Source organism: Hemiscyllium ocellatum, chromosome 49, assembly GCF_020745735.1.
Source record: "Hemiscyllium ocellatum isolate sHemOce1 chromosome 49, sHemOce1.pat.X.cur, whole genome shotgun sequence".
Taxonomy (NCBI): Eukaryota; Metazoa; Chordata; class Chondrichthyes; order Orectolobiformes; family Hemiscylliidae; genus Hemiscyllium; species Hemiscyllium ocellatum.
The window spans coordinates 7,287,566-7,359,654 of record NC_083449.1 but is presented as its reverse complement, the minus strand read 5'-3'; the positions used below and the strand labels follow the sequence as shown (position 1 = coordinate 7,359,654).

The following is a 72,089-nucleotide window of genomic DNA, read 5'->3' as shown; positions in this document are numbered from 1 at the left end:
AGACGAAAAGATCATTGCCAACGGTACTGCAATTTCCTCTCTTGCTTCCCACATAATCCTAGGATATATCCCGTCAGGCCCATTGTAATCTCTTGGCCTTGTGATCTTTCTATGCATCCTATTCATTCATATTACAAAGTTATGTGCGATACACCTTCAGGTTTCTCTCAGGCTAGCTTGTGTCTGAGGACACTTTGAATGCATTGTATTTCATTTTATCAAATTCAATTGTTCCTCTGGTATAATTTGGACAGTGGGGAATATATGAAGAAAAAAAAACAAAGGACAGTTTGTTTTGACTTACTTGCCATAGACTTGTAATTTTAATTTTTGTTATAAAAAAATTAGTTACAAAGTGTGAAATAATTTATTTGCCCCAACTGTTAGTACTTTGTGAGTAATGGGCTGTGAGCAATCTATTGTGTCCTGGCCATAAGAGAAAGCATTACCTAAAGTAACTAACCTTCACTTCCAGGTTTAAATGCTTCTTTTCCACTTTATGCTTTGATATTATGCACCTATTTTCCATGCTGAAAACTACAGTGATGATGCTAAGACTCTTTGCAAGAATTTTTCTTAATATTCAAACTGAATATTCAAGAAACTGAACACTATAAGATAACTTTAGCTGTTGCGCCCTCAGTTGTTTTAGGGGATTAATGGGCTGTAACTACTCCTGGTGTCTGTTCATTAACTGGGACAATTACCCTTTCGTTTAATGTGGCTGGAGTTACTCATTTACCGGACCTTCAGTCTGTTTGTCAGAACTGTTTCGAATGGGAACAGGCTGGGTCCTTGGAGTGGCTTGTTCAATGGTATCATTTTACCTTACTATGTGTGAGTGGGCTGTATGGATTAGTTTCTGCCTGCCATTCTGTTTCACATCCTGCTGTTTAATTCTACTTTACACTTACATACCAGTTTGTGTCAACAGACATGGGCCACTCTATTCTGGCCAGATACAGGCCACCCTGACAACCTTTGACAAAATCCCATATAAAAGACTGGTCCAAGATTGGCTCTTGGAGTCTTAAGCAAACTGGATCTGAAATTAGCTTGTAGAAAGGATGCAAACTATAATGGTGGAGGGTTGTGTTTGTGATTGGAAGCCTGTGACTAGTGGTGTATCACAGGGATCAGTGCTGGGACCCTTGCTGCTTGTTATGTCCATATTAACAATTGGATGTGAATGTAGAATATATAATTAGAATGCCTGCAGATGACTTTTTCATGTGGAAGTATTAAATGTTTCAGTGTAGTCTTGGTGTGCAAAGGACCTGTTTCTGTTCTTTGCTCTATGACATGAAAGTTGGTGGTGTTGTTGACAGTGAGGGGGATGGTCTCAGGCTACAGTATGAGGACATTGGGCAGAGCAATGGCAGATGGAATTTAATCCTAATAAATGTGAGGTAATGTATTCTGGGAGGTCTAATAAGGGAAAGAATTACATAATGAAGGATCGGTCCCGAGGGAGTACTGAGGAACAAAGGGACCTTGGTGTACAAGTCTATGGATCCCAGAAGGTGTCAACATAGGCAGACAGGCTGCTGAAGGCGGCATACAGAATGCTTTCTGGAGCTGTCAAATATAAGAGCAAGGAAGTCTTATTACAACTTTATAAAACAGATCAAATACTATATGCAGTTCTGACTGCCACACAATTAGAAGGGTGGGATTGACTGGAAAGGATGTAGTGGGTTGGAAAGTCTCCGGTAAAAAGGGAGACCGTATGAGCTAGGTCCTGCCCTGGTTTGTCTTAATCAAAATCTAACACCTCATGTATCTAAATGAAACTGAATCTGTCACTCCTTGGCCCATTGACCCATCTGATCAAGGTCAGAATTCGTTTTTTTTTTCCAGTGCACAGTGATATAATTACTTGAAGACTGTTGAAGTAAAGGTAGGTGTTAATTACTCTGCACTGTATTGTGATGGTGCTCACCATCATTGGGACACTTGTGTGGCTCTACAGAGAGAAGGAGGAAGTAATGATTTTCTCTCATGGAGTGGTGGAAATTGGAAGAACCAAACTAAATTTTTTGAAGAATGAAATTTTTGAATTCTTCTCATAAGAAGAAAAATGAGCAGCTTTAATAATCTACGTTATCTTGTGGGGAGTTACAAAGACATAGTCACCTCAGGTACAAGAAAAATGGCCAATGGGTTACGGTCAGGGGACTGAAAGGGAACCAGTAGACAGTGCAGGGAGCCCCTGCGGCCATTCCCCTTAATAACAATTATACTGTTTTGGATACTGTTGATGGGCGGGGGCGGGGGAAGAGAACATACCAGCGATAAGCCACAGGGTACAGGTCTCTGGCACAGGGTCTATCCCCGTTGTCCTGGCAGGAGGGGGGGTGGGAGGGTGGGGAAGAGTGCATTCATCATTGGGCTCTCCATAGTTAAAGGGACATAAAGGAAGTTCTGAGGGAATGTGAGAGAGACTCATGGTTGGCGTCTTGCCTCCCAGGTGCAAGGGTTCAAGATATCTCAGATCTTGAGGGGGAGGGGGAAGTGCCCCAAGTCATGGCTCACATAGACACTGACAACATAAGTAGGAAAAGGGATGGGGATTTAAGGCAGAAAGTCAGGGAGCTAGGGTGGAAGCTTGGAGCTAGAACAAGCAGATTTGTTACCTCTGGTTTGTTGCCCATGCCGTGTGCTAACGAGGTTAGAGAGCTGGACAGAGAGTCAGAGAGTTAGTGAGTCAGGGAGTGAGTTAGAGAGTAAGAGAGAGATAAAGGAGTTGAACACGTGATGAAAGGGATAGTGTGGGGGGGGGGGGGGGGGGGGGAGCATTTCGGAAACCTGGACAATTGGGGTAGGTGAGACTTCTACAAACAGGGTGGTCTATACCTGAAGCAAAGTAGTACCAATATCCTTGGGGAAGTTTGCTCATGCTCTTCGGGAGGGTTTAAACTAATTCAGTAGGGGAATAGGAATTTAAATTGTGCTTACTGTGTCCAGAGGTTGAGCATACTGAAGTCAGAAATATGGCTTCAATGTTGCAAGTGTGCACTGGCAAGCATGAAGGTAGTTTGAAGTGTGTCTACTTCAACGTCAGGAGCATCCTGAATAAGGTGGGTGAACTTGAAGCATGGGTTTGTACCTGGGACTTTAATGTTGTGCCACTTCGGAGACATGGATCGAGCAGGGACAGGAGTAGTTGTTGTAGGTTCTGGAATTTTGATGTTTCAGTAAGAACAGAGAAGACAGTAGAAGAGGTGGAGGTGTCACGGACAGTATTATGGTCGCAGAAAGAATGTTTGAGGACTCGTCTAATGAGGTAGTCTGGGCTGAGTTTAGAAACAGGACAGGAGAGGTCACAGAATAGTTCCAGAGATATAGAGGAAAGGTTTGTAAAGATGATTCTGGATAGAAGTGAGTGTAACAGGGTAGTTATTATGGGGGACTTTAAATTTCAAATTCTTGACTGGAAATACAATAATTTGAGTACTTCAGATGGATCAGTTTTTTGTCCAGTGTGTGCAGATGGCTTTCCTGACACAGTATGTAGACAGGCCACAATGGATTTGGTACTGGGTAATGAACCCGGCCAGGTGTTAGGTTTGGAGGTAGGTGAGCACTTTGTTGAGAGTGACCACAATTCGATTATGTTTACTTTAGCGAAGGAAAGGGATAGGTATGTACTGCAGGGCAAGATTTATAACTGGGGGAAAAGGCAATTATGATGCAATTCGGTGAGATTTAGGATGTATTGGATGGGGTAGGAAACTGCAGGGGAGAGGCACAATTGAAATGTGGAGCTTATTCAAGGACAGCTACTGCATGTCCTTGATTAGCATATACCTGTCAGGCAGGGAGGAAGTGGATGAGTGAGGGAGCCGTGGTTTACTAAGGAAGTTGATCTCTTGTCAAGAGGAAGAAGGCTTATGTTATGATGAGATGTGAAGGCACCGTTAGGACGCTTGATTTTTAAAAGCTAGCCAGGAATGACCTAAAGAGAGAACTAAGAGGAGCTAGGAGGGGACAAGAGAAGTCTTTGGCAGACAGAATCAAGGAAAATCCTAATGCTTTCTATAGCTATATCAGGAACAAAAGAATGACTAGAATTAGATTCGGGTCAATCAAGGACAGGAGTGAGAAGTTGTGCGTGGAGTCCGAGGAGATAGGAGAAGTGCAAAATGAATACTTTTTAAAATCGGTATTCGTACTGGAAAAAGACAACGTTGCCGATGAGAATACTGAGTTACAGACTACTAGTCTAGATGGGATATAGGTTCACAAGGAGGACATGTTAGCAATTCTGGAAAGTGAGAAAATAGATAACCCCCTGGGCCAGATGGGATTTATCCTAGGATTCTCTGGGAAGACAGGGAGTAAATTGCAGAGCCTTGGGCTTTGATCTTTATGTCGTCATTGTCTACAGGAATAGTGCCAGAAGACTTGAAGATAGCAAATGTTGTCCCCTTGTTCAAGGGGAATAGAGACCACCCTCGTAATTATAGATCAGTGAGCCTTTCTTCAGTAGTGGATAAAATGGTGGAAAAGGCTAGAATAGACAGGATTTAAAATCATCTCAATAGGAATAAGTTGATTAGGAATAGCCAATATGGTTTTGGGAAGGGTAAGTCGTGCCTCACAAACCTTATTGAGTTCTTTGAGAAGGTGACCAAACATGTGGATGAAGGGAAAGCACTTGATGTGGTGTATATGGATTTCAGTGAAGTGTTTGATTAGGTGTTTTCAGTAAGATTCCCAACTGTAGGATATTGCACAAAATATGGAGGCATGAGATTGAGGGTGATTTAGCGGTTTGGCTCAGAAATTGGCTAGCTGAAAGAAGGCAGAGGGTGATGGTTGATGGGAAATGTTCATCCTGGAGTCAGTTACTAGTGGTGTACCGCAAGGATATGTTTTGGAGGAGGGCGTAGAAAGATGGGTTTGCAAAATTTGTGGATGATACTAAGGTTAGTGGAGTTGCGGACAGTGCTGAAGGATGTTGCAGGTTACACAGGTACATAGATAAGCTGCAGAGTTGGGCTGAGAGGTGGCAAATGGAGTTTAATGTGGAAAAATGAGAGATGATTCACTTTGGAAGGAGTGCAGGTCTATTGGTAATGTTCTTGGTCGTGTAGATGAGCAGAGAGATCTCTGTGTACATGTACTAGATCCCTGAAAGCTGCCACCCAGGTTGATAGCATTGTTAAGAAGGCTTTTATTGGGAGAGGGATTGAGTTTTGAACGATGAGGTCATGCTGTAGCTCTACAAAACTCTGGTGTGGCCGCACTTGGAAAATTGCATCTAGTTCTAGTCCCCACATGACAGTAAGGATGTGGAAGCTTTGGAAAGGAGTTATAGGTGATTTACTGGGCTGTTGCCTGGTCTGGAGGGAATGCCTTATGAGGAAAGGCTGAGGGACATGAGGCTTCATTAGAGAGAAGAAGGTTGAGAGGTAACTTAATAAAGACACACAAAATAATCAGAGGGTTAGATAGTGTGGGCAGTGAGAGCCTTATTCCTCCGATGGTGATGGCGAGCACCAGTGGACATCACATTAAATTGAGGGACGATAAATAGAAGACAGATGTCAGAGGTAGTTTCTTTACTCAGAGAGTAGTAGAGGCATGGAATATTCTGCCTGGAACTGTAGTAGACTCACCCACTTTACAGGCATTTAAATGGTCATTGGATAAACATATGGATGAAAATGAACATACGATGTCATGTTCGATGTTCTATTATGTCACTACATCTTTCCTACTCCATTATTTGAAATTATGATTATGTGATCACATTGAGTATTTGAGAAAATGGTATTGAGTGTTCTTGTGTCTTATATCAGACTTCATAGGAATGCAGGGCTATTTGTAGAAAATGAAAATTACTTCGAAACAATGGCACAAGAAGCCTTTTTGATGAAGATAGAGTCAGAGAAAATCTGTTCCTGCAAGTTGGAGAAATGGAGAATGATGTTGTGCTAAAGGTGGGGATGGCAGCTCCTCTGCCACCATGATACATTGTTGGAAATGAAATGCTGTCTGAATGGGAGTAGAATTGTTAGCTGGATGTCTCTGACTGCTGCAGACCACAATTACTCCTTGTGAGAGTGATGTTCATCTCGACTGGATCATTTCCTGTTGCCTGCAGTACATATGGAACTCCAGAACTGTTAGTCCTGCTCTGCAGCCATGGTGTGTGTATTGTGAAGTACATCTGAGTGTGCGAGTGTGCGATGTGTGCGCCTGCACTAATTATTATATATTGTCAGGAATAAAAACAGAAATTCCTGGAGAAGCTCAGTTCTGAATAACAGTTACTGGTCCCAAAACATTAACTCTCCTTTCTCTCCACACATGCTGCCAGACACGCTGAGTTTCTTTTTCAGCAATTTCTCCTTTTGTTTCCAGCCTCTAGCATCTGCAGTTTTATTTGTCAGGCTTGTCCTGGGTGTTTGGAATTCACATTATTTAATTGTCATGTGACTTTATGAGACAACTATTCATTAAAGGGTTAACTCTGTCCTGCCCAATCACTGATAAACTTAATAACACTGTTACATCCTGTACATTGGTGACTTTTGTCTGGTTTCCTTCTATCTCTGTATTTAACATGTATGTTATATATGGCTTTTGAAATGATGTTACAGTCTGATTTTCTTTTCCATCTTGATTTTAACTCGAAAAGAACTCACATCAAATATAAAATTTAATGCCTCCCTGGGCATATATTTCAGATAAGAATTCAGTCTAAACCTCTTGAAAAATGGTGTAAATGTTAATGGGCTTGACAATATTAGGTAAGAACTTCCAAAAGCAGATTAGGGGCAGATGTTCACAGGTAAAGGGACAGCTGGAAAATGGGAAATCTTCAAAAATGAGATAATAAGAGTCCAGAGACCGTGTGTTCCTGTTAGGGTGAACAGCAAGTGTGGAAAGTGTAGGGAATGCTGGATGGTGGAGAAATTGAGATTTTGATCCAGAGAAAGAAGGAAGCATATGTCAGGTATAGACAGCAGAGATCGAGTGAGTCCTTAGAAGAGGAAAAGGCAGTAGGAGTATACTTAAGACAGAAATCAGGAGGGTAAAAAGGGGACATGAGTTAGGTTTGGCAAATACGGTTAAGGAGAATCCCAAGGGATTTTATGAATACATTTAAGGACAAAGGCATAACTAGGAAGAGATTAGGGTCCCTCAACGATCAACAAGAAGGCCTTTGTGTGGAGCCACAGAAGATGGGCGAGATACTAAATGAGTTTTTGCTTCACTGTTTAATGTGGAGAAGCACATGGAGGTTACAGAATGTGGGGAAATAGATGGTGCCATACTGAAAGATGTACGTATTACACACAAAGTAGTCCTGGGTGTCTTGAAATGCACAAAAGTGGATAAATCCCCAGGACCTGATCAGGCATACCCTAGAACTCTGTGGGTGGTTGCTGTGATTGCTGTGTCCATTGCCAAGATATTTTTATCATCGATAGTTACAGGTGAGGCGCCGGAAGACTAAAGTTTGGCTAACGTAGTGCCACTATTTAAGAAAAGGCGGCAAGGAAAAGTCAGGGACCTTTAGGCTGGTAAGCCTGCTATCGGTGTTGGGCAAGATGGTGGAGGGAATCCTGAGGGACAGAACTTACATGCATTATGAAAGACAAGGACTGATTCGGGACAGTGAACATTGTTTTGTGCATGGGAAACCATGACTCTCAAACTCCATTGAGTTTTTTGAAGAAGTAACAAAGAGGATTTCCCCATGGGAGACTGGTTAGTAAGGTTAGATCTCATGGAATACTGGGAGAACTAGCCATTTGGATACAGAACTGGCTCAAAGGTAGAAGTCAGAGGGCGGTAGTGTAGGGTTGTTTTTAAGACTTGAGGCATGGGACCAGTGGAGTACCACAAGGATTGGTGTTGGGTCCACTACCATTCATCATTTACATAAATGATTTGGATGTGAGCAAAGGAGGTAAGACATCAAAACTGGAAGTGTAGTGGACAGCGAAGAAGGTTACCTCAGATTACAAACAGGATCTTGATCAGATGGGCCAATGGACTGAGGAGTGGCAGATGGAGTTGAATTCAGGTAAACGCGAGGTGCTGTGTTTTGGGAAAGCAAATCTTAGCAGGATTTATACACTTAATGGTAAGGTCCTAGGGAGTGTTATTGAACAAAGAGACTTCGGAGTGCACGTGCATAGTTCCTTGAAAGTAGGGTCACAGCTAGATGGGATATTGAAGAAGGCATTCGATATACTTTCCTTTATTGGTCAGAGTATTGAGTACATGTTGCAGCTGTACAGGACATTGGTTAGACCGCTGTTGGAATATTGCATACAATTCTGGTCTCCTTCCTATCAGAAGGATGTTGTGAAACTTCAAAGGGTTCATAAAGGATTTACAAGGATGTTGCCATGGTTGGAGGATTTGAGTTACAGGGAGAAGTTGAATAGGCTGGGCCTGTTTTCCCTGGAGCATCAGACACTGAAGGGTGACCTTATAGAGGTTTATAAATTTATGAGGGACGTGGATAGGATAAATTGGCAAGTTATGTTCCCTGGGGTAGGGGAGTCCAGAACTAGGGGGCATAGGTTTAGGGTGAGATGGAAAATATATAAAAGAAATCTAAGTGGCAAGGTTTTCATGCAGATGGTGGTACGTGTATGGAATGAGCTGCCAGAGGAAGTGGTGGAGGCTAGTACAATTGCAACTTTTAAAAAGCGTCTGAATGCGTATGTGAATAGCAAGGGTTTGGAGGGATATGGGCCGGGTGCTGGCAGGTGGGACTAGTTTGGGTTGGAATATCTAGTTGGCTTTGACGAGTTGGACTGAAGGGTCTGTTTCTGTGCTATACATCTCTTTGACTCGAAGATTGATGAGGGTAGAATAGTCAATGTGATCAATATGGACTTCAGTAAGATGTTGGACAGGTTTCCTCATTGTAGACTGGTTAGCAAAGTTAGATCACACGAAAATTGGGGGAGGAGAACTAGCAATTTGGACACAGAATTGACTTGAACATGGAAGACAGAGGGTGGTTGTGGAGGGCTACCTTTCAGACTGGAGACCTGGAGATCAGTGGTGTGCCACAAGGATCGGTGCGAGGTTCACTGCTTTTCCTTATTTTTATAAATGATTTGAATGTGAACATAAAGGTTTTCAGATGACACAAAAATTGGCGATGTAGTGTAGCAAAAAAGGTTCTCTCAGATTACAACAGGACCATGATCAGATGGGCCACTGGGCTGACCAGTGGCAAATGGAGTTTAATTCAGATAAGTTTGAAGTGCTTCATTTTGGAAAGGCACATCAAGGCAGGGGCTATACACTTAATGGTAAGGTCCTGGGGAGTGTTGCTAAACAAAGAGACCATGGAGTGCAGGTTCATAGTTCCTTGAAAGTGGAGTCGCTGGTCGATAGGATAATGAAGAAGGATAATGTTGCAGCTGTGCAGGTAATTGGTTGAGCCACTTTTGGAATATTGTGTGCAATTCTAGTCTCCTTCCTACTGGAAGGATGTTGTGAAACATTCAGAAAAGATTTACCTGATTGTTGCCAGGGTTGGAGTGTTTGAGTGAAAGGGAGAGGCTGAAGAGGCTGGACCTGTTTGCCATGGAGTGTTGGAGGCTGAGAGGTGACCTTATAGAGGTTTATAAAATCAGCAGGATCACTGTAATTGTAAAAAACAAATGTAATTCCTCCATGATACTTGACTCTTGATTTGAAAATTTCTCTCTGGAAATTGAATCAATGTGTGTCTAATTCAATCTGCTCTATAACTATGGAAAGGATATTATTCAGTCTGACAGCAGTAAGTCTGATGGCACGGTGGCACAGTGGTTAGCACTGCTGTCTCACAGCACCTGAGACCCGGGTTCAATTCCCGACTCAGGCGACTGACTGTGTGGAGTTTGCACGTTCTCCCCGTGTCTGCGTGGGTTTCCTCCGGGTGCTCCGGTTTCCTCCCACAATCCAAAGATGTGCGGGTCAGGTGAATTGGCCATGTAAATTGCCTGTAGTGTTAGGTAAGGGGTAAATGTAGGGGTATGGGTGAGTTGTGCTTCGGCGGGTCGGTGTGGACTTGTTGGGCCGAAGGGCCTGTTTCCACACTGTACGACATCTAATTTAACATACCTGCTGTTTGTTAGAAGGAACTGATCACACTTGGCTTTGTACTGAGGACATATTACACTGTCTTGGTCCTTCAAGTAATTGCCTGGAGGAAGGCAGAAGAGAAATAGTTTGTAAATCAACATCAAGTCAATGTAATAAGGCTGTTTTTTTCCTTCAAGACAGCAATTCCAACAGGACCACAGACTGATTCTATTCTTGGCCTGACCTGTGTTTTGGTGACTGTATCAAAAAAAATCTATACCAATTCAGAGAACCGGATACCAACCAGCACATCTACATATAGAACATAGAACAGTACAGCATAGAACAGGCCCTTCAGCCCACGATGTTGTGCCGTCCACTGATCCTCATGTATGCACCCTCAAATTTCTGTGACCATATGCATGTCCAGGAGTCTTTTAAATGTCCCCAATGACTCTGCCTCCACAACTGCTGCTGGCAACGCATTCCACATTCTCACAACTCTCTGTGTAAAGAATCCACCTCTGACATCCCCTCTATACTTTCCTCCAACCAGCTTAAAACCATGACCCCTCGTGTTAGTCATTTCTGCCCTGGGAAATAGTCTGTGGCTATCGACTCTATCTATGTGTCTCATTATCTTGTATACCTCAATTAGGTCCCCTCTTCTCCTCCTTTTCTCCCAAGTCCAAAAAAAGTCCGAGGTCAGTCAACCTCTCATAAGATAAGCCCTCCAGTCCGGGCAGCATCCTGGTAAACCTCCTCTGAACCCTCTCCAAAGCATCCACGAATTTTTTTATAATAGGGCGACCAGAACTGGACACAGTATTCCAAGTGTGGTCTAACCAAAGTTTTATAGAGCTGCAACAAGATCTCACGACTCTTAAACTCAATTCCCCTGTTAATCTAATATGTGATAATCTAATGCAGTGCGTTCCTGGATATGAAAGTTTCCTTGTCTATAGCTGTCAGTTCCTGCTTAGTGAATGTGTGAGGACAATTATCAAGATGTACCTGTTAAATGCTGCTCTGTGAATATCTGAGTGTAATTATCAAACTGTAATTATCAATCCACATAATCTGTACAAATATGCAAGTGAATGCAATTATCAGTCTATCCCTGTCACTCTCTGGTAAATATATTTACATGTTCTCATCACAGAAACAAGTGGGGACGGACTGATAACTACACTCATACATTCACAAAGCATAAACCTACAGGTGCAGATTGATAACTGAACTCGTGCATCCACATAGTGGAAACTGCCAGGGATTTGTTAATAAATACATTTCATACATTATAAATAAATAGGATCAGTCCCTATGTGTTTCTCCGACGTGGATATGCGAGTTTAGTTATCTATATATACCTGTCAGTTTCTGCCCTGCGAATGTGCGTGTTTGCTTTACCAATCTATCCCTAACAGCTTCTGCTGTGTGTCTGAGTGTGTACCTGTCAGTTTCAGCTATGAGAATGCGAGTTTCGATATTAGTCTCTACCTGTCAGTTTCTGCTGTATGAATATGAAAAGCAGTCATCAATTTGTACCCATCAGTTTATTCTGTGAGAATGTGGATATTCATCTTCCACTGTTAGTTTAAGCTGAATCAAAATGGGAGAGCAATTATCAAACAGTATCTGTCATGTTTTGCTATTGACACCAGAGTGTCATTGTAAATCTATTTCTACTATGTCAATATGACAGTGTAGATACCAATCTGTCCCTGTCAGTTTCTTCCCTGTCAATATGTGAATACAGTTATTGATCAGTACCCATCAGCTTCTGCTCTGTGAATGTGGGTGCATTAATCAAACTGTAGCTGTCAGTTTCAGCAATGTGAATGTGGGAGTACAGTTATCATTCTCTACCTGTCATTTTCTTCTTTGTCAAAGTGAGTGTAACTGGCAATCTGTATCCTTCATACTCTGCTGTGTAAATACATAAATATAGTTGTCAATCTGTAGCTGTCAGTTTCTGCTTGGTGAATATAATTGTCAATCCTTCCAGTTTATACTCTGTGAATGAGAGAGTTTAGTTATCAATCTTTCCCTCTCAGGCTCTGTAATTCCAGTGTTTGAGTGTATTTATTCATCTTTTCCTGTCAGTTTGTGTGACTGCAGTTATCAACCTGTACCTCTCAGATTCTGCTCTCTGACAGTGTAGTTATCCATTTGATTTGATCTGATTTATTATTGTAACATGCACTGAGATACAATGGAAAGTATTGCTTTGTGCACTTCACAGGCAGATAATATCATACAAAATGCATCAGGGTAATAGAACAGAATCTGCAACACAGTATTAAAGGTGCAAAAAGAGAGAGATTAATGTTAAAATTTGAGCGAGATTAGATTGGTGCTAGAAAAGCACAGCAGGTCAGGTAGCATCTGAGGAGCAGGAAAAATGACGTTTCGGGTAAAAACCTTTCATCAGGAATGTCTGAAACGTTGATTTTCCTGCTCCTTGAATACTGCCTGATCTGCTGCGCTCAGCACCACTCTAATCTTGACTGATCTCCAGCATCTATAGTACCCACTTTTGCCTTAAAATTTGACCAGTTCATTCAAAAGTCTGATAACAGCAGAGAAGCTGTTCTTGAGTTTGTTGGGTGGTGTATTCAAACATCTGAATTTTCTGGGGGTAGCTAGGAAAATATTAGTTTTTCTACAGAAGATAGGGTGGGCGGAAGGGTGATGAGTGAAAGACAGATGGAGATAGAGTCCAGAGAAAGAGAAGAACAGTAGGACAGACTAACAGTAGGAAAAGTGGATAACTATCAGACTAAGTGGGTGAATAGCCTCTTAATAGGGTCTGTTAGTGGCTAACAATTGGTGGTGTATATTTACAGACTATATGTTAACAAGGCCAGATATGTGGGGTTTTGGGTAATGATATGTGAGAGCTCAAGCTCTGTAGCTGTTGAACTCAATATTGAGTCCAGAAGGCTGTTGAGATCCCAGGCAGAAAATGAGGTGCCATTCTTCCAGCTTGCACTGAGCTTCACTGGAGCACTGCAGTGAGCCTGAGACAGAGATCTTGGCCAGGGAACAGGGTGGTGTGTTGAAGTGGCAGACAACTGGAAGCTCAGGGTCTTTTTGTCTGGACAGAACGTAGGTACTCTGCACAGTGGACACCCAATCTACACTCAGTTTCCCCAACATTGAGGAGACCACATTGTGTGCATTATCTTTGCAACTATTAGTTCTGAAGACTGGTTACTGGACCTGAAATGCTGCCAGATCTGTGAATTTTCCACTAATGTTTGTTTTGTTATCAATCTCTGCCTGTCAGTTTCTTCCCTGTTAATATGTGAGCTTCATTATCAAAGTGTACACGTCAAATTATGTGATTTGAAAAATGGGAGCATAATCAATCTACTCTTGTCAGTTTCTGCTTTATGAATATGAAAGTGTAGTTATCAATCTTTCTCTGGAATTTACTGCCACCTGTATGTGAGTTATTAACCAACCTGTCCCTGTCAGGTTCTGCTCTGAGATTGCAGTTATTAATTTGTATCTGTCAGCTTCTTGTTTATAAATGTGCAAATTCATTTATCATACTGTACCTGTCAGGTTTTGCTATGCGAATGTGTTAGTCTCGTTATCAACATGTACTTGTCGTATGTGTGTTCATAATTATTGTTCTCTCCCTTTCAGTTGCTGCAATGTGAATATGTGAGAGCAGATATCAATTGATGTGTGTCAGTTTTGGTTGTGTCAATACGAGGGTTTAGAACTTGATGTCTGCTGTCCCTGAGAGAATTTAGGAATTGATCTATACATGCCAGTTTCTGCTGAGTGACTGTGAGATTGAAGTTCTCAATGAGTTCCAGTCACTTTCAACTCTTATATACCAAAGTTGATCAATTCTCTGGCAGCCAATAATATTCTAAGAGTCTAATGATGTCCATGAATCTACTGTTGATTGCCAGAAAAATTAATCTGATTCAATAATTCCTTGAATGAAGGAAACTGCCATCCTTCCCTTGTCTGGCCTGCATGTGACTCCACACCCACATCAATGTGGCTGCATGGGTATTTAGGGAAGGGCAACAAATGCTGGTCGTGTCAGTGGTGCCCCCATCCCATGAATGAATTAGAACATAAAAAATCTGTGACTGTGATTCAATCTGTGATAATCGTGTTTAAGGTGTTGAAATTGGGCCTTAATCCCTTATGCATTTTATGATTTATGACACAATCACAGAATTGGTACAGCCATTCAGCCTGCTGTGTCTGCACTGGGACATTCTATTCTTTATCTGTTCTCCATACTAGTTTCCACTAATTGGTGGGATTCTAATCTTCATTCACTCACTGCCAGTGTCTTGGTGTAAATGCCAATTTGAGATTAGTTCTGCAGTTATCAGCCTTTGAATACCTATAGTGCCAGTTTTGCTCTGTGTGCAGTGACAAGTCGAGTATATGGATGCCAATCTCTTTCTTTGTTCAGTTGTGTTTTTTTCAGCAGGGTGTAGGGTAAACCTGTTCAATATTTGATAAACTTGTGTGATTGAGGGATTCGTGTTGTTTCAATACTTATCTTTGCCAAGAATATAATTTTATTGTATTTAATCTCAGTTTTCTTTTTACATTTTGTGTGTGCAGTAGTCTTTGGCAGTTGCTGCTGGGCACTGCAATAATGTAACATTTAATACTAACATTTTCTGAAGCAATAAATAATAAGGGTCAGTCAATTTATGACCATCCATATCTGGAAGTAGTTGTGGGCCTAAATTACATTTTTTTTCCGCCTTTTACCATTAACTGGCCGAGTGAGAGTGAGTTTTCTGTTGTGCTGCCAATCCGTATCACTTTGAAGGGTGGTACTGGTCTATATAACACCAACATTGTCTGTATGTCTCTATGTGATTCCAGTTCTGCATGTCATGATCCGATACACTTTATGAGGTGGGTTTAATGTCTTATCAATCAGTGTTTCATACAGTTAGAAAGTCTGGAAATGCTTCTGCATTATTCAGACCCTCAACCAGAATGGGAGCGTGCATAAAGTGTGTTTTCATCAACACCAGGTTGAGAGTGAGAATGAGAGAGGCAGAGCCAGACACAGATGTGTATGTATGTACGTATGTGAAGCATCCTCTGTAGATAAGGATTGACCAAGAGGTTCATTTGAAATTTACATTGTTTGATTATTGTCTTTGTACATGACAACTGTTTGTCAAAAGAATAATTTTGTCCTATATATAATTTGGTATAACCATGTAACACTGATCAGTTTGTTCTAATTGATTGTAACTTTAAAAATGCCAAATCTATATAAGAATTTAATGCAGCTCATAAATGTATATTTATTATAAGCATACAGTCTAACCTGCTTCTAATCCTATGAATGATAATTGGCTTTGAATAATGGAATTTACTGTCACTGAGGTGCTAACCACTGAGAACAGGGAAAATAATATTGATTTATATATAGTCAGTGTGTTTAACTATTGGATTGAATGTGTACTTCTGGAAATGGAGCTCAATGTACATCTGACTCAATCCATTCAGACAGAGGAAAGGACATTCTCCTCGCTGACAGTGGTAACATACCTGCTGGGTGTGAGAAGCAGCTGGTCACTCTTGGATTGATCCAACAAATATTTGCCTGGAAATAGACAAAAGAGAAAGCTCCTGTACATCACTAGCAGCTGAGTAGGAACACATCAAATGATCAATGTAATATTCAGGTCATGATCATTATAATTCTTTGTTTTTTGAACAGGGTGTGCTTATCCGGTGCCTGCTATATTTATCCTTCACAGGAATATCACATCTGATTCTACAGTCCTTTATATCAACGTCTATTCGCAACAAACAGCATGAAACAGAAGCCAAACATTTAATTCCGTCAGTGTTTAGGGGATTAAAATCCACAAGAATGTCCCACAGCAGCTTCTTCCCGCTCTGCCTCCCTCAGCAGGCCCACACACAGCCCGAGAAAGGCCTCTCTCTTCCCCCCCAGCCCGCTCACTCCAAGTTCCGGGACCAGTTCCTGCTCCGCTCGGCCTCTTACAAACAGCCCCCGGTTCTCCCTGAACTCACCCCGAATCAATCCCGGTCTCGGAGCCCCCTCTGTGTCCCAGGCTCCCATCCCGATGTGCTGCTGGAAGGAGCCTGCTGTTCCCTCGCTTCCCTGGGCGCTGATCTCTCCATTGCGGTCTGTTTCAAACAAACCTCTTGCACTCACTGAGTAAATGCTCCTCAATGGCAGCGCTGGGGGAGGGCCTCACGCATGCGCTCCTCTGCACAGGATCAATCAGCGCCCATGCGCTGCTTTACCCAATGATTGCCAGAAACAAACATCAATTGGTCATTTCCCCAATTCCCTTATCTCTCAGTTTGACCAAAGCAACTGGGACTGTGGAGGAAAGGGCAGAGAATGTTTCAAGCTGGGTCATTGTCCCTTTATGAAGCTCCAATTGAGCTCATTCCCTGGTCATGTTAATAACTCCTCCCTCCGGCTCTCTCACAATCTGATCAGGGAGCGGACAAACTGGCGGCCACTCGGCCCATCCTCTGTGCTCCTCCATTCGACAAATTTGGTCATATCGCACGTTAACTGTGATATTGAATACTGGTGACCCTCATCCACAAATATTAACTCCTTGCTCATGGAATAAGTGGAACATTATTATGAAGGCAGAAAATAACTGATGGAGAGAGTCTTGAATCACAGTGTCAGTGCTTATTTCTGCATCTGGATGGCCGTACAATAGTCAGACCAGGTGTGCAACAACATCTCTGGGACTCGATTTAGTTTGTAGTGGACGACAGATTTTAGTGTCAGGTATGCTGCAGATAGAAACCTTGTGATGTATTGTATACCATAACAGAGACCCCGGCTGTTTTTGATTATTCACTCCTGGAACGTGGATGTCGCTGGCTGAGCCTACCATTTATTCTCCATCCCTTCTGGAACAGCTGCTGTCCGTGTACTGCCCACAATGCCATGAACACGGAGTTCCAGGGTCTTGATCCAGTGATCGTGAAAGAAAGCGGTTTTATTTCCAAGTCAGTATCGTGAGTGCCTTGGAGGGGAACTTGTCCGATATCAAGGCGGTGTTCCCCTACATCAGCTGCCTTAATTCGTTTTAGATGGAAGTAGTCGCGATTTTGTAGGTCTTCCTTTGACAAATTACAAAACTTGAATCTCTTTCTCAGAACTTGAATCGCTGTCTCTCCGGCCGACGGCGAGAAATCAGAATTGTGTGTTGCCTCCTTGGTGCCAAGATCAAGGATATCTTGGAGAGAGTGCACGATATTCACAAAAGCGAGAGGGACCAGCCAGAGTAAACACTGGAACTACTACATAGGAAGGGGAAAGGATTAGATTCCGAAGGAAGAATAAGGAAGAGGCAAGAATTTGGAAAGGAGGTCCTCTCCGGTAGTAACATGTAGATTACTCTACCATCCTACTCCTACCCTCACTCGCTCGGAGCAGTGGGAGTAAAGTAATGCCCAAGTCAGGAGCTGGTGCAGGGGAGAAGGGTTCACATTATTGGATCATTGGAATCTCTTCTGGGGAAGACGTGACTTGTACAAAAAGGATGGATTGCAGCTGAATTGCAAGGGTTCTAATATACTGGCATGGTCATTTCCTGGAGATGTTGGGGAGGGATTAAACTAGTAAGGTGTGGGGCAGGAACCAGGGAGATTGTGAGGAAAGAGATCGATCTGAGACTGGTATAGTTGGCAAGTCAAACAGTCAGGGCAGGCAGGAACATAGCAGAGAATGACTTTGGATCCATAAATTAAGCTGTGTTTATTTCAATTCAAGAGGCCTAACAGGGAAGAAGGATGATCTCAGAACATGGTTAGGAAAATGGGATTGGTCTTGAGATATCATAGCAATTACAGAGACATGGTGGTTAGGAAAATGGGATTGGTCTTGGGATATCATAGCAATTACAGAGACATGGTTTGGTGCTGGATACAACGGCAGCTTAATGTTCCAGGAATCAAAGGATGGGGGGAGGCGGGCTGCAAGAGAAAATGGGGAGTGACGTGTTTGGTAAGAGATAAGATTACAGATATACTTAGCAAGGATTTTCCTGGGAATTATTTGGGTGGAACTGAGAAATAAGAAAGGGTTTGGTCATCTTATTGGGATTGGACTGTAGACACCCCAACAGTCATGAGGAAATTGTGAAACAAATTTGTAAGGAGATCTTAGATCTGCAGGAATACTGGCGTGGTTATGGTAAGGGATTTTAACACTCCAAACATAGATTTGGACTGCCATTTTGTTAATGGTTTCAACAGAGAGGAATTCCTTAAATGTGCACAAGAAAATTTTCTGATTCAGTATGTGAAGGTACCTTCTAGCCAAGGTGCAAAGCTTGACCTATACTTGGGATATAATGATGTGTCAATGGGGGAGCATTTTGGGGCCAGTGACCATAATTTAAAACTGTTATTGAAAAGGATATACCAGATCTCAAAGTTAAATTTCTAATTTGGAGGAAGGCCAATTTTGAGAGTATCTTCAAAAGTTGAGTGATGGCACATATTCACAGGCAAAGGGATGGCTGGAAAATGGGAAGCCTTCAGCAATGAGAAAACGAGAGTCCAGAGACAGCATGTTCCTGTTGAGTGAAAGGCATGACTGGTAAGTGTAGGAAATGCTGGATGAGAAAAGAAGTTGAGGTTTTGGTCTGAATGAGAAGGAAGCATATATTAGTTAAATACAGCAGAGGTTGACTGAATCCTTCAAAAAGTATAAAGGCAATAGGGAAAAACTTATGTTGGAAATCAGGAGGGCAAAAATGGGACATAAGATACCATTGGCAAATCTTGTTAAGGAGAATTTAAACAGATTTTATAAATACATGAAGGAGAAAAGGGCCCAGCAAAGATTAGCAGGGCAGCCTTTGTGTGGAACAACAGGAAATGTGGGAGATATTAAGCAAGTTCTTACTGAGGAGAAGGAAATGGAAGATGTAGAACATGGGAAATAGATGGTGACATCTTGAAAAATGTCCATAATACAGAGGAGGTGCTGCTGGATGGTTTTAAACATAAAGGTTGGATAAAGCATGAGCACCTGATCAGGTGTACCCTGGAACACGGTGATAAGCTAGGGAAGTGATTGTTGGGGCCCTTGCTGAGATATTTGTACCATCAATAGTCACCGTTGAGGTGCAAAAAGACTGGAGGTGCCACTGTTTAATAATGGTGGTAAGGCAAAGCCAGGGAACTATTGAACGGTGAGCGTAACATCGACAGGAGGCCAGGATTATTTTAGGGGTAATCAACATGGCTTTCTGCATGGGAAGTCATGTATCACTTACTCAACTAAGTTTCTTTTTCAATTGATAAGGAAGAGGACTGATGAGGGCAAAGTGGTGGAGTGATCTATATGGCCTTCAGTAAGACATTTGACAAGGTTCCCCATGGGAAAGTGGTTAGCAAGATTCGATCACATGGATTGCAGGGAGAACTCGCCATTTGGATACACAACTTGTTTGAAGGTAGAAGACTGAGGATGGTGGTGGAGGGATGCTGTTCAGACTGGAGGCCTGTGACAAGTGATGTGCTGCAAGATTCACTGCTGCGTCCGCTGTTTTTCATCATTTATATAAATGATTTTAGTTTAAAAAATGACACCACCAGGTTATAGTCCAACAAGTTTATTTGGAAGTACAAGCTTTCAGAGTGCTGCTCCTCCATCAGGTGTCGATGCTCTGAATGCTTGTACTTCCAAATAAACCTGTTGGAGTATAACCTGGTGTTGTGTCATTTTTAACTTTGCACACCTCGGTCCAACACTAGCATCTCCACATTATTATGAATGATTTAGATGTGAAGTTGCACCTATTGTTAATAAGTTTGCAGATTACACAAAAATTGGAGGTGTAGTGGCCTGCAAAGAAGGCTACCTCAGAATACAGCAGGATCTCAATCAGTTGGGCGATTGGACCCAGGATTGGCATATTGAGTTCAATTTAAATCAATATGAGGTGCAACAATTTGCAAAGGCAAATCAAGGCAGGTCTTACACATTTAATATTAAGGTCCTGTGGAATGTTCCTGAACTAAGAGACATTGGAATGCAGATTCATTGTTGCTTGAAAGTAGAATTATAGTTAGACAGAATAGCAAAGAAGGGCCCTTACTGGTCAGAGCTTTGAGTATGTAAGTTGTGGGTGTACAGAATATTGTTTATGCCACTTTTGGAATATTATGTGCAATTCTCTCCCATGGAAAGGATATTGTGAAATTTGAAATGGCTATTCGAGATAGTTTTTGGTCCAATGAAAAGGCCTAAAATTTGGGAGGATATATAGTAAAAGATGTGAAGGCTGCAAGCAGATCTAAATTCAGCCAATGGCAGGGAAAACGGATTTGACTAACAAAGAGCAAATGAAGAAAACAGTAATGTTGCAGAAGCCATGAAAGAAAAAAAAACGGTTGAAGCAAAAATAAATGTGTAAAGGGAGAAATAGGTTGGTAAAGAGGACCATATGTCACAACATAAAAAAGGGGAGTTTAAAATGGGGAACAAAAACGTCTCAAAAATCTCTAACATAATGTTGTTCTCTGTTCACAAATGTTCACACAGCTAACACAGTAGTAAAGTTGGGGAGTTTACTGAGAGGGAACTACTGAATCAAATCAGTATTATTTGGGAAATGATGTTGGGACAGTGGGTAGGATTGAACGTAGTATTTAATGTAGTGGACTGAGTAATAGTGGATGAAGTGGTGATTCCTGGTGAAGGGCTTTTTTCCGAAACATCGATTTTACTGCTCCTTGGATGCTGCCTGACCTGCTCTGCTTTTCCAGCACCACTCTGATCTAAACTCTGGTTTCCAGCATCTGTACTCCTCACTTTTACCTGGTGGTCATGTTCTCTCAGCTCTGCAATAATTTACACATATTGGTGGCTAGCTAGTGTAAGCAATCCAATGGAAAAGGGAGGTAGGTATAAAATTGGGAACTATAGACCAGTCAGCCTACAGGGAAAAATCAAAATGAAAGCTTCAATTGTAAAGCATTTGACAAAACAGTATTCAGGATCTGCGAGAGACAGCATGGACATGAAGGGCCTGTTCCAGTGCACACTGTTCTGTCTTCTAAGCTTGACAAACCGACTGGCTATCTTTGAGGATGTAAACAATAGGGCTGATGAGAGTGTTACAGTTACTGAGGAGAAAAACTACAACTAACTCCGTGGACACCGGAGCAAAGGCTGAAAGGAGGAGAAATCCTCTCCTTCCACACTTACCTTTGGTGATATTTCCGCGTGTGACTGTGTGAATGTGAATATTGTGTCAGAGAGACTGTCGGAAAAGGGCGGACGGTTAGTCTAACGTACCTGTGTTTGTGTGTCCGCTAATATTATGATATTTCCAAGTCTCTCTTATGTAACTCAAAAATATTTGCAATTCAGGTTATCCCTCTGCTCCCCTTCTAAACCTCAAAGGTAGAATTCAAGGCAATACATTTGTTAGCTTCAAGATTTCGGACTAAAAGTAGCGACAATGTCACCGTTCAGCTCAGAGAGCGCCATCAGTGCAGCAGCAAAATGCGTTTAACTCGGCAACGGAGCCGTCTATTCGAGTGAAAACTTTTCGGCCGTAAAGCTTCCCGTGTCAGGGTGAGGAGCGATCGAGCCTGGTTCTCTGAAGATGCGGAATTTCAGAGGAATCGGAGAGTTTAGGCCGTTAGAGAAACACAGAGAGGCAGCAGGAACAGGGAGCTGACAGCAGGATGTCCCTGCGCCGTCCGCTCGCTGCCTTGAAGTTGCTCAGTGCCGCCGCCAGCAGCTTCATTGCTGACCCAGTTCAGACCCAGAGAGAGATTCAGCGCAGAGTTCTCAACATGAGCGACAGTGCAGCCGCCGAAACGGCTCCTCCAGCCCCCGCTCCCACCAAAGCCAAGGCTCCCAAGAAGAAGGTGACGGCTCCCAGGAAAAGAACACCCGGTCCCGGGTTGGGAGAGCTGATTCTGAACGTTGTCGGGGATATCAAGGATCGCAAAGGGACGTCTCTGGCCGCTGTAAAGAAGGCGCTGGAGAGAAGAGGGATCGATGTGGAGAAGCGAAGGGCACAGATCAAGATGAGTATCAGGAGGTGCCTGGCGAACGGCTCCCTTGTTCTGGTCAAGGGCCAGGGCGTCTCCGGCTCCTTCAAACTCCCTAAGAATCCAGCCAAGGCAAAAGCGGGAAAGAAGGCGGGAACATCAGCGGCCGCCAAGAAACCGACCGTGAAGAAATCACCGGCCAAGAAGACTACAGCAAAGAAATCCCAGGCCAAGAAAGCGACAGTCAAGAAATCCCTGGCCAAAAAAGCGACAGCCAAGAAATCCCAGGCCAAGAAAGCGAGCGGCAAGAAGACGGCACCGCCAAAGAAAGCGGTGAGCAAAGCAGCGCCAAAGAAACGGACTCCCGTGAAGAAGGTGAAAAAGGCCAAGGGCCCTAAAGCCCCCAAACCCCTCAGCAAACCGGCTAAAAGCAAGGCCAAGCCCAAAGCGAAAGTGACCAAGACAGCAGCAAAGAAATGAACTAGTCGGTGTAATATATACCCATCTGAACCCAAAGGCTCTTATCAGAGCCACCCACATCTCTCAGGAAAGAGCTAAGCCCGAATCCAATGTTCCCCGTCCCGGCGCCGAGCGCAGACCATTTTCCATATTAATTGATCTGAATAAACCAAAAACACACTCTTGCCATGGTTTACAAAATTGGGGACCTGAGAATAGGGAAGGTGATTAAAAAAACATGAAGTGAGATTCTGCCCTTTTATCGGTGTACACTGCATTGGCCTTTAATATGTTTAAATTGGCGGGGTTGTTTAGATTGATTCACGGCCGGTACAAGTTGGGTTGTTCAGTTTGTCTGGTCTGTTTTAAACCCCGCCTTTCCTCCTGCCTGATAGACAGATCAGGCACTGATCCCGCGTCCTGTCCCCGCTGACAGCTAACTAGCGAACTTAAAATTTAATATTTTATAGTAATTCTTTATCTTCGTTGCAGACGGATGGTGTTTTGCGTTTTAATCGTTATCTTAATCTCAAGGTTTGTGAGGGTGAATTCGGCGGGAATTTTCAAATCGACCAACTGTCATTTCCAGTGAACCAATCAGACTCCAACAATTCTTTTCCGGCCCTTTCTGTCCCTTCCGGAGGTGTCTCTCTGTGAGCTGAGGGACAGGGGCTGCATCCAATCCCAGCTCTAGGGCGGGCTCTCCGTTCTCTTAAATAGGCAGCACTGCAGCGGCGTCAGTATTGACAGCAGTAGATTGTGTTGCAGTGAGCTGAAGAGAATGGCCAGAACCAAGCAGACAGCGCGCAAATCCACCGGAGGGAAAGCTCCCCGCAAGCAGCTGGCGACCAAAGCGGCCCGCAAGAGCGCTCCGGCCACGGGCGGAGTGAAGAAACCCCATCGCTACAGGCCCGGCACGGTGGCTCTGCGGGAGATCCGCCGCTACCAGAAATCCACCGAGCTGCTGATCCGCAAACTGCCCTTCCAGCGCCTGGTGCGAGAGATCGCTCAGGACTTCAAGACCGACCTGCGCTTCCAGAGCTCGGCGGTGATGGCCCTGCAGGAGGCCAGCGAGGCTTACCTGGTGGGGCTGTTTGAGGACACCAACCTGTGCGCCATCCACGCCAAGCGGGTCACCATCATGCCCAAAGACATCCAGCTGGCCCGCCGGATCCGCGGGGAGCGCGCCTAAACGGAGCCTGGCCGGCCCTGCACATTCACCCCGAGAGAGAGAAAAACACAACGGCTCTTTTCAGAGCCACTAAACCATCCAGAGAGAGCGGGAAACGATGGGTTGCATTAGTATTGTATTTATAAATCTATGAAGTAAATCGGGATTGAGTCAGTCAGCGACAATGAAAATACAGCGACCGAGGTCTTCGGTGATCGCAGAATTTATTATAATAGAGATTTGTAATTTTGCTACACAATTAGGAATTCCCTGAACAAAAGCCCTCTCTCCTCATTGTTTATGGTGGTGTTATTCGTGGTTCGTGCTTGTGGATTAGATAAGATTTGGCGCCAAGAGACCAACCGCTTTTATTTCGAATTGAAAAGCCCGCCAACATGCCAGCGGAGAATGCGTGAATTCTTATTCTGTGATTTGTTTTTGCCATTACAAAAACAATTTATACGTTGCTCCCTTTCCTAATTTACATCTGCAAAAAAAAGACTCACCAGTGAGTTAATTTTCCGAGGCAGTCTTTTTACTCCGAGAGTGAAAGCGAGCATATTAAATACCAGTGAGTAATTCCCATTCAGCGGCAATGAAACAAAAAGACATACTGCAATGTAATTTGTACATCATATATTAAGGTAGTGGAGTATTCCGGATTAAATCTCCTCTCTCCTAATTGTCTCCCTTGGTGTTCCCACAATATGATCATTGTTAAAAATCACAAAACACCAGGTTATAGGCCAACAGGTTTGATTGGAAGCTTTCGGAGCGACGTCCCTTCATCAGGTGGTTGTCATGAAGGAGCGGTGCTCCGAAAGCTAGTGCTTTCAATTAAACCTGTTGGACTATATCCTGATGTGTGATTTTTAACTTTGTACACCCCAGTCCAACACCAGCATCTCCAGATCATTGCTGAGAAGGCAGGCGGGAAATCACCAACCGTTTTCCTTCAGATTTGGACATGTCGCCGAGACATAGGAGTTTTATAGAAAAAATGCTTTCGTACTTCATCGTTAATTTACTTTTAGATTACAAAAGTACAGTTCACACAGTCTCTCTTTAGGAGAAGTGAACACATGAGCTGTTTGAAGGATTCGAGATACTCTTTGGAAGGGAGGTTCAGACTCGATGGGCCGAATGCTTTCTTTTAGCTCTGTCAGGATTTCATAAACGTTCTTTGTCGTGAGCGCATTTATATCGTACAACGCCTTCAGATATTATTTTAATACCGTGCTCCCTTATTGCAAAAGCTCCACATTAACTATTTCAGTCCGGCAACTGATCTGGTTTGATCTCGGTTCATTTTGAAAACTTCTAACCGAAGCAGAAAGCCCCATTTACAACATTCTGCAATCTAACAGAACCCCGCAGAGTTTTGTAAGTTGAGAAATCAGTGTGTACTGTATCTACCCGTTGGTCTGTAAGAAAACGGGAACTTATTTTGTTTCCCAATGATGAAACTCAGGGCTTAAACCCCAACCGGGCTTGTAGCTCCCGGAATAATCAAATAGAGAGTGACTTGAGCAAACAGCAGTAAACAGAAAAAAAAATCACTGGTACTTACTATGTTCCCAAGAGGCAGAGACAAGAGGGCACGTTGTCTTCTCTCGAAGCCTGCGCCAAATCATAATCAGCTTTCTTTCCAATTTGAAAAGCTCGTCGATTCACAAGTAACGAAGCATGTTTTGCATAAAAGAATGCTGTATAAGAAGGAGGACGTTATTCAGAGGAGAATCCACTAATACCTGTTAATTAGGTTACAAATGTATGCTTCAGACAATCTCTCTCGCTCATTCATTTGCTGAACCGCATGTTTCTTTCTACCTTTTTTTTCTGGACCTGTCGAACTGGCAGAAACAAAAACAAGCGCCAAGAACTGCAATCTGCAATTAATCTCTTTATTTCACATTTCAAAAGCATTCCGATATGTTAATTAAACATCTCATTCCTTCTCTCACGGAATAAACTGCAGTCACGGAGAATATTAGTGGCTGGCAGAAAATGAAGCCAAATTGGTACGCAAGAGTCGGAAGTGGTTCGTACAGATTAAGGACTTCACCTCTCACAGTCACACAGCAGAAACTGACTAAACGCTCTCACATATTCACATTGAGGAGGCTGACAGGGCAGTTACACATATATTCTCATTGCTCAAAATAGGGCAGGACTTACACAGTTAATGGTAGGACCCTGGCGAGTGTTGCCAAATAATAAGACCTACAGGTGCATATGAATAGCTGTTTGAAAGTGGAGTGGCAGGTATAACAGATTGTGGCAAAAAAGGAGTTCGGCATGCTTGCCTTCTTTGGTAAGCATTTTGAGTTTAGGAGCTGGGATATCATGTTAGGACTGCACAGGACATTGGTTAGGGCACTTTTAGCGGACTGCATACAATTCTGGTCACGCGGCTATAGGAAAATATTGACAGATATGTTACCAGGACTAGAGGGTTTGAACCATCAGGAGAGGCTGTTTTTTTTTAATTCTGTGAAGGATCAAAAGCTGAGGGTGGTTTTTACAGCTGTTTATAAAATCATGAGGGGCATCGATAGAATGAAAAGCCAATTTCTTTCTCCTCGAGTGGGGGAGCATAGAGGGCATAGGTTTAAGGTGAGAGGGCAAAGATTTAAAATGACCTAAGGGACAACCTTTCATGCAAGGGTGATGGCCAGAGGAATTGATGAAGTTTGGGAACAATTACAACATTTAAAAGTAACCTGGATGGGTAAATAAACAGGAAGGATATAAAGGGATATGCGCCAAATGCTAGCAAATGAGATTTGATCAGTCTACGGTATCTGGTCAGAGTGGACCAGTTGTCTCAAAGGCTGTATGAAAGTTGCAGGTTGATAACTAGATTCTCACATATACACTACAAAAGCTTGACATGTGGCGTATGATAAATGCAGTAATAAACCAGAGATTGACATGTACAGATTAATAACTACACTCTGAGATACGCAGAGCAACAGTTGACACAGGTATACTCATACAGCACAGATATACTCATACATCAGCCATCGAGTCTGCACCCACAATAACCTCTATATCTGTACCCCTTACACTCCATTAAAGTGAGAGTCCTTACCTTACTTTATCATATCCTAACCCAATCACCACTTGTGATTGATCTTCAAACACGGGAAACGGCTTCTCTTTATTCACCCTGTCCATACGCCTCTTAAACCTTTTACACCAAAATCATGAGCCACCATTCAGTCTTCTCTGCTCGAGAGAAAACAATCCAAGCTTACTTAGTCTCTTATTTTCTTTTGGAAGTAACATTTGTGCTTTGATACTAATCCCCAACACTGGGTCTAGGTTTAACACTGCTGCTATCACTGTCGGTTTAATGTGAATGAGTTATTCTTGCAACCTGAAGCAGCGCATGCGCGATGCAGCCCCTTCCCAAAGATGACCGTTTGTGACGAGGGGAGCGCATGCGTGAGGCCCTCCCCCAGCGCTGCCATTGAGGAGCATTTACTCAGTGAGTGCAAGAGGTTTGTTTGAAACAGACCGCAATGGAGAGATCAGCGCCCAGGGAAGCGAGGGAACAGCAGGCTCCTTCCAGCAGCACATCGGGATGGGAGCCTGGGACACAGAGGGGGCTCCGAGACCGGGATTGATTCGGGGTGAGTTCAGGGAGAACCGGGGGCTGTTTGTAAGAGGCCGAGCGGAGCAGGAACTGGTCCCGGAACTTGGAGTGAGCGGGCTGGGGGGAAGAGAGAGGCCTTTCTCGGGCTGGGTGTGGGCCTGCTGAGGGAGGCAGAGCGGGAAGAAGCTGCTGTGGGACATTCTTGTGGATTTTAATCCCCTAAACACTGACGGAATTAAATGTTTGGCTTCTGTTTCATGCTGTTTGTTGATACTGGGCAGTGAAGAATGGAAGTACAGACCATAATTTTGTGACAATCTTATAAAGGATACTTATTGGAGTGAACAGTCTTGAAGTTTCGAGTAAAACATTAGACATAGCGTCCCTTGTTCTTTCCTTCGACATTTAGTGTATTGGCAGCATTGCAGCCACTTCAGGAATTCCCATTCATGGATATTATTTCTGGATCTCACCCAATTGTCACAAAGTTGCAAATAAAAGAAAAGGAGACGTGGGGCAACTCAGAGAGAGTGGAATTGAAACCTGGTTATGTTTGAATTGCTAAGTTTAAAAATACCCAAATGATTATTAACTGACTGTCACACTGACCAGTTTAATCTTGCCTAACGTTGCTTGTATTGATGTACAGGTGAAAAACCTTCTGTGTTCCTCCAAGCAAATATTTAAATGACGAAGGCAATGTCATATATCCTTGGTACAAAGCCAAGTGTGACCAGCAGCTTCTAACAACCAGAAGGTATGTTACCACTGTCAAAGCAGAGAACATCCTTTCCACAGGCACAGAGCAGATTGAATGAGACTTCGTTTGAGCTCAATTTCCAGAGATATATCCAAAGAAATGGACAGTTAGACACAACTGCAGAAAGGCAAATTTCTTTTTTCTCTGCATTCTCCATAGACATCTTCCCAGTTTCAATTAATATGATTCATAGGCTACTACCATTCACAGCAATTTTGAAGCTGACTAGTTGTCTAAAGTAGGCAATTGGTGTACTAAATCCAGTTTACATTTTAAAAGGGCATTTTAAATGTCACAAACCTGATAAACAATGACATCATGTTTTTACATAATTTCAGCAGCCATATGTGACAAGTAGTGAATCATTACTGAGTGCACAATATCAATATGAAAAAACAGTATCATGTATTCAATTTATTAATACAGCTTCCTACAACATCATGAGATATACTTGATCAGGTCCAAGAGTTTGAGACACCTTTGTTTTTTTTAACGTCTCTAGCACCTCCTCTTTTGGCACGTGGACTGTTTTCACAATGTCAATATTTAATTCCCCAAGTTTCCTAGCCTCCACTCCTATGTCTCCAGGCATAGAATAGTAGCTGTACTCACATATTCATATGACAAAGAATGGCAGATTCAGATTGATAAATGCATTCATTCATTATCAAATCAGAAACTGATTGGGAGAGATTAAATATAAATTGATTAGTTATTAATAACTCATCTAGCAGAAACTTTTAGGGATAGTCTTTTAGTTAGAATTAGAATCCATACAGTTTTGAAACAGGACCTTGAGCCCTGCAAGTCCACACTGACCCTCTTAAGATGATCTCAACCAGAGCCATTCCCTTATCACTCTACATTTACCCCTGACTAATGCACTTAACCCACACATCCTTGATCAGTGTGGAAAATTTAGCATGGTCAATTCACATAACTTCTTCTTTGGACTGTGGGAGGAAACCGGGGCAGCCAGAGGAAACCCACACATACACGGGGAGAATGTGCAAACTCCACACAGACAGTCACCTGAGGAGAAAGTGAGGTCTGCAGATGCTGGAGATCAGAGCTGAAAATGTGTCGCTGGTTAAAGCGCAGCAGGTCAGGCAGCAGCCAAGGAACAGGAAATTTGACGTTTCGGGCATAAGCCCTTCATCAGGAATTCCTGATGAAGGGCTAATGCCCAAAATGTCGAATTTCCTGTTCCTTGGATGCTGCCTGACCTGCTGCGCTTTAACCAGCAACATATTTTCAGACAGTCACCTGAGGTTGGAATCGAATCCAGGTCCCTGGTGCCGTGAGGCAACAGTGCCAGCCACTGTGCCATATAATGTGCCGCATTATACAAGAATATTTACATTGTAGAAACTGACTGATACAGATTGATTACAACACTCGTATGTTCACAGAACCTAAACTGATGGTTTCAGATTGATAACTACATTTTCACATTCATATTGCAGAAAATGACAGGTATGATTTAAATGAATATATTTGCATATTTATAAGCAGAAACATTCAGGGATATATTAATAACTGTATTCATACATTCACATATCAGAAACTGACAAGTACAGATCAAAAACTAAATTCGCTTATTGACGTAGCAGAAACTGAGACACACAGATTGATATATTCAGATAGCTGAAACGGACAGGCACAGATGGATAACTGCACTCACATAGGGAAAGTTCTTGTCGGTTTCTGCTAACAGGTAAAGATTTATTACTACACTTTCAATTTCCGAGGGAAAACACACACTGTCATGTACAGTTTGATAATGATACTCAAAAATAACAGAGCAGAATCTCACAGGTACATATTGGTAACTACACTCTCTCATTGACCTAGCAGAAATTGACAGATGCAGACTGATAACTACACTGACACATTCACAACACAAACTGACAAGAACAGGTTGACAACTACCCTCATTCATTCATGTAGCAGAAACTAACAGGTACAGATGATAAACATGTTCACAGAGCAGAAAGTTACAGTCATAAATTGATAACTGGACTCGCAGATTCACGTTACAGAAACTGACGTACATTTTGATAAAGGCATTCGGACATTACCAAAGCAGAAACTTATAGCTACATGTTCATATCAACACTCTCATAGACAGACAGCAGAAACTCACAGGGATAGGTTGGGAAATACTCATGCATATTTGCATAGCGGAAACTGTCATGTCCATTTTGATGACTATATTTGGATGTTCACAAAACAAAGACAGATTAATAACTGTACCATATTCATAGAGCAGAATCTGACAGATGTATTTCCATATGCACGTGTCGAAAACTGACAGAATTACAAATTGATAACCTCATTCACATATTCACAACACAGATACTGACAAGGAATGATCGATAAATATACTCACATATTTACCAAGCAGAAACTGAAAGGTACAGACTGACAGCAATACTCTCATTCTCATAGTTCATACTGCCAGATATTGGTTGATATGTACACTCTCATTCACATAGCAAAAACTGGCAGGTATAATTTAATTACTTCCTCAGATATATGGAGGAGACACTGACAGGGACAGATTGGTAATTACACTCTTCTAGTCACAAAACAGAAAATCACAGGTACAATTTGATAACAACACTTCCACTTTCACTTAATATAAACTCTCAGATACAGTTTGATAAGTACACTATTTCACAGAGAATCTGACAGAGATTGAAAACTGCACTCTCATATTGACTTGGCAGAAACAGATAGGCATAGATTCAAACCTGTGCTCATATATTCACATTGACGAAACTGACTGCTAAATCTCCATATATGGAGAGAAAATTTCCTGCCGTATAATTTGGTAAAGAAACTCAAATATTCATAGGGCAGAATGTATTGATCACAACACTGTCTCACCAAGACAGGAAAATATTGACAAATACACTCACATATTCACATTGCTGAGACTGAGGAAGAGTTGCTTCCGAGTTTCTCATATTCAAACAGCAGAATTGGTCGTGGATAGACTGACAATTTCACACACAGCCAGACTAACTGACAGTTATGGATGACAGGGACAGATCAAAACTATACTCTTAGAAAAACTCAAAGCAGAATCTGATAGTTTGCAGAATGATAAATGCATTTACAGATTCACAAAGCCAAAAACTGACAGTTACTCATTGATAATTAAACACTCTGATTCAGAGAACAGAAACTAATGAGGAAAAATTGATCAATTCACTTTCACATTGCAAAGACAGACAGCAACAGACACAGAGCAGAAACTGATAGGTACAGATTGATAACTACACATGAATGTACATAGCAGAAAGTGACATGGACAGATTGATAACTACAGTCACACATTCTCATTGCAGCATCTGACAGCAATACATTGATTGACAATCTCTTATTCACGTGACAAAATTGACAGGCAGAGACTGAAAATGACAGTCACATTCACATATCAGAATCTGACAGGCACAGATTGATAACAGCACTCACATTCACATTGACTGAAACTGACAGGTATTTGTTGATAGATGAATGCATCTATCAACAAACCAGAAACTGACAGGGACAGGCCATTACTGACACTCTCAGATTAACAGAGCAGAAACTGACAGGGATAGGCTGTTCAATAAACTCACGCATTGACCTTGTAGAGACTGACAAATACATATTTATAACTGTATTTTGACATTTACAAGTAGAGATGGATAACTCCATTCAAATATTCAAACAGAAAAAATTGATAGGTCCAAATTGAAAGCTATATTACATATTCATGAAACAGAGACTGGCAGGAACAAATTGAGAAATAAATTCAGATTGCAGAAATGGGCTAGTGCTCTCAACTGCAGGGTTATGTGCAGTTAGCAGGAAGATGGAATTAGAATGGCCATCTGGTATCTTTGGGTTGGAATGGACAAGATAGGGCAAATGGCCCTCTTATGTACAATGTCATTTCAATGGATCTATAGTTCTATATCAATCAGTTGCTGTGAGTCACTGCTATTTGAATGCATAAGTAATTTAAGCAAGGCTGAGAGGAATGGAATGTGAGAGTGTGGTTGTTATTCACAAAGTAGGAATTGACATGTATAGTTCAATAACTAAATTCATTCGGAGCCCCGCTTGCATTGGATAGTCCCATTCATGGAGATGTACAATTGTTGGTTAGTTTCTGGACCTCACTCAATTGGTATTGAATTAACAAAAAGAAAAATCACCAGACACGGAGGAAGAGTAGAATCAGACATGTTGTTCTGTTTGAATTCCTGTCTTTAAATACAATATCCTAATGATTATTAACAGAATGTTGCATTGATCAGTTAAAGATGGTCAAACTTGGCTGATGGTGAACAAATTTACCATTCACAGCTCATTGACATTTGCACAATTTTGAAACTGGAATGTCTGAATTCTTTTTCAAAATATGCACGCGTGAACTGAAACAGATCTGCCTAAAGTCACCCTCATAATAAGTATCACATAATGAATCACACCCTCACTGAGAATTTTAGTGGCTGCCAGAGAGATACGTCCCTTTACCAAATAGAAATTGACAAGCATGCATTGATACCTTTGTTCACTCATTCACTTCGCAGAAACAGGCAAAAAGTCATTGATGACAACACACATATTGACAGGGCAGTCTCTCTCACACACACACAATCTTTTGCGGACACTGCCATGGATAGATTCACAACATTCAGATGTTCACATGACAAAGTGACACACACTCTTATTTTCATTGCACATACCAGCAGAGGTGGGTTGACAACTACACTTTCATATTCAGATATCAGAAAATATCATGTACAGATGAATAACTGTGCTCAATTGTTCACCTATCAGAAAGTGGCATTACAGAGTAATAACCAAACTCAACTGCTGTCAGGTAGAGACTGAAGGTGACACTCTCATTCACAGAGATAAAAACAAACTGACCGGTCCGTTATGATAGCTACATGTTCATGTGACAAGAATGGACAGGTACAGATCAATAAATGAATTTTCATATTCACATTGCAGGAAGTGAGAGACGGAGACTTTGTGATGCGACTGTGTCTTTAAGAGGTTCATTTTGTCCTTGAAGAGTAATTTTAAGGCAGAGATACTGAGAAATTAGACCCAACAGTTTGAGGCCTATTGGGTATCTTTACAGAAAACTGAAGACTCATCAACAGAAATACTTCATGTTTGAGAAGGAGACCTTGGATTTGTTGGTTTTAGAGAAATTTAAGAACAAAAATTACAAACTGTTTAGATGAAGCTTATTATCTCAGCCATTCACTTTGCAAATTACATACATGGCAGGACAAGAGACCTAATTACCAAGGTGTTATCATAATTTGATGACAAAAGATGGAAACGTTTCATAGCAGGAAAACGTAGACTGTCGTCATGAATGTTTTCATGCTGAGAGTCACTGAAGTGTATATGTATTGTGTACTAATAATGTAAGGGTAAATAATTTTTTTTAAAGTTAGGCTATTCCTGTATATTAGGCAAAAGTGAGGACTGCAGATGCTGGAAACCAGAGTTTAGATCAGAGTGGTGCTGGAAAAGCACAGCTGATCAGGCAGCATCTGAGGAGCAGGAAAATTGATATTTCGGGCAAAAGCCCTTCATCAGGAATTGAGGCAGGAAGCCTCCAGGGTGGAGAGATAAATGAGAGGGGGTGGGGAGAAAGTAGCACAGAGTACAATAGGTGGATGGGGATGGAGGTGATAGGTCGGAGGGGATGGTGGGGCGGATAGGTGGGAAGGGAGACTGGCAGGTAGGATAGGTCATGTGAGTGGTGCTGAGCTGGAAGGTTGGAACTGAGGTAAATTGGGGGGAGGGGAAATGAGGAAGCTGGTGAAGTCCACATTGTTGCCATGGGGTTGAAGTGTTCTGAGGCGGAAGATGAGGTGTTAGATTAGATTAGATTACTTACAGTGTGGAAACAGGCCCTTCAGCCCAACAAGTCCACACCGACCCGCCGAAGCGCAACCCACCCATACCCCTACATTTACCCCTTACCTAACACTACGGGCAATTTAGCATGGCCAATTCACCTGACCCGCACATCTTTGGACTGTGGGAGGAAACCGGAGCACCCGGAGGAAACCCACGCAGACACGGGGAGAATGTGCAAACTCCACACAGTCAGTCGCCTGAGTCGGGAATTGAACCCGGATCTCAGGCGCTGTGAGGCAGCAGTGCTAACCACTGTGCCACCGTGCTGCCCCGTGTTCTTCCTCCAGGCTTCGGCTGGTGAGAGAATGGTGGTGAAGGAGGCCCAGGATCTGCCTGTCCTCAGCAGAGTGGGAGGGGGAGTAGAAATGTTGAGCCATGGAGCAGGGGGTTGTTTGGTGCGGTGTCCTGAAGATGTTGCCTGATGTGCACTGCGAGGAGGCGTCCAGTCTCCCCAATGTAGAGGAGACTGCATCAGGAACAACTGATACAAAAAATGACATTGATGGATATGCAGGTGGAACTTTGGATGTGGAAGGCTCCTTCGGGGCCTTGGTTGTGGTGAGGGAGGAGGTGTGGTCACAGGTTTTGCAATTTCTGCGATGGCAGGGGAGGGTGCCAGGATGGGAGGGTAGTTTGTTGGGGGGCGTGGACCTGACCAGGTAGTCATGGAGGGAATGGTCTTTGCGGAAAGGGGTGGGTAGGAAAATATATCTCTGGTGGTGGGGTGTGTTTGGAGGTGGTGGAAATGTCGGCAGATGATATGGTTGATGCAAAGGTTAGTAGGGTGGAAAGTGAGGACCAGGATGGTTCTGTCCTTGTTACGGTTGGAGGGGTGGGGTTTGAGGGCAGAGGTGCGGGAGGTGGACGAGATGCGTTGGAGGGCATCTTCAACCAGGTGAGAAGGGAAATTGTGATCTCTAAAGTAGGAGGCCATCTGATGTGTTCTGTGGTGGAACTGTGAGCAGATACAGCAAAGGCGAAGGAATTGGGAATACAGGATGGCATTTTTGCAGGAGGTAGGGTGGGAAGAGGTGTAATCCAGGTAGCTGCGGGGGTCAGTGCATTTGTAAAAAAAGGTCAGTGTCAAGTTAGTCATCATTAATGGAGATGGAAAGGTCCAGGGAGAGGAGGGAGGTGTCAGAGATGGTCCAGGTGAATTTAAGGTGGGGGTGGAATGTATTGGTGAAGTTGATGAACTGCTCAACCTCTTTGCAGGAGCACAAGGTGGCGCCGATGCAGTCATCAATGTAGCGGAGAAAGAGTGGGGGAGTGGTGCCAGTGTAACTACGGAAGATGGACTGTTCTACATAGCTGACAAAGAGACAGACAGAGCTGGGACCTATACGGATGCCCATGGTTACCCCTTTGGTCTGGAGGAAGTAGGAGGATTCAAAGGAGAAATTGTTGAAGGTGAGGACCAGTTCAGCCCAACGAATGAGAGTGTCAGTGGAAGGGTATTGATGGGTTCTTTTTAAGAGGGGTGGAAGGTTTGACGTTATTGTGGCTTTAAGATGTTTATTTTGCTCTTTCTTCTTGATGTGAGGTTTTATGGCAGAAATGTCGAGAAGTCTCCACTAGAGTAAACAGTTTGAGGCTCCTTTTTAAAGTTGGAACAACAGAAACAGGTGTTTCAGAAATGGGTGTGGTCAAGCTCTCTCAGAATGACATTTTTAGTTTTGGCTATCACCAAAACTGTCGGTGTGCTGAAGATGGAAAAGCTAGTTTTCCCCGCTCAGTTACAGTCAGAAGCTGCAGATTCTATTTCTGCTACTGGAGTCGGATGTGAGACTATCTGTTTTATTGAGTTTGTCTTTTGCCAACAATGTTTATGGGATAATACTGCAACAGTTAATTAGGAAGAGTTACAGTGCCCATTATTCTGTTAAGTTTCCCAATCGAGTTAAGTTATTCCAATTCCTTCTTTATTGCTTTGTATGTTAACTACTGTGGACAGGACAAAATACACCTTTTAAAGCCACATTATCATTCTAACTGGATAAGTGCTCTCATATTTACATTACAGAAATGGACTGGTAAAGATAGATAACTACACTGCCATATGTGCACCAGAGTAACATTCAGGAACAGATTAAGCCAAATCCAGTTTTCCCCAAGGAGAAGCTGACAGATACACATTAATATCCAAACTCTCTTATTCACAAACTAGAAAACGTTAGGTAAAGGTTGATGACCATATTTACAACACAGAAACTGACAAGGTGAGACTGATTAAAGCATTCACACAGTCACTTCGCAGAGACGGATAAGGGTAGACTGTTAATTACACAGACATATTTACTGAGCAGGAACTGACAGGTACAGATTAATAATGCCAGTCAAACTTTGAATAGCAGATATGAACATAAAGAAATGAATAGCAAAACCCTCATTTGCTTAACAGAAACTGTCAAGGACCAGTTAGTGAATACACTCTCGTTCACAGAGCAAACACGGCCAGGGACAGACTGATGACTAGAAATACACATTCTCACAGCAGAGACCTTGAGGATAGACTGATGATTACACAAACAAAATGACTGTGGAAGAACAGATAGATACAGATTGATGACTAGACTGCCATACTCGCACATCACAACCTGTGAGGAACAGTTTAACTAAACTGAGATACTCACAAAGCAGAAGCTGACAGGTACATGTTGATAACAATATTAATATATTCCCAACACAGAAACTGAAAAGGTAATACTGATAAAAGCACTCCCACATTCACATAGCAGAGACTGATATTGGGAGACTGATAATTACACAGACAAATTCATTAAGCAGAAAGAAACAGGTACAGATTGATAAAGCCGGTCAAACATTCTCATGTCAAAGGCACCGCAATGGTAATGACAATTATACATTGTCACAACAGAGACTTTCTGGGATTGAGTGATAATTGCACAAACGTAATCACTGTGGAAGAACTGATAGGTACAGACTGATGACTACACTCACACATTCAGATGGCAGAAACTGAGGGGGTCAGATTGTGAGAGAGTAATAATCATTCACCTCCCGAAAGCTCAAATGGGTAGATCGAAAACCACACTGCCATTTTTCACAGACACTAATGAGTGGTAAACTAATCCTTAACCAACCTGAAATTCTGAACAACACATCATTCACACTGTAATCAAGGAATCACAGTGATAAAACAAATAACACAAGAAATTGACACAATTAAAATTTGCACAAATACCATGTTCAAAATAATCTATAAATAACCATGACCAGTTCAGAGTGAGTACAAATGACTTGTCATCAAATGACGTTCAGAGAAAATCCACACAGCAAGGTTTATAATGAAAAAAATTCCTGCTAGAAACTGAAATGCAATGAATAATATCTATTCTAATGTAGTGCAAAGTAAGATTTCAGGAACTGAAATATTGGCAGGAAGTTGCTGACACTGATGAGGAGCCGAACAGGCAGAGAGTAAAATTCAAGTTGTCAGCAGAAAGCAAAAGGCGCAAGTCACAGTTGCGTCAGTTCCCTTCAGTCATTGAGGTAATCAGATTAGAACTGACAATGATGCACACACTGGCAGCTATTCTGAGTAATGTATGAATACATTGCGCTGATTCTTATTGGAGATTTGAAGAATAGGGGAAAAGATAAGTGAAGGGAGTTTAGAGTAGATGATGGTAGAATGTCCTTCATCTTCAGACAGTGTGGAGCAAGAAACACGAGCAAAGGAGAACGTTCAATAACTTCCATTTTCCTCCAACACAATGCAATTGTCAAGTAGTTGCATCATTTCTAGGAATAAAACACACTCCCTGTCAGATTGCAGTGCATTTTCTCACTTGACAACAAAGGTGATGTTGATTTTAAAACAGAAGAGAAAAGAAAACCATTATGAAAAGATACAGAATACATTACAATTAGAATTTCACATTTTAGAGTGAGCTCGGAATTTGATCCCTTCACAAAATTTCGGTTTGTGTTTCCGATGATATTGCAGATAAGTTGTGTGTTAATTCAGAATTCAGAGGAAACTGAGTAACAGACAGAGCAGGGCAATGTCTTTGATCATCCAGCTCCGCCTCCACTCACTCCAGCCCCAACTGTATCTGGGACTGAACCTTTTCTCCCCAAAGCTGACTGTTCCTGAGCAGAGGAGCACATGCATGAGGCCTTCCCCCAGCGCTGCCATTGAGAAGCATTTACTCAGTGAGTACAAGAAGTTTGTTTGAAAAAAAAATGCAATGGAGAGATCAGCGCCCAGGGAAGCAAGGGAACAGCAGGCTCCTTCCAGCAGCACATCGGGATGGGAGCCTGGGACACAGAGGGGGCTCCGAGACCGGGATTGATTCAGGGACAACCAGGGGCTGTTTGTAAGAGTCTGAGCGAAGCAGGAACTGGTCCCGGAACTTGGAGTGAACGGGCTGGGGGGGGTGGGAAGAAGAGAGAGGCCTTTCTTGGGCTGAGGGAGGCAGAGCGGGACGAAGCTGCTGTGGGACTTTCTTGAGGTTTGCAATCCTCTGAATCCTGTTTTAATTTCATTTTGTTTCCCGCTCTTTCTTGAGGTTGTGTGGATCAACTGTAGGATTGTGATACTCTTGTAAAAGGACATACGCTGGGGTCTTGGTAAAAACATTAGAAATAGCATGGTTTTTCCTCTTTCCAACAAGTAGTTAGGGAGTTGGATATTGAACTGTGCAAGCATCCTGGTGGTTGAGTACTCCCATTCATGGTGCTGGGCAGTTATTGCTCAGTTTCTGGATCTCACTCAATTGGTATCAAGTTAAAAATTACACAACACCAGATGATAGTCCAACAGTTTTTTTTTGGAAGCACCTGATGTGTGATTTTTAACATTGCGCACCCCAGTCCAACACCAGCATCTCTGAATCAATTGGTATGGAATCACATGAAAAACAAACAAAATCTCCATACACGGAGCAGCTTAGGGCAAAAATGGAATCCAATCCGTGGTTCTGGTTAAGTTGTTGGCTTTAAAGAAAAAAAACCAACAACCATCCTAATGAAGGTGCAATTAAGGTGACAATGATCAGTTCAATATTGCCAGACTAGTCTCATGTTGATTTACAGTGGTGTCTCTGTCTTCCTCCAGACGAACACCTGAGGGATTAAGACACTATAATACTTCCTCGGTTCAAAGCAAAGTGTAACCAGCAAACTGTGCCCACTGACAGGGCAAGAAATACCGAAGAGTCATAGAGACATATAGCATGGAAACAGACCTTCGGTCCAACTTGTCCATGTCAACCAAATATCCTAACCTAATCTAGCCCCATTTGCCAGCATTTAGCCCATCTCTCTCTAAACCCTTTCTATTCATACTGTTAAAGTTGAGACCACCCAGGGAATCTCTTATGGACTCAGACTTATTAGTCTCTTCTGGTTCATCATGGAGATCTGACAAACAGTTTAATTTTAGCCTTCCCCGTTATTTACCAATAGCATCACTGTTATAACGTAACATTGACACCTAAGGGCCAGGCTAGCTAAGGTTCTACAACCTTAGAAGAGTAGGATACCATCTCTTCCTTTAAGAGCCCTCGCAGGCTACTCCACTCTTCTGTCACAGACAGGCTTTCTGTTTATAAAGTTTTACAAAAAATACTGCATGTTCTTAATTAGACAGACAATAGGAAGGCAGTAATTTGTAAGGAAGAGAAGTTAATTAACAGGTCTGTGTGCGCTTATCACTCCTGTAGGCCCTTAGCCATCCATCAGGTGGGAAAAACAGATCCAGCCGAGTCAGTGCCTGTTGGTGAGGTAAGCCCCTATCATAAAGAGGTACCAGCCTAAACTAAGTGGGAGAGGTCATAAGGTAGCCTTGCACATGTCAGAGATCATTATTTTTCAAAAAGGCTTCTTAGCGAGGAGGGCAAGCTTTGACCATAAAATGGCTTCCTGACTGATTGTGTCAGAATAATTTTTAAGCTGGGAGCAGACTCCTGCTTTTTATCTTAAACACAGCATCATTCTGTACCTGGGGCTGAAATGTTACTATAAGGGTGAATTTTAAATGAATCATTAGTCTCAAATTAAACATGCTTTCTTTTCAGGGTTGTGATTCAAATTCAAAGAAGCAGAAGATCTGATGAGTTAGAATTGACAGTGGGGCAGTTACGGTCTGTAAGAACACTAAGTAAGTTGAAGTTTCATCAATATTACATTTTACAGAGTTTGCATTTTATAATCAGTGATGGCTACTCAATCATCATAAAGTCCAAAATGCAAATAACTTCAAAACATCTCTCTCTCTGTGTCTCTCTCTCTCTCTCTGTCTGTCTCTCTCTCTCTCTCTCTGTCTGTCTGTCTCTCTCTCTCTCTCTCTCTCTCTGTCTGTCTGTCTGTCTCTCTCTCTCTCTGTCTGTCTCTCTCTGTCTCTCTCACACACACACACACACACACACACACACACACACACACACACACACACACACACACACACAAGAATCCATTATAATTAATAGGACCCAACCGTTTATTATAAGATTTTTGGCATACTTCTGAGATGATATAAAGTTTCCGAGATCACAAACACGGTCATTAATTTCACAAGTTAACAATTGTGAAATGTTATTACTGTGTCCTTTTTACGCAGATTCATTGATGTTAAGGCAAATGTTCTTAATTGCTTTAGAGCATCCTGTTATCACTTGGTGAGAACAGATGTTTTTAATCTTCTGCACATCCTAGGTTCCCGCTTTTGTGGCCTGATGCCTCCCTGCCTGCCCTGTTTATTTTCTTGTTTAGATTAGATTACTTACAGTGGGGAAACAGGCCCTTTGGCCCAACAAGTCCACACCGACCCGCCGAAGCGCAACCCACCCATACCCCAACATTTACCACTTACTTAACACTACGGGCAATTTAGCATGGCCAATTCACCTGACCTGCACATTTTTGTGGGAGGACTGTGGGAGGAAACCGGAGCACCCGGAGGAAACCCACGCAGACACGGGGAGAATGTGCAAACTCCACACAGTCTGTCGCCTGAGTCGGGAATTGAACCCGGGTCTCCGGCGCTGTGAAGCAGCAGTGCTAACCACTGTGCCACCGTGCCGCCCACAGCCACCGTGCCGCCCACAATTCTATAATTCAACATTATATTTAGTCTAAGTATTTAAGGACAAGTTTTAAGGCTTTCTCATTATACCCACCCAGATGCCTTTTAAATGTTGTAATTGTATTTGCCTCCACCACATCTCCACGTGCCTTATGATTTTATAAACTTCTAGAAGGTCACTCTCCAGGGAAAATAGTTCCAGCCCATTTAGCCTCTGTCTACAGCTCAAATCCTCCAACCAGGATGAAGCATATTTACATGGAGTTTCTGTGACAGACAAGGACAGACTTAATCCTTTACTAAACAGTTATCACATACAGAAAGGACAATTAAATAATGTGAATTTCAAACAGACAATCTACGCAAGTTGCTAATGCACTACTCGCAACACGTCCTTTCTATAACCCACTGGCAATACAACTTGATAAACTTCTGCCCATTTCTCATCTGCCTGAATGTGATGTTCTCTATTTCCTCATTAAGACATCATTTTTAAGATAATAACAATCCAATAGGATTTGTTTTATGTATGCCTTTTGATACAATTGCTTTAAATTTTCATCTTTTTGCTGTAACTTAGTTAATTTACCTGAGCTAAAGATGTCTGCTTTGTCATCTCTGTTCCTGGTTTGTCTCAACTATCTGATCAAATAGTGTCTCTGCTAATTTCACTTCAACTTTCTTATCTGTACTCTTTGATCTTTCCTGTTTCAACTGGTGACTTTTTGACCTCGTTACCACTCAGTCAGGAAACATCCCACCACAAGGATCTGTTTTGGGACCATTGCTTTTTGTTATCTTTATAAATGATCTAGAGGAAGGACTTGAAAGCTGGGTAAGCAAGTTTGCGGATGACACAAAAGTCGGTGGAGTTGTGGATAGTGAGGAAGGAAGTGGTAGGTTACAGCGGGATATAGATAAGTTGCAGAGCTGGGCGGAAATGTGGCAAATGGAATTCAATGTAGCTAAGTGCGAAGTCGTTCACTTTGGTAGGAATAACAAGATGATGGATTACTGGGCTAATGGTAGGCTACTTGGTAGTGTGGATGAGCAGAGGGATCTTGGTGTCCATGTACACAGATCTCTGAAAGTTGCCACCCAGGTAAATAGTGCTGTGAGGAAGGCATATGGTGTACTGGGCTTTATTGGCAGAGGAATTGAGTTCCGGAGTCCTGAGGTCATGTTGCAGTTGTATAAGACTCTGGTGCGGCCTCATCTGGAGTATTGTGTGCAGTTTTGGTCGCCATACTATAGGAAGGATGTGGAAGCTTTAGAACGAGTGCAGAGGAGGTTTACCAGGATGTTGCCTGGAATGGTAGGAAAATCTTATGAGGAAAGGCTGAGGCACTTGGGGCTGTTCTCATTGGAGAAGAGAAGGTTTAGGGGAGATCTGATAGAAGTGTATAAGATGATTAGGGGTTTAGATAGGGTAGATACTAAGAACCTTTTACCGCTAATGGAGTCAGGTGTTACTAGGGGACATAGCTTTAAATTAAGGGGTGGTAGGTATAGGACCGATGTTAGGGGTAGATTCTTCACACAGCGGGTTGTGAGTTCATGGAATGCCCTGCCCGTATCAGTGGTGAACTCTCCTTCTTTATGGTCATTTAAGCGGGCATTGGATAGGCATTTGGAAGTTATTGGGCTAGTATAGGTTAGGTAGGATTCGGTCGGCGCAACATCGAGGGCCGAAGGGCCTGTACTGCGCTGTATCCTTCTATGTTCTATGTTCTATGATATGTGTCCTGCAATAGTTCAGTTGCCTCAATTTCCATTGGCTTTTCAACCACTGTCGGCAGCACTCCTACCGTTGAATCAGCAACATCATTAGCAAGGACAAATTGTATTCCTGGATTGTCCAGCTAAAAGATTGTCCAGTACTCCTACTATGACTTCTCCCCCCTTCACTAGATAGTCTCACCTCACTTCTTACAATTGAGTATTTTTTATTCCAATGTAAATTCCCATTACTCTTACCTTTTCTGGCAATAGTCTTTCAGAGGTACATATATCCTCATCTTTTAGCATCACAGATCAAGAAGATCCTTGTATCTCTGAGTATTGTTACCTCTTTACCTGCTGCTCCTGGCCTATGCTTTAACTTCACGGTTTATGGTTTAAGAAGATCTGGCACTTCCTCCAAAAACAACCTTCAACCAGCTTGTACATTCTGGTGCAGCTTTCTAGTCTCCACAGTGCTCTCTGTTACCACTCCAACAAAATTCACTGGCTTATCTTGTTTTCCTACATCTGGCTTCTCAATGCTTTTCCTAACCCACCAACACTGATTCCATTTTATTGAAGACACCAGAGCTTTTTCACTTCTCTTTCCCCTTCAAGAGTTTCCTTTTTACCCTGTAGTAAATCATCCTTATGATCTTCACCGAGATCTACTTTTTCCTTTCCACGCGAGAATTTCTCTTATCCACAATTATTGTCCCTCATGGATTGAAACTGATTTTGGCAGCCCAATTTTGATTTATTGATCAACTCAATCATCAGCCATTTCTGCTGCCAATCTTACTGTTTTAAATCTCTGCTTTCCACATGAGTTCTTATTAATTCAGGAAACAAATTTTTGAACTCCTGTCTAAGTGCCAATTTCCAACGTTCAAACTCCCTCTTTTTTTCCTTTCCCCTCACTCTTTTCCTCTCTCTTCTCCCTCTCTTCTGCTTTTAATCATGATTCAAACTGTTTTGTTTCTGTTGCCCTTGACTTTTGCCTCTAACTCGAGTTGCTTCATTTTCAATTGAATGTTAGCTGTCTCTAAAGATTCTGGTGGTATTTCCAGCAAATGTAAATGGGGAGCTATTAATGTAATTATCTCCCTTTTCCTCGAGGAAGGCAGGTCAAGCTCCAGCTGGTCTGCTAATTCCAGCAGCTTGGCCTTAATCACTTTTTGCAAAATTCTGAAGTCATTTCTTCCACCCCCAGAAAACTCTTGATGACTCAAAGAGCCATTGCTATCCCAAGCACTGTTTGCTGATGAAGGGCTGATGCCCAAAACATTGATTCTCCTACTCCCCAGATGCTGCCTGACCTGCTTGCTTTTCTAGTACCACACTCTCCTCTGATTTCCAGCATCTGCCGTCCACACTTTATTCAAGCATTGTTTCAACCAATTGAATTCAACACTTGGAACAAAAGACGTTCAGACTTACCACTTGCTGTCTTTGAGTCCAACAACCTGAATCCTAAATCAGAACTGCAGAATAAATTCTGCAAACAGCCCCCAATCTGTTATAGAAAAGACCAGACCCCTCCAAACATTTCAAGAAAGTAACCCAGACCCTAACTTTGCTAGTTATTTTTAAGCAAGCATAACGAAGATATTCCAGGAGGGATGCAGCTGGTCAAATTAGTAATTTTAGACAAAGCAGTTTGATTTACAAATTTACTGAATGATACAGAAACAAAAGAGAACAGAACACTAAATAACTTAAAAATCTGAAAACCCAACAGATTATATCAATTTAATGATGGTGGGCCCAACATTTACAACAATCCCCATAAATATCCCTTGGCACAAAAGGTAAAATCAAACAACAGGGTTTTACAGGAGGAGAGTGAGAGAGTGAGAGAATGAGAACGAACCATCATGGACCTGCTTCTTTGTGTTCAGCAGCTTTTTCAACAGTCTGACTGCTTTCAGTTCAATAGCCAGACAGTCAAAAACCAAATCAAACCAGAGAAAAGCTGAGCTGGGAAAACTGGGAAACTCCCCTTTCTTTAACAAGAAGTGTTCTTCTTAAAAATGTGGAAGTCTTTTGCCTGAGGCATTACATGTTAGCTTTAATCAAAATAGCCCTACTCATCAACTCCGACTTTTCAGAGCCTGTGTCTTTTACAGGCTTGTTAAAGGAGCAGCACATCGCAGCTGACTGGTCAAAGAATTAAAAGTCCATGGGATACAGTTTAATATGTTGAATTGGATCCAAAGTTGGCTCAGTCACAGGAAAGAAAGGATAGTGGTCGTTGGCGGCCATTGTAAATGGAAAGCTGTTACAAGTGGTGCTCTGCATGGCTCAGTGTTGGGACCTGAGCTGTTTGTTTTATACATTAATGATTTGGAGTTGAATATGGTGGGCAAATTTGTGAAATTTGCAGATGACACAAAAATTGGCTGTGTAGTGGATAGTGTGGAGGATAGCTGTAAAAGCTACAGAACTATATCGATGGTTTGGTGGAGTGGGCAGGAAAGTGGCAGATGGAGTTCAGCTCTGATAAGTGTCAGGGAATGCATTTTGGGAAGTCAGACTATAAATGGGAATAGACAATAAATGGGAATATACTGAGAGGGACAGATGAAGTGAGAGATCTTTGTGTGTAAATGAACAAGTCCCTAAAGATAGATGGGGTACGAAAGAAGGCACATGGAATGCTCTCCTTCATTGGCAGAGGGGTGAATACAAAAATAGGGAAATAACAATGAAACTGTATGAGGCACTGGTGGCTACAACAGGAATATTGTGTGCAGCCAGGTCACCACGTTACAGGAAGGACTTCATTGCTCTGGAGAGAGTGCAGAGGAGATTTACTGTTGTCAGGGCTGGTGAATTGTAGCTATTAGGAGAGATTGGAGAGGTTGGGGTTGTATTCCTTGGAATAGAGGTGCCATGATTAAGGAATACAGGGCAACCTCCCCACCCCTCCCCATTCTTGGGTCCGGTTATCGTGGTTTACCGTGGTCCGAATATATGAAAGGGAATGTTCCAGAACCAGGGACCAGGAGGCTGGCGGGAAGACATATTTCCCATTTAATTTAATGGTTTTGCATTTCCGCTGTAGGTCCTGGAACATATCCTCCACGGCTATGGGGGGGGGGTCTACAATACTATATAGTGAGCAACCTGATGAAGGAGCAGCACTCTGAAAGCGTGCACTTCCTTATAAACCTGTTGAACTATAACCTGGTGTGTGAGATTTTTAACTAACTAGTGACATTAGGGGGAGACATTAGACAGGAGGAATCTGTTTACTTTGGCAGAGAGTTCAAAAATCAGGGATCACTGATTTAAGCTCAGTGGTTTTAGGATTAGATGATATGAGGAATTGTTTTTATTATGCAGAGAGTAATGGGTATCTGTAATTCACTGCCTGATTTGCTGGTGCAGGCAGAGACCTGATATTTTTTTTAAACAAAAGTTCCCTGGAACTGCACCTCAAGTGTTGTAAACTGCAAGGTTACTGGCGGTGTCAGGATCGTGGGATGAGAAAGGGCATCTAGGTGCGTTGGCATTGGCATGGACAAGATGAGCTGAATGCCCACCCCCTGATGCTGTATTATTTTTATGATTCTCTCTTTATCAATGAGACCAGACCAGTCAATGCTGTGTGAATATGTAAATAATATTTACCATATACCGAAAGTTACAGTTTGATAACTACACCAACACATTCACCAAGCAGGGTGTAGATCAATAACTAAACTTACATATCCACATACCCACTTGCATCAGGTGGCCCCATTCATGGAGCTGTGTGGGTGTTGTTTAGTTTCCGAATCTCACTCAACTGGTATTAGAATTTTAAGAAAAAATGGACAAGGAGCAGCTCAGAGCAGGAGTGGAATCAGACCTGTGGTTCTGTTTAAATTTCTAGCTTTAAACAAAAAATCCTACTGATCATTAACTGAATGTTACATTGATGTTGCCAATCACAACTAATGTTGATTTACAGGAGGTATGTCTTCTGTCTTCCTCCAGGCAAGTACTCAAAGGACCAAGACAATATAATATTCCCTCGGTACAGAGCCAAGTGTGACAAGCTGCTTCAAACAAACAGCAGGAATGTTACTGCTGTCAGAGTGAAGAACATCCTTTCCACAGTCACACTCACATAGAGTCAGACTCACATTGAGCTCCGTTTCCAGAGATATGTTCAAACCAAGAGTCAAACACCACCAAGGAAATAGAATTTTATATTTTTAAATCTATATTATCAATGCTTGCTACCCAGTTCCTATCAATTTGAATGAATCCGCATCGGAAAAATACACTGCATTAAATCTGAACTCAACCAGTAGAGCACAGGTTCTTCAGTGTACGAAGTTATGCTGAACTTGACAACAAATGCAATTAATCCCTTCTGCCTGCCCTCGGTCCATATCCCTCCATTTCTTGCATGTTAATTTGCTTATTTTTAAGTCCCTTCAATACCTTTATTGTATCTGCCTCCATCACTACCCCTGGCAGTGCGTTCCACTCCTAAAACTCTTTACATCAAAAGAAACTGCACCTTAGGTCTCCTTGAACTTTCACCTTATATTTAAGCCCCTTAGTTTTAGACATTTCAACTTTTGGAAAAAGATTCTGACCATCAACCTTAATCATGCATCTCAAATTTATTGACTTCTGCATATAGGTTTGCTCGCTGAACTGGAAAGTTTGTTTTCAGACGTTTCATTGCCATACTAGGTAACATCATCAGTGAACCTCCGGATGAAGCACTGGTGGTATAGCCCGCTTTCTATTAATGTGTTTAGGTTTCCTTGGTTTGTGATGAAATTTCCTACGGTGATGTCATTTCCTGTTCATTTTCTCTGGGGGTGGTAAATTGGATCCAAGTCAATGTGTTTTTTGACGGAGTTCTGGTTGGAATACCATGCTTCTGGGAATTCTCATGCGTGTCTCTGTTTGGCCTTTCCTAGGATGGATGTGTTGTCCCAGTCGAAGTGGTTTCCTCCTCATCTGTATGAAAGGATACTAGTGAGAGTGGGTCATGTCTTTTTGTGGCTAGTTGATGTTCATGTGTCCTGATGGCTAGTTTTCTGCCTGTTTGTTCAATGTAGTGGACACATAAATACAAAGCGGGCCATACCATCAGTGCTTCATCCGGAGGATCATTGATAATGATACCGCGTATGGTGAGAAAACATCCAGCTCAGCAAGAAAACCTAGATCCAGAACCTCAACCTGAGCTACAACTCTTCTCAAACTTTTATAGACTTCTATTACGTCTGCCCTCAGTCTCTGTTGCTCAGAAGAAAACTACCCAGTTTTTCAAGCTTCTCTTTATAGCTCATACCCGCCAGACAACATTCTGGCAAACCTCTTGTGCACCCTCTCTAAATCCTCCACTTGTGCAACCACAATTGAAAAATCACACAACACCAGCAGGTTCATTTGGAAGTACTAGCTTTCACAGCGCTGCTCCTTCATCAGGAAGCCGTGAAACAGGATCATGAGACACAGAATTTATCACAAAAGACGATTAGTGTCATGCAACTGAAATGATATTTTGAAGAAACCTAGATTGCTGTTCAGTGTTTCATCTTTTAGAATGGGTTGCAGGTTTCAGTTCATTAATATATACAAGCCAGAGCTTCTTTTAAGTCACATTCTCAAGATAACTTCAGGTTTTATTTAAAAAAGGGTGACATATCAACTGAAGAAGGGCTTACGCCCGAAACGTCGAATCTCCTGTTCCTTGGATGCTGCCTGACCTGCTGCGCTTTTCCAGCAATACATTTTCAGCTCTGATCTCCAGCATCTGCAGACCTCACTTTCTCCTCTGACATATCAACTCAAACAACGTATTAAAGGTGAGGTTAGAGTCTGTCTGTATCCCAATCTTGAGTCAGACTCGTTCTATTGCAAAAGTCGGAATTTATAAAGTATTACATGGATTGACTGCCTGCAGATTGTACTCTTTTTGAGCAAAATAGAATGTATCTGCAAATATAATTCTTCAAATGCAAATTCACCTCCAGAGACTTGCATGTGTGTGTGTGAGAGATAGAGGGAGAGCATTTGAGTGTGAATACACATGCAAATGTCTGTGTGTATGCTCGGTAAAGTGTGTGTATGAGTGTGATAGAGTATAAGCTTCTAAGAGGGTGTGTGCATGGGTGTAAGTGTGGGGGTGCATGTATGTGTGTATGAGGGAAAGCGTGTGGATGAGAGAGGGTCTGCATGAGTGCGTGTGAGAGTGTGTAGTGTGACAGGAACCCAAGGTCCCGATTGAGGTTGTCCTCCACAGGTTCTGAACTTTATTAAGGATTACAATTGAGGTGAACAAATGAACAATGCTGTTAGTTTGAACAACCATATGTGAGGTAAAAATCACACAACACCAGGTTATAGTCCAACAGGTTTAACATGTACACCCCAGTCCAACACCAGCATCTCCAAAATATGTGAGGTAGATAGTGAGCACATTGAAGGAAACATTTCAGCTATCAATTTTGTTACAATACTCTAAGTATGGCCCAAGATCCTTTGTACGTCAATGTTGTTCAGAGTCCAGCCATTAACTGTATACCTTTCCTTAACATTTGATCTCCCAAAGTCCAGCATCTTACACCTTGCCAGATTAAACTCAATCTGTCAATTCTCCACCCAAATCTGCTATTCTCCACCCAGATCTATATCCTGCTGTATCCCTTGACAAAATTCTCCACTGCCCACAAGTCCACTAATCTTTATATTGTTTGCATTTAGTAACAATAAATTTAATGTTACAATCAAGGCGAACAAATAGCTGATGCGATTACTTTGAGCAACTATATATTGAGTACAAATTGAATTGAAGGATACATTTCAGCTATCCTTAACTGTGAAGGACACTTTCGTCACTTACATAGACACAGCAATCAAATAATATGAATTCCAAATGCACAATCTGTGTCAAAGCTTTACATAGAATGATTAATGTGTAGGTACGTAACCATATGTTCCCCCTACCCCACACCCACACACACACACATAGTCTCTATCTCAATCTTTCTCTCACTCGCTCGTTCTCTGACTTATGAGTTTCAAAAACAAACACCATCCTGACACACAGCCATACAGCCATATCTAACAGCCATACAGTTCCAATAACATTGCAAGTAACACAGAATGTTACATTCAAAATTATTTCTACCCACAGATCCTTTGTCAGAGAGGCCTATCGCACAGAATCAGGCCCATTGAAACTTTTGAGTCTGCACTGATCAAAACAACCAGCTAACAATTTTCATCCTGATCAGCCAGCATCCATTTGTATAAATGGATCATGGGAGCAGAGGAGCTTATCGTCCTCATCTTTATCACAACATCATTCTGCATTTCTTCATATTGCAGCAGAAGACTTTGTTTCGTCTGTTTTAGTTCATCCAGAAACTCTTTTTTGGATAACTATGTACAACTTTCAAAATTGTTGCAATTTTCTACAGAGCTCTGCATTCCTCCTCCCCCTCCCTTGGGATGTCTCACCAAAAAAGCATGAAATTTGGCTGCAATTTTCACAATGCATCAGTGGAATTTAATAACCACCCTTCAAAGCAGTGGAGAAAGGGGGAGAAAGAAAAAGCCAAAATTGGTAGGCTTGTAGAATTGCACATTTTATTTTCAAGCAGAGTTGAACAGTGTTGATTATTCCATAAATTGAATTTGACAGTTTACATATTCTGCACAGCATGATAAAAAAAAATACAAGTCCTTTTCTATTCCTCGTCCCTACTATAGAGCAACATAAGACTACTGCTAATGGTGCATCATCAGCAGGGTAATATCCTGTTTGCATCAAAAAAAATAGAAGTGAATTAGCCAATTGTCTTTTCTGTACAAGGTTAGTCAGCTCCAATGCAGTTGAATTGTTTGTCACTTAGTTGCAAATGGATTCAGTTTACTCTGATTGTTACTTCAGCAGTATTCATAAAAGAACATCACTATGCACTGAAACAAAAACTGATGCCTTTCTGGAGACCAACATTTTATATCATTACCCTCTATTAGATTCCACACTATACAAGAAACAAACAGGTCCATTGTGTTTCCTACCTTGACACTGAAGAACAGCACAGAATCCTTTCTGTTGCAGTGTGTTACATTTTCACTTGCACATGATTCCTACAGGTACTAACAATTAAAGAACTTCAGCTGTTTCCCATCCACTACAGGAGACATGAACTGAGATACAGACTGGCAGCACAAGAGCAAACTTACTCTCACTCAGCCACTGGATGCTGAAAGGAAAAGAATAAAATTTGGCCTCAATAATTTCCAGATATGAACTGACTCTCAACATCACTAATCACAGCTGAGGATAGACAGTGCCCAGCAGCACCTGATAAAGTCTGCTACACACGCATTCACACGCAATGTAAAAATAAACAGACAGAAAAGCAATACAATTAAGCATCATTAAAAAGAGTTTATTTACATAGTTTGTGCTACATTCAAGACAAAACCACAACTGAACATAGGTGAATGAGATCCAGTAAATCTCCAATATCCCTTCTCCAGAGCTTGAGGATCTTTCCTTAAATAAATTGCCCAGAACTGAACATAAGTGTTATCTGAGCAACCAAGGACTACAGTTATTAAAAGTCAGCTGTCTACAGAACCGATGTCAAGTTGTCCTTTCCATATAGACACTGACAATGTGTGGATGAAATTTACATTCCCAACAATTACTGCAGAACTGATGCATTAAAGAATGTCCCAGTACAGGCACAATGGGCTGAATGGTCTGCTTCTGTGCTGTACCATATCAGTGATTCTGATTTTGGTGAGAAAGGAGATCATATGCTGTTGTGTTGCATATTGGTATAAAAATATCATTCACATATTGACATAGGAGAAAATGACAAATACACATTAATATCAATATTCTCAAATCGCAGCAGGGACAGACCAATAAATACACCCACCATTCATATAGGAAACCGACAAATACAGGTCAACTTTGACGGTCTCAATTCACAGAGCAGGAGCAGACTGGTAAATACATTCACATATTCACATAGGGGAAACAGAAGGTAGAATTGATATTTACATGCACATAGGAGAAACTGACACGTACACATTGATAACTACATTGGTTCTATAAATGATTAGGAGTTGGGTGTTGAGGCCATAATCTCTAAATTGCAGTTGACACTAACCCAGGGAGAGGAGTGAATTGTGAGGATGATGCTGAGTGACTTCACAGGGAGATTGACAAGTTGGCCAAATGGGCAGAAATCTAGCAGATGAATTCCAATGCAGACAAATGAAATGAAATGCATTTTGGTAACAGAAACATAGAGCAACAATGCAGGGTCAATGGTACATCTTTGAGGGGAGCACTAGAGCAAAGGGACCTCTGAGTTCATGTGTATCATTCTCTGAAGGTGGCCATTGTGAAGAAGGTTTATAGGATCCTTGCAGTTATAAGTAAAGGCATTGAGTATAAAACTGAGGAAATGATGTTGTACCTCTACAAATCATTGGTCAGACCACATTTGTGTTCAGTTCTATTTAAGGAAGGATCTTCAAGCTCTGGAAAGGGTCCATTGGAGATTTACTAGAATGATAGCAGGAATGAAGGATTTTACATACAAGGAAGGGTTAGTGACATCAGGTTTCTTCTCCTTGGAGCAGAGAAGATTGAGAGGAGGACCTGATAGAGGTATTCAAAATTATGAAGAATTATGACAGGGGAAAGAAGAATATTTTGTTACCATGACTTGGTATGTTAGTAACGAGGGGTCACGATTTCAACACTGTCAGTAAGAAAGCTAGGAGTGACATGAAGAAAAATGTCTTTGCTCAGAGTTGTTTGGATTTTGGATTGTGCAGCCTAGGATCGTAGTGGAGGTAGGTTCGATGCGAGGTATGAAAATAGAGCTGCATTCGTATATTAAGTGATGAAGTTGGAGGGCAATGACAATAGGGCTGGTGAATGATCCTGCCTTGAATTATTTCCAGCTCACCACAATTTAAATAAAAGATGTGTAGAGTATATTAAACTCAATGTCTAGTCTGCCTCGACCCATTCATCAGGAAATCAAATGGATGCTCAAGTTAGGAAAGAAGACCATTAAATCTCAAACCTCTGCCATCAACAATTAGATTGTGCTACAGTGACATAAACTGCCCCACTGAGAGTTCTGGGAGAGACCACTATTCAGATGGTTTCTCAAAACAAGTCCATCTTTGGAACTGACATCTTGCTGAGTGAATTGAGACAAAGTCTAGCCAAGTTGGAGAAACTGACATTGCTATGCCTTGTCCTCCTTATTTACTAGAAGATAGATTTGCTGTTGGTCGATTTGTGAAGCTTCACAGGCTTTCTTCTGTGCTGTCTCACAATGTCTGTGGACGGTTGACATAAACGTTTCCCTCGTAGTCTTGACCTGGTTCCTCATCCCCTCCTGTATCTGTGTGCCTCAGGGTGGTGTATGTGATGCAGGGTGGTTGATGTTCCACTTGGTCAGCATGAAAACAGATCAACAAGAAATGTAGTAGGAGCAGGACCAAAATTGGTGGCACTTTGGACGAAGGAAAGGGTTTTCTAAGAGGACAATGGAAATTTGATCAACTGGGCCAGTGGAATGGCAGCTAAAGTTTAATTTAGGTAAATGCGAGGTGTTGCATTTTGGTCAGGCAAACCAGGGCAGGACCTATACTGTTAATAGTACAATTCTGGGGACTGTTTCTGAACAAACAGACCTAGAGGTACAGAAAGACAGTTCCTTAAATGTGGCATTGCAGCAAGACATTATGGTGAAGACAGCATTTGGCATGCTGCCCTTCACTGGTCAGAGCACTGACGACAGGAGTTGGGGCATCATGTTGCCGCTGTACAGGATGTTGGCGAGGTCACTTTTAGAATACTATGTACAGTTCTGGTTAACCTGCTGTAGAAAGGATGTTGTTAAGCTAGAAAGGTTACAGAGGCAGGTAAAATTACATTTAAAAGACATTTGGAAAGGTACATGGATAAGAAAGGTTTAGAGATATGGGCCAAATGCAGACAAGTGGGACGAGTTGAGTTTGGGAAACTTGGTTGGTATGGGCGAGTTGGGCTGAAGGGCCTGTTTCTGTGCTGTATGACTCGGTGAAAACGGATGAGAATAACAAACTTTGTCTGAAAGACAACCAGTGTACAGGAGGAGCTGTGAATATCTGGGGTCATTATACAGACCAATTTCTCTTGGCAAAGCACATGACTGGAACAAGCCTAAAACCCACCCTGACAAATGTTATTTCTTGGTACTCTGAATAGGATGCGGCCATTTCTGCCAAAGTGGGAAGTGAATACAATTCCGAAATATCCTTGAACCAATCGACTGGCTCAGCTAGAGCCAGTGAAGAGTTTGCAAAGGGTTAAGAGTGCAGAGAAGACCAGATAAGGACAATCACAGACAGGAACAGGAGAAGGCCATTCGGCCCCTCAAGCCTACTCAGCTATTCAATAACATCGTGGCTGATGTCCCATTCCTCACGCTCACTTTCCTGCACTTAACACTTAACCCTCAATTCCCTGACTGATCACGAATCTACCTACCCCAGGCTTAAACCTATTCGCTGTCCCCACACACAGCTCTCTGTTGCAAGGAATTCCAAAGACACTCAAACCCTCCAAGAGAAGAAATTCCTCCTCACCTCAGTCTTCAATTCTGAACCAGATGGTTGTTTGTTCCTGACAACAGTCACCATTAGAGTCTTAACTCCAGATCTGCTTTTGTTTGATATCTTACTCCAAATCCACCACCTGCCACTGCAAGTTTCAAATTCACATCAGCAGGGCATACCCTGGGGAGCTGAAAACATAGGATTTTGTTTCCCCGTTATTTCAGACACTCAGTGAATCTCACCAAAATTGAGATCAGAATAAATTGCCCCACATCACTGAGTTAAACATTGATGTCCCCAGAATCCATATAGTGTGCAAAGAGCATACAGCCCGTCCAGTCTGTCCCAAGCCAGTGAAGAGGATCCCACCCAGACCCCGACCCTACTCCTGTAACCCAGCATTAACCGTGGCCAATCCCCCTAACCTGCACATCACAGAATCCTATAACATGGAAGCAGGCCTTTCAGCCCATCAGCCCATATAATGACCCTCTGAATAACATCTCACCCTGACCCACCACCCTCTCTAATCCCCGAAACCCTGCATTTACCATGGCTAACCTTCCTAGCCTGCATAACCCTCACACTATGGGCAACGTAACATGGCCAATCCATCTAAACTGCATATCTTTGGACTGTGGGAGGAAACCAGAGCATCCAGAGAATACCCAGAGAAGGGGAGAATATGCAAATTCCCAATAGACAGTCACCCGAGGCTGGAATTATTCCTGAGTCCCTGGCGCTGTGAGGCAGCAATGCTAACCACTGAGCAACTGTGCCACCCAATGTTTTTACCACTGGCCATGTAGGAGTTGGTTAGCTCAGTTGATTCTGTAGTTGGCTTACAATATATAGTCACGCTGACAGCATGCGGTTCAATTGCTGCTCTGGTTGAGATTGCTGTGAATGATCATTCCCTGTGCCTTAGAATTGGTGACCGTCAGGTTAAACCATAAACAGTTGTTGTTTTTTGTCTCTCTTTCTCCCCCTCTCTGTAATGAGACAATGGTGAACTTACATTAAGCACCTGCTAAAAACATAACTTTGCTGATTAAAAATTAAGTGCTGTCTTCTTCACTGCAATATAACTTACGTGCTTCCTTCCTGCTGCACCATGAGAGTGACCTGTAAATGAAAGAAAAGACATTTTACCAATGGTTCGCATAGAACAGAGAAAAGTACACCACAGAACAGGCCCTTTGGCCCACGATGTTGTGCCGAGATTTGATCCTAATATAAAATATAGTAACTTAACCTACGCACCCCTCAACTCACTGCTATCCATGTGCATGTCCAGCAGTCGCTGAAATGTCCCCAGTGACTCTGCTTCCATCACCACAGCTGGCAACGCATTCCATGCATTCACAACTTTCTGTATAAAGAACCTACCTCTGACATCTTCTTTATACATTCCTCCTAATATCTTCAAACTATGACTCCTCGTACTAGTCAATTCAGCCCTGGGGAAAAGTCTCTGGCTGTTCGCTCTATTCCTCTCATTATTTTGTAGACCTTGATCAGGTCTCCTCTCTTCCTCGTTCTCTATCTCGAGAGAAAAAATTCCAAGCTTATTCAACCTTTTTGCATAAGGCAAGCCCTCCAGTCTAAGCAGCATCTTGGTGAACCTTCTTTGCGCACCCTCTCCAAAGCCTCTGTATCTTTCCGATAGTAAGGCGACCAGAACTGGACACAATATTCCAAGTGTGGTCTCACCAGGGACCTGTAGAGCTGCAGCAAAACCTCGCGGCTCTTAAACTCCCCTCTACCATAGGAAATCCTATCAAATGTCTTGTTGAAGTCCATATACACCACATCCACTGCTCGACCGTCGTCAACCTGTCTGGACACCTCCTCAAAGAACTCAATAAGATTCGTGGGGTATGACTTGCCCCTCATAAAGCCATGCAGACTGTCTTTAATCACACTATGCTTTGCCAAATAGTCATAAATCCTTTCCCTCAGAATTCTTTCCAAAACTTTGCTGACCACCGACATAAGACTTGACTGGTCTGTAATTGCCAGGGATTTCCGTATTAAACTTCTTGAAAAGAGAAACAATATACGCCTCCTTCCAATCCTCTGGTATGACTCTCATGGAGACTGAGGAGGCAAATATTCTCACCAGCAACTTAGCAACGCCTTTTCTCACTTCCCGGAGCAGCCTAGGATAAATCCTGGTCTGGCCTTGGGGACTTATCAATCTTAATGTTTTCCAAACTTTCTAGCCCATCAACTTCATCAATCTTGATCGGGTCAAGAATGTGTCCCAGCTCCTAAGTTTTCATTTACAACAAGTTCCCTTTCCTTGGTGAAAACCGAAGCAAAAAACTCACATAGGGCTTCCCCTAACTGCTCAGATTCCATGCACAAGTTCCCTCCGCTATCCCTGATCGGCCCTACCTTCTCCCTGATCATTCTCTTATTCATTACATGAGTAAAATGCCTTTGGGTTCTCCCTAATCCTTCTTGGCAAGCCTTTTTCAAGCCCCCTCCTGGCTCTCCTCAGTCCATTTCTGAGCTCCTTTCTAGCAAGCCTGTAACCCTCTAAAGCTGTGCTAGATCCTCGCTTCCTCCACTTTACGCAAGCTGTCTTCTTCCTTTTGACGAGAAGTTTCTCTGTTCTCATCATCCAAGATTCCTTAATCTTACCGCTTTTTACCAGTCTCAGAGGAACAAATTTGTGCATCACTCGCAACAACTGCTCCTTAAATAATCTCCACATTTCTGTGGAACAATTGCTCCCAGTCTGTACTTCCCAACTCCTGTCTGATAGCGCCATAATTTCCTTGTCCCCAATTGAATATCTTCCCTCCGTTACAACTCCTTTCACTTTCTAAGGCTATGCTAAATGTGAGGCAGTTGTGATCACTTTCACCAAAGTGCTCTCCCACTGCAAGATCTGACATCTGTCCTGGCTCATTGCCGAGCACCAAACCCAAAATGGCTGCCCGCCTTGTCGTCCTGTCCACATACTGAGTAAGGAAACCCTCCTGAACACACCTGACAACAATGGCTCCATCCAAACTATCTGCACTTAGGAGGTTCCAGTCAATATTGGGAAAGTCGATATCACCCATAATAGCAACCCTGCTCCTTTTGTATTTTTCCAGAATCTGCCCACCTATGAAATCTTCAATCTCTCTACTGCTATTAGGTGGTCTGTAGAAAACCCCCAATGCAGTGGTTGTTCCCTTGCTGTTCTTAACTTCCACTCATACTGACTCAGTAGAACAGTGACCACAATTCGGTTATGTTTACTTTAGTGAAGGAAAGGGATAAGTATGTACTGCAGGGCAAGATTTATAACTGGGTGAAAAGGCAATTATGATGCAATTCGGTGAGATTTATGCTGTATTGGATGGGGTAGGAAACTGTAGTGATCGGCACAATTGAAATGTGGAGCTTATTCAAGGACAGCTATTGCGTGTCCTTGATTAGCATATACCTGTCAGGCAGGAAGGAAGTGGATGAGTGAGGGAGCCGTGGTTTACTAAGGAAGTTGATCTCTTGTCAAGAGGAAGAAGGCTTATGTTACAATGAGATGTGAAGGCACCATTAGGACGCTTTATTTTTAAAAGCTAGCCAGGAATGACCTAAAGAGAAAACTAAGAGGAGCCAGGAGGGGATAAGAGAAGTCTTTGGCAGACAGGATCAAGGAAAATCCTAATGCTTTCTATAGCTATATCAGGAACAAAAGAATGACTAGAATTAGATTCGGGTCAATCAAGGACAGGAGTGGGAAGTTGTGCGTGGAGTCCGAGGAGCTAGGAGAAGTGCAAAATGAATACTTTTTTACATCGGTATTCACACTGGAAAAAGACAATGTTGTCGATGCGAATACTGAGTTACAGGCTACTAGAGTAGATGGGATATAGGTTCACAAGGAGGACATGTTAGCAATTCTGGAAAGTGTGAAAATAGATAACCCCCTGAGCCAGATGGGATTTATCCTAGGATTCTCTGGGACGACAGGGAGTAGATTGCAGAGCCTTGGGCTTTGATCTTTATGTCGTCATTGTCTACAGGAATTAGTGCCAGAAGACCGGAAGATAGCAAATGTTGTCCCTTTGTTCAAGGGGAATAGAGACCACTCTGGTAATTATAGATCAGTGAGCCTTTCTTCAGTTGTGGGGAAAATGTTGGAAATGGCTAGAATAGACAGGATTTAAAATCATCTCAATAGGAATAAGTTGATTAGGAATAGCCAATACGGTTTTGTGAAGGGTAGGTCGTGCCTCACAAACCTTATTGAGTTCTTTGAGAAGGTGACCAAACACGTGGATGTAGGGAAAGCACTTGATGTGGTGTGTATGGATTTCAGTGAAGTGTTTGATTAGGTGTTTTCAGTAAGGTTCCCAACTGTAGGATATTGTACAAAATATGGAGGCATGGGATTGAGGATGATTTAGCAGTTTGGCTCAGCAATTGACTAGCTGAAAGAAGGCAGAGGGTGGTGGTTGATGGGAAATGTTCATCCTGGAGTCAGTTACTAGTGGTGTACCGCAAGGATATGTTTTGGGTGAGGCTCAGAAGGATGGGTTTGCTTCTATCACTTCCTCCGGCAGCAAATTCTAAAATACACACCACCCTCTGTGTGAAAAAGCTATCCCTCAGGTCGCTTTTAAATTTTCCCCTCTCACCTTAAACCAATGCCCTCTAGTTTTGGACACCCTGCCCTGGGGGAAAAAAAAGACCTTGACTATTCACCTTATTCAAGCCCCTATTTCTGCAGCAATGTACATATGAAACATCGAAGACCACTTAATGTGAGTCTAGCCTTGAATTGCAAGTACACATCTAAATCGTTCTTCAATGTGATGAGGATTTCTGCCTCTCCCACCCTTACAGGCAGTGAGTTCCAGATTCCCCACCACACATTGAGTGAAAATGTTTTCCCTCACATCACCCTCTGAACCTCCTGTCCCTTACCTTAAATCTATGCCCCACCCCCAGTCATTGATTCCCTCCATCAAGGGGAGGGGAGGAGGTTTCTTCCTGTCTTCCCTGTCTATGCCCCTCATTATTTTGTACATCTCAATCATGTCCCCACACTGTCAATCTGCTCTAAGGAAAACAATGCCAGTCCGTCCAATCTTTCTCCATCACTGAACCTAGAGTCCCCAAGGCAACATCCTGGTAAATCTCCCTCTGCATTCTCCTCCCAGTGCTATCACATTGCTCTGATAATGTCGATTTGTATGGAGTTGCTTAAAAACTCACTGAAATGGCGATAAATTTGCTATTCAGGAGAGACTCTGCCTGCTGGTTACAAACAGCATAGTGCTCTCTTGACTTTTGCTGACTTTGATGATTGTGTGTACGGTTCTGCAGTGGTTGCAGTATTCCCACTAAATCTCTTCACCATCCTGATAGAAAATATATTCAATTGGGGGTCGAACAGAGTAGCTTAACGAGGTACTATCTCCCTCCACTACCTCATTCCCAGGTGGGCACTCAGCTCTAGGCCTGACACAGGGATGCCTGTGATTAAACCAAACTGTTAGGCACTTTTCTAAGGCAGGAGTTGTTGTTGTGTTGTGTTCAGCAACAAACAGTACTCCCACCATACAGTCAGAGAGAGTTAGAGTCACGGAGTCAAACAGAGACACGGGGTCACAGAGAGGCAGGGAGAAAGAGAGAGACACTTAGACATACAGAGGGATATAAAGTTTTAAAGAAACATAGTGAAACAGAGTCAGAAGGAGGCACCAAATCACAGCGTCATCGAGATTAATCGACAGAGTTAAAGCAAGTCATAGATAGTCAAACAGAGAGAGACAGAGATACGTAAAGGGAGAGACCTCGCGATTTGTACAAGATGCCTCACTGGGAGGGGGAATCTCTCCTGTCCCCCTCCACCCCCCAATAACCACCATCCTGACCCTCGGGGACGGGACATGTTGACACAGTCCGCTCTCCCTCGGCGCTTTTCCTTCCCGCATGGCCCCGGCGCCATTTTAGCTTCAGGCCCCGCCCCCTCAGGCCCCGCGCGAGATGGCGGTTAACGGCCGCCTCGTGCCCCAAGTGACCGTTAGCAGCTGCTTCAGGGGAAAGACTCTTTAAAGGGACAACCCTTTCAGGAGAGAGAAACAACAGGGCCGGCTCCGGGACTCGCCAAACTCAATAATAATCACAAATACACACACAGACAGAGAGGTGGGAGTGAACAAGAAATTGTGCGGCGGCACATCAAGACCAAAGGCCACTCTCCCGAAGGACGGCTGTCCCGGACTCGAAACGTTGACTCCGCTTTCTCTCTGTCTGTCTCTGGACAGATGCTGCCAGGCCTGAAGCACAAACAAGGTCCTCGGGGGTGAGTCCGAGTTCAGGATCCTATTAAGGCTCGGTTGGCAGGTGGATGACAGTGTGGGAGGGTATGCAGTGGGATTAGAAGAATAGAGGCGGAGACTGTTTCCTAAAATGGGGAAAGGTTTCGGAAATCTGAAGCACGAAGGGCATTGGGAGTCCGAGTTCAGGATTCTCTTCAGGTTAACAGGCAGGTTCAGTTGGCAGTTAGGAAGGCAAATGTAATGTTAGCATTCATTTCGGGAGGGTTAGAATACAGGAGCAGGGATGTACTGCTGAGGCTGTATAAGGCTCTGGTCAGACCACATTTGGGACATTGAGAGCAGTTTTGGGCCCTCATCTAAGGAAGGATGGGCTGAACTTGGAAGGGGTCCAGAGGGGGGTTTACAAGAAAGATCCCAGGGATAAAGAACTTTTCATATGAGGAGAGGTGGGGCACTCTGGTACTTAAATCGATGGAGTTTAGAAAGGTGTGGGAGAATCTGCTTGAAACTTGCAGATTATTGCGAGGCCTGGATGGAGTGGACATAGAGAAGATGTTTTGACAAGTAGGACAGACTAGGACCCGATTGCCCAGCTTCAGAGTGAAGGGGCGTCCCTTTAGAACTGAGATACTGTTGGGGAAATGACTTACCGGGGGTAAGCAATGGGGTACAGGTCTCTGTCCCTGTTGTTCCGCAGGGAGGTGGGAAGAGAAGCAGAGCATTAGTCACCGGGGACTCCATAGTTGGGGGACAGACAGGAGGTTCTGTGGGAACGAGAGAGACTCCCAGTTGGTGTGTTGCCTCCCAGTGCCAGGGTTCGTGATGTCTCTGATCTTGTTTTTGGGATATTTGTGAGCGAGGTGGAGCAGTCCACATTGGCACCAACAACTTTGGTAGGAAGAGAGATGGGGATTTAAGGCAGAAATTCAAAGAACTAGGATGGAAACTTAGAGCTAGGACAAACAGAGCTGTTATCTCTGGTTTGTCGCCCATGCCACATGCCAGCGAGGCAGGGAGTGGGGAAAATGGGTGAGAACGTTTATAACATCAAATGTTGTCTGTAATTATTGAGACTAAAATGTAATTTTGAATTATGGCACACATTTACTGCATAATAGAAAATGGCATGGCAGGAGCGAGTCTGTATAAACAAGACACTGAATGATAACATTCTCAGCTGCTCCTTTGTGAAATTAATTTCACAATGTTTAATTCTGACCTCGGAAGGAAATTCTGTATCAATTAACTTATCTCCCAAATTATTGTCCTTTGCTATTATCTGTCTAGTTCACTATATGCAAAGCTTTTGTTAATTTTTGTGTTTGTGACAGTAACACCTTTGTAAATCTGTGTGTAAAAGTAGTCTTTTTTTGATAGTAGGACAGAGTTGTTGGCCAAAATCCATTTAGCCTGACTTGTAGGTATCAATGTTATGTAACTGTGATGGTATTAGTAAATGAAGGGGATGATTAAAATTCAACTAAACTGTCTGTAAGAGGTTTTTTTTAAAATTCCAGACCACCAAAGAGTATGATCTCTGGTACGAATCATAAAAGAGGCTTACAGGTTGAGTTCATAAGGAATTCCCTGGGCGGTCTAAAATCTGTACTTTAACAAGAGGAATAGTGCAGGAGGGAGGGTTTTGGATAACTGGAGCTCTTTCTGGGCTCGGTGGGACCTCTTCAAACAGGATGCTCGTCACTTGAACCACGGGGGTAATAATATCCTGGGAGGGGAAATTTGCTAATGCTCTTCAGATGGATTTAAAATAATTCATTAGGGGGATGAGAGCCTAAAAGTAAAAGCGAATTTTACCTTCATTGCTAAAGGGATCGAGTTTAAAAGCAGGGAGGTTAGTTGCAGCTATATAGGGTGCTGGTTAGGCCAACCCTGCGTACTGCGTGCAGTTTTGCAGTGTATCCTGCAAGATTGTGATGTTTTCTAAACTAAGGACAAGATTTATATTGTGTTGAAAATCTGGAGTGAGACCAAAGGAATATGTCCGTGTGAGTTTTTTCTCTGAAAGAGATAGATGAAATGGGAGATTGTGACCTTGTCTTACATTGTGTCACTGTAGTGAGACATTGGATTTAATTATTGTGGGAGAGACTGTGTCTTGATCTGGAGTGCACTGCTTTTGTCTCCAACAGATACATTAAAATAAATGTTAATTTGTGGGATGCGGGTATCGCTGGTCTGTAGTCCCCACTTTCACGTCAATGTCTAAAAGTGATTGGATGTCCATCCATCAGGACCACAACAATTTTCGGCTCTGATTTTGTGAGACGGAGCAAAGTATTTGTTTCCTATTTCAGTACGTTTTCAGCATCAGTAGGACTGGATGAGAGAGCCTAATGTTACAGCGCACTGAGTGTGGAGCCTGAAATAGTTATATGACCTGGAAACAGGAATTCATGGCGGGCAGGGCCTGTACACGCGTTTGTGTGCGGCTGAAGCTACTGCCATGGAAAAACCCGAGGAATGCCGCTCCGCGGACAAACCATGGAAGTGTGGCAACTTGCATGTCCCATCTGCCATGGAGACTTACTGGTGCTATCACACGAGAGAGAGGTCTTTCTCCTGCACCGAATGCGGGAAAAGCTTTCCCCAAGCCTCCCACCTGTTGTCCCACCACCAGACACCGCTGGCACCGGTGGTCCACCTGCCCCATGTGCAGGAAGGGCTTTTTCCCACTCCTCCCAACTGCTAGTTCACTGGCAGGTCCACGCTAGTGAGCGGTCGTTCACCCACTCTATATGTGGCAATAGCCTGAACCATTCCACCCATCTGGTGGCCCATCAGCGTGTCCACAACGAAGAGAAGCTGTTTCTCCTGCTCCAGATGAAGGAAGGGCTTCACCCAGACCTCCCACCTCCAGATGCACTGGTGGGTCCACAACGGGGAGAGGCTGTTCTTGTGCCCTGAGTGTGAGTGGGGTTTCACAATCTCTTCACACTTGCTCATCCACCAGCGGCTCCACACTGGGGAGAGGTTCTTCAAGTGTCCTGAGTATGGGGAAGGTTTTACCCGCTCCTACTACCTGCTGACCCACTGGCGGGTCCACACCAGCGACAGGCTGTTTGCCTGCCCCGAATATAGACGCATGTTAATATTGCCCTTCAACTTGCAGAGGCACCAACAGGGGCACCACCGCTCCCAACAAACAAATTCCACCGGTGATGCTGCTGTGGGTTGTTACTAGGACTGAATCTGACAGTGGGTGCAGTGCGAGAGTTGGTGGGCATTTTTTTGTGTTTGTTTTCTGTAGGACCCCACGGTGCTCTGGGGTGGAACAGTGACTCAGTGGTTGGCACTGCTGTCTTACAGCGACATGGACGCAGGCTTGATTCCACCCTCGGGCTGAATGTCTGTGTGGAGTTTGCATGTTCCCCCTCTGTGTCTGCTTGGCTTTCTTTGGATGCTGTGGTTTCCTCCCACAGTCCAAAGATGTACAGGTTAGGGTGAATTGATCAAGCTAAATTGTCCATAGTATTCAGCGATGTGCAGTTGTGATACATCATTCAGGGGTAAATGTAGGGTAATGGTTCTGGGTGGGTTAATCTTCAGAAAGTCAGTATGGACTTGTTGGGCCGAATGGCCTGTTTCCACACTGTCGGGATTCTATGCGCATTGCTTCCAGTTGGCGCTGCTGCTCGTTTACCCCAGGGCTCCATGTTCCCACTGAAACTATCTGCAGAAACCTAAGACAGCAAGACCATCAGAATAGAAGTTATGACATTCAGCCCATCGAGTCTGCTCTGCCATTCGTTTGAGTAGAAAAGAAAACTGCAGATGTAGGAATCCAAAGTAGGCAAGCAGGAGGCTGGGATAACACTGCTGCCTCACAATGCCAGAGAGCCGGGTTCAATTCCCGTCTCAGGCGGCTCCCTGTGTGGCGTTTGCACATTCTCCCCGTGTCTGCGTGGTTTTCCTCCGGGTGCTCCGGTTTCCGCCCACAATCCAAAAATGTGCAGGTCAGGTGAATTGTCCATGCTACATTGCCTGTAGTGTTAGGTGAAGAGGTAAATGTAGGGGAATGGATCTGGGTGGGTTGCGCTTTGGCGGGTCGGTGTGGACGTGTTGGGCCAAAGGGCCTGTTTCCACACTGAAAGTAATCTAATCTAATCTAAACACAGCAAGCCAGGCAGCGCTTGCAGGTGGAGAAGTCAGCTTTTCAAGTATTACCCGTTTTTCAGGACTGAAGAATGGTTCTACCCAAAACGTTGACTTCCCTATCAGAAAATACTTACCACGATGTTGCCAGGGATTGGAGAGTGTGAGCTATAGGGAGAGGTTGAATAGGCTGGGGCTGTTTTCCAGGGAGTGTCACAGGCTGAGGGTTAGCTTTGTAGAAGCTTATAAAATCATGAGGGGCATGGATAGGGTAAATAGACAATGGTTAGGGGTGTCCAGAACTAAGCGCATCAGCTTCCGGTGAGAGTGAACAGACTTAAGAGGGACTTAGAGGACAACATTTTCATGCAGAGGGTGGTGCGTGTATGGAATCAGCTGCCAGAGGAAGTGGTGGAGGCTGGTATAATTACAGTGTTTAAAAGGCATCTGGATGGGTATATGAATAGGAAATAGATGAGAGAGATATGGGCCAAGTGCTGGAAAATGAAACTAGGTATGTTTAAGATATCTGGTTGACATGGGCGAGTTGTACCCAAGGGTCTGTTTCTGTGCTGGACATCTCCATGACTCTATGACCCTACCACCATTCAATCATAGAACATAGAACATAGAACATAGAAGGATACAGCGCAGTACAGGCCCTTCGGCCCTCGATGTTGCGCCGACCGAATCCTACCTAACCTATACTAGCCCAATAACTTCCAAATGCCTATCCAATGCCCGCTTAAATGACCATAAAGAAGGAGAGTTCACCACTGATACGGGCAGGGCATTCCATGAACTCACAACCCGCTGTGTGAAGAATCTACCCCTAACATCTGTCCTATACCTACCACCCCTTAATTTAAAGCTATGTCCCCTAGTAACACCTGACTCCATTAGCGGTAAAAGGTTCTTAGTATCTACCCTATCTAAACCCCTAATCATCTTATACACTTCTATCAGATCTCCCCTAAACCTTCTCTTCTCCAATGAGAACAGCCCCAAGTGCCTCAGCCTTTCCTCATAAGATTTTCCTACCATTCCAGGCAACATCCTGGTAAACCTCCTCTGCACTCGTTCTAAAGCTTCCACATCCTTCCTATAGTATGGCGACCAAAACTGCACACAATACTCCAGATGAGGCCTCACCAGAGTCTTATACAACTGCAACATGACCTCAGGACTCCGGAACTCAATTCCTCTGCCAATAAAGCCCAGTACACCATATGCCTTCCTCACAGCACTATTTACCTGGGTGGCAACTTTCAGAGATCTGTGTACATGGACACCAAGATCCCTCTGCTCATCCACACTACCAAGTAGCCTACCATTAGCCCAGTAATCCATCATCTTGTTATTCCTACCAAAGTGAACGACTTCGCACTTAGCTACATTGAATTCCATTTGCCACATTTCCGCCCAGCTCTGCAACTTATCTATATCCCGCTGTAACCTACCACTTCCTTCCTCACTATCCACAACTCCACCGACTTTTGTGTCATCCGCAAACTTGCTTACCCAGCTTTCAAGTCCTTCCTCTAGATCATTTATAAAGATAACAAAAAGCAATGGTCCCAAAACAGATCCTTGAGGTACACCGCTAGTAACTGCGCTCCAAGATGAACATAATCCATCAACTACTACCCTCTGTCTCCTTCCAGCCAGCCAATTCCTAATCCAAACCTCTAATGTATCCTCAATGCCATACCTCCGAAGTTTTAGCATTAGCCTACCATGGGGAACCTTATCGAACGCCTTACTAAAATCCATATACACAACATCTACTGCTTTACCCTCATCCACTTCCTTAGTCACCTTCTCAAAGAACTCAATAAGGTTTGTGAGGCACGACCTGCCCTTCACAAAACCATGCTGGCTATCCCTGATGACGTTATTCCTACCCAGATGTTCATAAATCTTATCCCTTACCATTCTCTCTAAGACTTTGCCCACCACTGAAGTCAGAATCACTGGCCTATAGTTACTAGGGCTATCCCTACTCCCTTTCTTGAACAATGGGACCACATTCGCTATCCTCCAGTCCTCTGGTACTATTCCCGTTGACAATGACGACATAAAAATCCAGGCCAATGGCTCTGCTATCTCCTCCCTAGCTTCCCATAGGATCCTGGGGTAAATGCCATCAGGCCCAGGAGACTTATCTATATTCATCCTTTCCAATATTCCCAAAACCTCTTCCCTGCATATTTCCAGGGCATCCATTCTAATTATTTGTGATTCCATATTCACATCAGCAACAGTGTCCTGTTCCTGAGTGAATACTGATGAAAAGTACTGATTTAATGTCTCTCCAATCTCCTCCGCCTCCACACACAACTTCCCACTACTATCCTTGACTGGACCGATACCTACCCTAGTCATCCTTTTATTCTTGACATACCTATAGAAAGCCTTTGGGTTTTCCCTAATCCTACCAGCTAAAGACCTTTCATGTCCCCTTCTCGCTTCTCTTAGCCCCCTCTTTAGCTCCTTCCTGGCTACCTTATAACTCTCAATCGCCCCTACTGAACCTTCACGCCTCATCTTTACATATGCCGCCTTCTTCCCTTTCACAAGGGACTCCAATTCCTTACTAAACCACGGCTGCCTCACAAGGCCCTTTACACCATGCCTGACTGGTACATACCTATCGAGGACACGCAGTAGCTGCTCCTTGAACAATCCCCACATCTCATTAGTGTTCTTCTCTTGAAGCCTGTTTTTCCAATCCACACATCCTAAGTCATGCCTCACAGCATCATAATTTCCCTGCCCCCAGCTATAGCTCTTGCCCTGCGGCGCACGATTATCCCTCTCCATCACTAAAGTAAAAGTCACCGAGTTGTGGTCACTGTCCCCGAAGTGCTCACCTACCTCCAAGTCTAACACCTGGCCTGGTTCATTACCTAGAACCAAATCCAATATAGCCTCCCCTCTTGTTGGCCTGTCGACATATTGTGTCAGGAAACCCTCCTGCACACATTGTACAAACACCGACCCATCTAATGAACTCGAGCTATAGCTCTCCCAGTCAATATCTGGGAAGTTAAAGTCCCCCATAACAACCACCCTGCTACCTTCACTCTTTTCCTGAATCATCCTCGCAATATTATCGTCTACTTCTCTAGGACTATTAGGAGGCCTGTAGAAAACACCTAACAGGGTGACCTCACCTTTCCTATTTCTAACCTCAGCCCAAACTACCTCAGATGGCAAGTCCTCTTCCATCGTCCATTCCACTGCTGTGATACTGTCTTTGACAAGTAATGCCACGCCTCCCCCTTTTTTACCCCCATGTCTGATCCTACTAAAACATTTGAACCCTGGAACGTGCAACAGCCATTCTTGTCCCTGTTCTACCCACGTCTCTGTAATGGCCACAACATCGAAGTCCCAGGTACCAACCCACGCTGCAAGTTCACCTACCTTATTCCTTATACTTCTGGCATTGAAGTATACACACTTCAATCCACCTTTCTGGTTACAGGCACCCTCCTTAGAGATCGCTGCATTATTCCTAACCTCCCTACACTCAAGGTCCTGTACCCTAAAGCTACAGTCCTGGTTCCCATGCCCCCGCGGAGTTAGTTTAAACCCTCCCAAAGAGCACTAGCAAACCTCCCCCCAAGGATACTGGTGCCCCTCAGGTTCAGGTGTAGCCCATCCTTTTTATAGAGGTCCCACCTTCCCCAGAAAGGACCCCAGTTGTCCAGAAACCAGAATCCCTCCTTCCTGCACCATCCCTGTAGCCACGCATTTAACTGCTCTCTCTCCCTATTCCTCGACTCTCTATCACGTGGCACGGGTAACAAACCAGAGACTACAACTCTGTTTGTTCTAACTCTGAGCTTCCAACCTAGCTCCCTGAAAGCCTGTCTGACATCCTCACCCTTCTTCCTACCTATATCGTTGGTGCCAACGTGGACCACGATCTGGGGCTGCTTCCCCTCCCCCTTAAGGACCCGGAAAACACGATCAGCGACATCACGTACCCTTGCACCTGGGAGGCAACATACCAAACGTGAGTCCCTGTCGCCCCCACAAAACCGTCTGTCTGTACCCCTCACTATCGAGTCCCCAAGAACTATTGCTCTACCTTTCTCCACCCTACCCTTCTGAGCAACGGGGCCAGGTGAGTTTCTCCACCCCACTCTCTGCTTTCTCCTTCTAACTGTTGATCTGTAATCAAAAACCTATCTGTCTCCATCTCAATGTGTCTTGCTTTGTCCAGGGCTAGCAGCTGGTTGCTTGTTGAGTAAGTCAGTCAAGGGAGGACTGTTTTTAAACAGCCAATCAGAGAATGTTATTTCTCTTCTTAAACGAATAGAAGAAAATTACTGCTGACCAGCTGCTGCAAATTTTGGAAGCTTTGGCAACCGGCTGTTTTACTCTAGCATTTTATTCTGTCTAGTTAAAGAATTCTTTGCTCTTCCTGGGAAGATTGCCAGGCTGTAAGATACTAAATACTTCGGGGCATCCATTCACATTCAGCAATGACTTCGTAGTTGGATATAAAGTTATGTTCCTGCACACAATTCACCACGCAAGGATTGTCGAAAGGCTTGGCAATCCATTATTGGAAACTTATTCATTGAATGGGTAACTCTTTGTTTTTATTTATTTTTTAAATTACTACTTAAGTTTCTGTCTGAGACGGTAAGGGATATGATCAAAAGGCTGAAATCATTAATTCGGTTGTCTTATTTATGTTTGCCCTAGTAAAGTTGCAGTATTTACAACTGTTATTTCTTGTTTAAATTACAACTTTTGAGTCCTGTATCTATTCTTCGTCAAGTCTGGTTAGGTACAGTTGAGAAAGTTTGAGGGACATTGCATGTTTTAATTTCACTGTGTTGTGACAGTGACACTCGTTTATGTTGGCTTACTTCCCCTTGGTTGTAATGCCTTTCTCCCCGACCACTTACTATGGTGCCGCACACTCATTGCATGTTGAGGTTCCTCACGAAATTCTCAGTACAGACTTGGAAAGGAAAATGTTGACCAGGTCAGAATATAGGATGCAACTGGATAAAGCCAGGAAGACATGTAACAAAACAAAACCTTGACAATGTGGGACAAATAAGGAATTTCGACAACAATGAGGAGGTAGCAAGTCTGTGTTCAAGATAATTTTAAAAAGTATTCTGTAGACATTGAATGTTGTAACTGGGCAAATGTCTAGATGCTGTAGTTGGTTGAATATGATAAGTGAAGACAAATGAAATAACCCGAACCAGTAATTGTAGCTGAATGTTGGTAACCTTAAAACAAGTGCATATTATTGTTTAGTTTACGTAAACTGCTCTTCAATTGACACGGCAGTATATCAACCTGACGTATTTTATTATTTGGGGAGTTTGTTGCCATCCTGTGGAAATGGCTTTGCAAGTTTGAATAAAAGCAGTGTAAGAAGAAAGCACCCACGTGTCATCTGGTCAGTTACAGACTCCAGGCAGATCTAGAACCCCTACAGCGTGAATGCAGGCCATTCAGCCCGTCGAGGTGACACTGAATGAACGCCCCACCCTGCTACTTTACAGCCAATTCACCCTAATCCGCACATTCTTTGGATTATGAGAGAAAACCCACGCAAACAAGGGGGAAGAAGAGTGCACCAACTCCCCACAGACAGTCGCTGGAGGCTGAAATCGAACCAGCATCGCTGATGCTGTGAGACAGTAATGCAAACCACAGTGCCACCACCCCATGCTGCTCGCTGAAGAAGTGAATTCCGAAGGCTCTGGAAACCCTGAGAGAAAAACAAAACTCTCCTACCTTATATGAGAGGACATCTATTTGTTAACTGTACCCATTCATTTCTCGTGTCTGGTGCAAATGGATCCATGCATTCGCATTGGGAATGTTGTACATCTTGGGATGTTGTACACCTCCATCAGATCATTTGATTCTTCTGATCTCTAACTGATGCAAGCCCAGCCCGACACTCCCTTGTCCCCAACTGTAAGTTGAGTAAATCAGCTCTGAACTGCTTTGAATGTATTTACATCCTTTCTTAAGTGAAGAGACCAAGTCTGGTGGTCTCCCCAAAACCACTGACAAATGGAGGAAAACATCCTGACTTTATGTTCCACTTCCTCACCACAAACAACAATATTTTATCTTCTGCCTCAATCCCTTGCGGGTGCCTTTATGCTAACTTTATCACGTGCCTGAATCCTTCTGTACTTCTGGGATTTTGCAGCCTCTCTCCGTGCTGCTTTTCCATTGCTCCTTCTACGTTGAACAGGTTTTCCTTCATTAAATTCTTACCCAGCATGTTCCCAACCTGCTTAACCTGATCAACATTTCGGGCAGAAACCTTTCATTAGGAATGTGGTGTTGGGAGAGAAGGGAAGTGAGAGATAAATAGGAGGCGATGTAGGACTGGAATAAAGATAGCTGGGAAGGCAATAGGTAGATACAGTGGGGGATAATGGTGATAGGTCAGAGGGGAGGATGGAGCGGATAATTGGGATGGATGATAGACAGGCAGGACAAGTCAAGTGGGCAGTGTCGAGTTGGTAGGTTGGGTTTGGCATGAGGTAGGGTTGGGAGAGATGAGGGAATTGATGAAAGCGACGTTGATGCCGTGGTGTTGGAGAGTTCCAAGGCAAAAATGAGGCGTTCTTCCTTCAGCTGATGAGGTTGAACAGTTCATTAAAATCACGAACATCACCACTGTGACCTCAAGATCACCTGGATCATCTTGGACATCTCCGTACTCTTTCTGGACCATTCTGTCTTCATTTTCAGAGAACGATTCAACACAGATATCTAATTCAAATCCAACAAGTTTCACAGCTAACTACACTACACATCGTGCCAAACTAATCCCTACCCCCAAAATCTTTTAAAAACGCTATCCCTCACTCCTCAGCCGCACCTCCTCCCAGGAGGAGCAATTCCACTTCCAGGGCATCACAGACGGCCTTCTATTTCAAGAACTACAATTTCATAATACAAGTATTCAATAGTGCCCTCCAGCACATCTCCTCCACTGCCCACACTTTTTCCCATGAACTCCATCCCTCCAACCGCAACAAGGTTAGACCATCTTGGTCCTTCCCTTCTACCCCACTAATCTCTGGATACGGCGCACTGTCCTCCATCATTTCCGCCAGCTACAGTCAGACTCCACCACCAGAGATATATTTCCCTCCCCACACCTTTCAGCATCCTGCACAGACCATTCCCTCTATGACTCTCTGAATAGGTCCAGCCCCCTACCAAAACACCATCCACTCCCAGCATCATCTTTTGCCACTGCAAGAGGTGTAAAT

General features: G+C 43.1%; 2 protein-coding genes and 1 long non-coding RNA gene across 5 annotated transcripts; all 3 read left to right on the top strand.

Moving 5' to 3' along the window:
• Positions 1 to 21,852: 21,852 nt before the first annotated feature.
• On the top strand, positions 21,853 to 22,662 carry LOC132837108 (histone H1-like). Its single transcript, XM_060856802.1, has one exon. It carries the CDS (start codon positions 21,886 to 21,888, stop codon positions 22,564 to 22,566), a length of 681 nt encoding a protein of 226 aa, XP_060712785.1. The 5' UTR covers positions 21,853 to 21,885; the 3' UTR covers positions 22,567 to 22,662.
• A 654-nt stretch (positions 22,663 to 23,316) lies between these two features.
• Positions 23,317 to 24,005, top strand: LOC132837126 (histone H3). The gene has a single exon (XM_060856826.1). It carries the CDS (start codon positions 23,327 to 23,329, stop codon positions 23,735 to 23,737), a length of 411 nt encoding a protein of 136 aa, XP_060712809.1. The 5' UTR covers positions 23,317 to 23,326; the 3' UTR covers positions 23,738 to 24,005.
• Positions 24,006 to 27,184: 3,179 nt separating this feature from the next.
• Positions 27,185 to 50,539, top strand: LOC132837348 (uncharacterized). 3 transcript variants are annotated; one of them, XR_009647505.1, is made up of 6 exons: positions 27,185 to 27,354; positions 27,967 to 28,074; positions 35,239 to 35,433; positions 40,068 to 40,150; positions 48,449 to 48,618; positions 49,950 to 50,539. It is a non-coding gene; the product is annotated as an uncharacterized LOC132837348 (long non-coding RNA). The 3 variants fall into 3 exon arrangements; XR_009647506.1 differs by lacking the exon at positions 35,239 to 35,433; XR_009647507.1 differs by lacking the exon at positions 49,950 to 50,539 and having other exon boundaries at positions 48,449 to 48,653.
• Positions 50,540 to 72,089: the final 21,550 nt, after the last annotated feature.

Coding starts and splice junctions, on each gene's coding strand:
- LOC132837108 (XM_060856802.1), top strand. CDS start 21,886: ATGAGCGACAGTGCAGCCGCCGAAACGGCTCCTCCAGCCCCCGCTCCC.
- LOC132837126 (XM_060856826.1), top strand. CDS start 23,327: ATGGCCAGAACCAAGCAGACAGCGCGCAAATCCACCGGAGGGAAAGCT.